General features: G+C 56.8%; 1 protein-coding gene across 1 annotated transcript; it reads left to right on the forward strand.

Moving 5' to 3' along the window:
* Positions 1-28,396: 28,396 nt before the first annotated feature.
* ATOH8 (atonal bHLH transcription factor 8) lies at positions 28,397-58,561 on the forward strand. The gene is made up of 3 exons (XM_056118209.1): positions 28,397-29,280; positions 34,994-35,185; positions 57,662-58,561. Exons 1-3 carry the CDS (start codon positions 28,513-28,515, stop codon positions 57,665-57,667), a joined length of 966 nt encoding a protein of 321 aa, XP_055974184.1. The 5' UTR covers positions 28,397-28,512; the 3' UTR covers positions 57,668-58,561.
* Positions 58,562-60,948: the final 2,387 nt, after the last annotated feature.

Here is a 60,948-nt window from a genome sequence, read left to right on the forward strand (position 1 = left end):
CGGCTGCATGCAAGGCAAGTACCTCTCTTGCTGTACTCTCTCTCTGACTGTAGGTGAGAATTATTTTGTTCTTTGTACTTTTCTGTATCTTGTCAATGATTTATTATTGTTATTTGGTTTTTGGGGTCACACCCGGCCGTGCTTAGGATTTATGCCTGGCTTTGTGCTCAAGGATGACTTTGGTGGCGGGGATCAAACTTGGGTTGGCTATATGCAAGGTAAGCACCCTACCTACTGTACTGTCTCTTTGACCCCTTGCCAATTATTTTTTTAAAATGTATGATCAGATTGATTTTTGGTCTTACTTCTAATATTTATTCCTTTTGCTCTACTAATTTTTATTTCTTAGGAAATGATCCTGGAAAAATAATCAGAGGAGATCAGGAAAATTATCTCAAAGGATTTTAATTACTGTTTCTTCAGGCTGCAAAAATAATGGAAATGAGGTAATAATGAGTCTGAGATTGGCTAGATTATGTTACACTTAATCGTTGGGAGGCTTGGCTGTTAAAACAATTCCTGTGAGAATTTTTGGGATATGTATGTACATATATGGATGGTATGACCTCAGCACTGTTTAAAATAATTAGATATAGAGATGTTTAGGAAAAAGAATTGAAGGAAGCACAGCCAACAATTGTCAGTGGCTGTGTCACAGGCAGAGATGGTCTGACCTGAACCTGAATTCTGGGAGGTGCAGGAGGTCTTTTGTTCAACAAAGAATGTGTTATAGGTAGCTTCGTTTCCTCCTCCTCCTTCTCCTCCTCCTCCTCCTCCTCCTCCTCCTCCTCCTCCTCCTTCTCCTCCTCCTCCTCCTCCTCCTCTTCTTCCCCTTCTACTCTTCTTCCCCTCCTCTTCCTCCTCCTCTTCCTCCTCCTCCTCCTCTTCCTCCTCCTCTTCCTCCTCCTCCTCCTCTTCTTCCTCCTCTTCCTCCTCTTCTTCCCCTTTTACTCTTCTTCCCCTCCTCTTCCTCCTCCTCCTCCTCCTCTTCTTCCTCCTTCTCTTCCTCTTCCTCCTCCTCCTCCTCCTCTTCCTCCTCCTCTTCCTCCTCTTCTCCCCCTTCTACTCTTCTTCCCCTCCTCTTCCTCCTCCTCCTCCTCTACCTCCTCCTCTTTCTTCTTCTGTTTTTGGATCATACCCAGAGATACTCAGGGGTTACTCCTGGCTCTGCACTCAGGAATTACTCCTGGAAGTGCTCGGGGGACCACATGAGATGCTGGGAATCAAACCCAGGTCAGGCACAAGCACCTTACCCAGTGTACTTTCTCCAAACTTCTCATTCTCTTATACTTTCTGCACGCCCCCCAAGTTTCTACCATAAACAGTCTTGTTCATAATGCCACAATAAGGGTTTTGAGTGTATTCAGAAGAGCATAGGGAGAAAGCGGCAGGTGAAGGTGCAGAGTTGCACTTTGCTGGCATCGGCTTCACTCTCCTTTCAGGGTGCTGGTGGCAGTGAACCACAAGCACCAGCTCCTCTAATTGGCCTGGGCTGGGCCTCCAGATCATGTGGGATACAGAAGCCAGGCCCCAGGACTGATTTCCCAGAGTGGGTCACTTAGGTTAGAGGGGAGTGTGGGGGTTCTCTTCCATGGAGTCCTCGAGCCAGGCTGGGCACACCTGTCATTAGATTTATGTCTTGAAGTTGTCTGGGCCTCAGTGGGCTTCATCATTCTCTCTTCATCATTCTTGGCCAGCTCCTGGAGGGGCTGGCAGTGGGGTGGAGGTAGAGGGGACAGTTCCCAAGATTTTCAAGGTTTTTTTAAAAAAAAAATATTTGGCTATACATGGTGTTTCTCAGGACTTGCTCCTGACTCTGCACTCAGGGATCATTCCTGGTGAGGCACAGGGCACCACATGGGGTCCTGGGGGTCAAATACAGGTCAGCTATAAAGCTGCATATATAGCTCCAGCTCCAAGATTCTTATTGCTCTAACAGCAGCCGTTACTGACTGGATCAGAACAATTGCCAGGAACTGTACTGAGAGTTTAATGTGCAGAGTTTCCCTACTCCCTACTCAAGACTCCTCTGACGAAAGGAACCGTACCATCACCCCCATTCTACAGAGGAGAAAAGAGGCTCGGTGGCAGGAGGCAATGGAAAATTGCAACATGGGTGTCATGCAATCTGCGGGTTGAGAAGCATGCCAGACCTTGCTCCTAGCTGTGCCTGCTGTATGTTGCCGAGGGGCGCACCCCAGACAGCTGTGAAGAGGGTGGCCCAGGAAAAGTTTGTCTTAGAGCATCAGATAGAAGTTTCAGAGTGAAATGCCTGCTCCGCTGATGCTCTGGGGGGCCGCCAGGGGGCAGCCGCTGCCCATGCTGTGCCGGCCGCCCTGTCCCCGGCTGACTGCAGGCGCTGGCAGCGGGCCTGAGCCGAGGCCTGAAGCCTTAGTGGCCAGGAATAGCAAGGGGCTGTCATTCACGTGGGTTCTCCTTCCCAGGGTTTCGAAAGCCCCTCGCGTCATCCTGTCATTTCACAACCTGCTCCCAGAGCACTTTTCCATTTTCCTCCAACAGGTCAGAGCTTGGTTGTGAGCCGAGCTCCTGGGACACACACGCTTCTGCGAGCTGAGGGGCTGAGTGCTGACATGGACAGATGCTCCCAGTAGGTCTCGTCCCCCAAAGAGTCGGTTGTACCAACAAGTCTCTGACCCACGAGATGTGCATACAAGATGTCTGTATAGGCACTGGTGGCAGCACAATGTGGGGGAAAGTGGGGCTGAGGTATAAAAAGTGGGGCCGAGATTTGGCTTGGTGGGGGAGGGGGTGCCTACCAGGGTCCGGCCTGTGGAACTGCCCTTCCTGGGGCCTGGGGCAGAAGCAGCAGCTGAGAAGCCTGGTCTGCAAGGGGGCTGAAATGGGATCCCAGTTCATCTGTTTTAGCTGTTAAACGGGTGTCCAGAGTGGTAGGGCTGTCATGGTGGCATGGGGAGGCCTGCTCTGGGCTCGTTATGGGGTCCATGGTGGGAATCAGTAGCTTAGGACCCACTGGGGCCACTGGGAAGAGACTTGGCCCCGCAGCTTTGCTCCTCTGACCCCAATGACAGGGGGTTGGTGTGGGGGGTGGAAGGTGTGCTTAGAGTTCCCAGACCCACACAGATGGGGTGCTCCCTGGGGCTCTGGGGCTCTAACTGGCTGAAGGAGTGGGATTGGAGGGAGATGGGGGGCTGAAAAGTGGTGAACTTTTTTTCTTTTTTTCTTTAGCTTTTGGGGTCATATCCGGCGATGTTCAGGGACTCTTGGCTCCACACTCAGGAATTATTCCTGGCAGTGTTTGGGGGACCATATGGGATGTGTGGGATCAAACTTGGGTCAGCCACGGGCAAGGCAAATGCCTTACCTGCTGTACTATCACTCCAGCTCTGCAGTAAACTTTATTTATTTATTTATTTATTTTGCTTTTTTTGGTTACACCCAGCAATGCACATGGGTTACTCCTGGCTCATGCACTCAGGAATTACTCCTGGCAGTGCTCAGGGGACCATATGGGATGCTGGGACTCAAACCTGGGTCAGCTGCGTGCAAGGCAAATGCCCTACCCTCTGTGCTACCACTCTGGCCCCGCTGCAGTGAACTTTTTTATTTTTCTTTTCTTTTTTTTTTTTAAATGCAGGAGTGGACTGGAGTGATAGCACAGCGGTAGGGCATTTGCCTTGCACGCAGCCAACATGGCCGACCCGAGTTCAATTCTTCCACCCCTCTCGGAGAGCCCGGCAAGCTACCGAGAGTATCTCGCCCGCACGGCAAAGCCTGGCAAGCTACCCATGACGTATTTGTGATGTATTTGATATGCCAAAGACAGTAACAATTGTCACAGTGGAGACGTTACTGGACCCGAGCAAATCGATGAACAACGGGAGGACAGTGACAGTGAATGTAGGAGTACTGCTATTTATCCAGCCACTGATTAGCTGATTGAACCCGCTGCAGTGAACTTTTTTTTTTTTTTGCAGTGAACTTTTAAGAAAGAATCTGTTCCCGGCTCCCAGCAGCCTTCTCGGGATTGTCCCCTGGCACCATGGACACCAGTGCCCCAACGCTGTCTGTGCCATGAAAGGCGTCTCTGCTTTGCTTAGGGAGAAACTGTGACTTTCTCCCTAAGTAATGACACAGTGGCAGGTGACTCCCAGCTCATGCAAGCACAGATAGGAGAAGACAGGTGTGCAGGGGCTTGTGGTTTGGGGTACAGTAGTCACACTCCAAGAAAAACACTGGCTTTTGTTTTTTCAATTGGTTTTTGGGCCACACTTGGCAGTGCCTAGGACCTACTCTTGGTTCTATGCTCAGGGATCACTCCTAAAGGTGCTGGGGGACCAAATGCAGCACTGGGGATTGAACCCTGCTTGGCTGCACACAAGTGGCCTTAATAACATCTGTATAAATTCTCTAGCCCATCAGACTTTTTTCTTAAAAGTTCTTGTACAAGGGGCTGGAGCGATAGCACAGCGGGTAGGGCATTTGCCTTGCACGTGGCCGACCCACGTTCTATTCCCAGCATCCCATATGGTCCCCCAAGCACCGCCAGGAGTAATTCCTGAGTGCAGAACCAGGAGTAACCCCCTGTGCATTGCTGGATATGACCCAAAAAGCAAAGAAAAAAAAAGTTCTTGTGCAGGGGCTGGAGAGAGTACAGCTGGTGGTAAGGTGCCTGCCTTCCATGTGGCTGACCTAAGTTCGATCCACAGCACCCCAAATGTTCCCCTGAGCACTGCCAGGAGTGATCCCTGTGCACTGAACCAAAAGTAAGCCCTGAGCACTCTTGGGTGTGGCCCTAAAACCAAAAAACAGAACAAAACAAAATACCAATAAAAAAACTAAACTCATATGCATCTTTTTCTTCCACTTTTTAGCGTGGCTTGGAAAGTTTTAGCACAAGAGCAATGCTTTAAATGACTTACAATTCTGCTGAAAGTGAAATAAATGACTGGTTTGTTTTCTCAGGTCCAAGATGCTGTCAGCTGCAAGAAGCATTATGCATCAAAAAAACTTAATTTTTTCTTTCTGAGGAGCAAGGAATATGGTCACATTCTAGAAACATCAACACATTCCCCCTTTTTTAGAAATGTTAATGTAGGAAAAAATGCACAGCTCAGAATTTGGAAAATTCTTATTGGTACTTTTCAGCCTCCAAAAAATCTTCTGAGTAAAATTGGATCTCCTGGAAGAAGTTTGATGTTTGTCCTTGGCTTCATGTCCCCGTCACGCAGCGTGGGGACACAGGGTGAGGTCATGCTTGTTAGGAGTTGGCTCTGGGTTTTCCCAGAGAGAATTTTTTCTGGTCACCCAGAATGCTCAGGGGCTGAAGTTCCCGTTAATCAAGTCATTGGGTGACACACGGCCCACTCTCAACTTACTGAAAATCTTAAACATTTGGAGTTAAAAGTGGATCTGAAATCTAATCTTGTTCTTAAGTATCAGTGAATGCTGCCCACAGCTGGTCTCTGTTCTCACCCTGTTGCTGGTTCTTACCTAAGGGGTGACGACTTTCTGCGCTTCTCCAGGCCTTTGTCTGAGGCCCTGGCTCTCTCAGATGAGCCCAGGAGAGGAGTTGGAGCTGAGTGAGAGTCTCTGGTTTGGTAGAGCTTTTTTTTTTTTTTTTTTTTTTTTAAATTTTTGGGTCACACCTGGTGATGCTCAGGGATTACTCCTGGCTCTGCACTCAGGAATTATCTCTGGTGGTGCTCAGGGGACCATATGGGATGCTGGGAATCGAACCCGGGTCAGCCGTGTGCAAGGCAAATGCCCTACCCACTGTGCTATTGCTCCAGCCCCAGGTTTGGTAGAGCTTTAACCAAGCATTTTCCCACTTATTATCTCCTCCTTTCCACCTGGAAGTTTTTAGTTGGGGCCCTGTGGCTCCAAGGATCGAACTTGGGGTCTGGTGGGGCATTGATGGACTTTGTTGGGGTCCCACCTTCCCTTCTGGAGCTTCCACGTGGGCCAGTGGAAGGGTCTGACCAAGGCCTCACTGACAAACTGCCCGCACCTTGGCGCTTGCTCAGCACGGGGCAAACACCGGAGTGGGTCCCCACTTGCCCACCCTCCCTGGCGCCCCATGTGCCCATCTGCTCTCTGGGCCAGGCCTCGCTTCAGTGACCTCAGAAGCCCCAGAGGGGTGTCACGCTTGACTCTATTGTCCCTGTCCGAGGGAGAAGGGCAGTGGGGGAACTGGGAACTCTGTGAGCCCAAGCAGAGCGGACGCGGGTGGGCTCTCTCTCTGGGTCCCCTCTCACAGCCCTCAGCAGCTTGCTGCCGTGACTCGGCTCCTTCTGACCTGCCCAGAATGTGGCCTCTGGGACGGACACTTGATCCCCGGCACCCCAGAGCAGCTGCGTGGGCTGCGCTGACCCCAGATGGAAAGTGTGTGGGGAATTCGGACACAGCCTCTCAGCCTCGACACCTCCCACGGGGACTCTGGGTGGGAGGCCGGGTGAGGACCCCACAGCAGGAGGCCAGGGGGGGCCAGACCCGCGCCAGGCCCTTTCTGGGACCGAAGCAGGGACGGTGGCCGGCTGCTTCCAGCTCTTGGGTCCCCCCAGTTCCTCATGTGGCCTCCGAGCTGTGGCCCTTATCGCCCCCACTAAGCCCTACTTAACCAGGTGAAGAGCCGGGGCAACCCCGCCGCATGCCGCAGGATGAAAGAGGAGCGCCCGGCCACAGCTGACATCCGCAGCCGGGCGGGCGCAGACCCAGGACCATCTGTCGCCTGTGAGGGCGGAGCAGGGACAGGAGGCTGGCACAGGGCTCAGAGCGGGAGTGACAGGGCCCTGCACGGTGGCCCGGAGGCCCCCCAAGAAGATGGCACCCTCTTTCCTACCCCCTCTCCTGCCACCATGTCACCTGCCTGACAGAGCTGGGCTTTGGGGCGGCAGGGGGAGGGAGGAGAAGCATCCCCACCCCACGCGGGCTGGCTGCGGCTTCCTGACATCGAAGAGCTTTCCCTTCTAGGGAAGCCAGCGGGCCCCGCCAGATGGTCTCCAGCCCAGGCAAGAGTCCAGTTCCAGGCCTGAGGGCGGTCACCGTGGGATCATGAGACAGGAGCCGGGCACTGGGCAGCAGGCCACAGGATGATGGGCTGCCGGGGCTGGCGCCCTGTCTGGCTCCTGGCCCCTCCCGGGAGCAGAGCTGGACACAAGGACGCTTCACTGGGGTGGGGAGGTGGAGAAACGGTGGGGGGGGGGAGGGGGAAGGGGAAAGGGGAGGGGTGTCCAGCTGGTCAGGCCTCAGGATAGGGAAACGTGTGCAGGGATGGGAGCTGGCTTGGGGGTTGGAGACAGGAGAGAATGGGGAGGTGAGGAGGGAAGGGAAGGACATGAGAGCAGAGGGGACGCAAGGGGTGGGTCACCCCTCAAAACAGTGGTGGGGCCAGGGAGATATTGCAGCGGGTACGCCTTGTATGTGGCTGACTAGGTTTGATCCCCAGCACCCCCCCGTAAGGTTGTCTGAGCTCCGCCAGGAGTGATCCCTGAGCACAACCTGAGAGTAAACCCCGATCACTGCCAGGTGGGGCCTCTGAACCCAAACCAAAACAGACCAAAAAAAAACTCCCACAAAAACCACACACACACACACACACACACACGCGCGCGCGCGCGCGCACACACACACACACACCAAACCCAAAACAGTGGTTTAACAAGTTGATGCTGATGTGTCCCACCAGTGGCTCACGCTTGAGTGTGGCTTAGCAAACACACACTCAGGGCATTAAATAGGATTTCAGTTCCTTTTTCCTGCAGCTGCCGTGGGCAGTCCGGGGCCAGCATGGGAAGCTAGGCCCCTCCTGTTCCCACTGTCGCCAACAACACCAGGGGAAAGGCCTGTCCTCTCTTTAGGGACCCAAGTGGGACCTGTCCATGTCACTTCCCAGCCACCCTTCAGGCCAGAAGGACGCCATCAGCGCCACAGCCAACTGCAAGAGAGGCCGGGAAGTGTGATCTTTCCCCTGCATGCTGTGTCCAGGGGGAAAGCCTGGCGAGGAAGGAGGAGGCGATGCCACCAGGCCAGAAGGAGGAAGCAGGAGGGAGAATTTTTGGAGCAGTGGCACGCAAGGCCAGACATGTGCTCCCAGGTTACACCAGGGTGCCCGGGTCTAGGGCTCTGATCCTTGGGGGCTGGGAGCCGATCCCTGTCTCTGGAAATGGTCAGCCTCCTGCTGGGGTCAGGCTGCTCTGGTGAGGGTGTCCAGAGAAAGGCCGGCTCCCTCTGATGGAAGGAAAAGGACCACAAGGGTGGTGTCTTCACGCAGACAAGAAGCCCCGAGTGTCCCGGGAGGCCCTGAGCTCCTTAGGAGGGAAGGAAGGGACTCATTTGGTTTTCGTTCAGGTGCATGCGGTCAGCTCACTTACCAGCGAGGCCACATGGGACCATACGGGACAAAAAGTTCAGCAAGAGATAATATTTATCTCAGGACAAGAAATGCAGCTCTGGGTTGGGCAAAGTTAGCTGCTTCTTGCTGTCAGGGCTGTGGGTCCATCTCCAGGAAATTTGCCTGCTGGACTCCCGAGCATTATGTCATCCTAAACTTGCTTCCAGAAAGGATGGAGTCACCCCACCAACATCACTTTGGCCGGGAGAAAAGAGGTTCTCTTACCTTGCCATCAGAATCCTTTCTCTTGGCTAAACTGGGTTCTGTTGTCGTCTTCCACCAACTTACAGTGGGCAAAGCACACCCCTCCCTTCCCAGAGTAGTGTGCGTCAGTTATGACTCATCATCTGAAACCCCCTTCTTGGAGCACAGGGCACTAGTCCCGAACAGGCAAATGTCAGAGAGGCCAGGAACCATGGTTGTTGACAGGGCAGACACTAATCACCAAAGACAGCTTTTTCTCAGACAGCCGTTTCTGATCAAAGGTGGCACCGGAGATAAAGACGATGTCATCGAGTCTTAGTGAAAAGGAAGTCAATAATTCAGGACATCGTGAGTGATCCAGTCACCTTGTCTTTGAAATAGTGCTGAAATATATTTGCAAATCCATTGGGAATGCTTCATTCCACAGGTGACTAAAAGCAGGAGAGGTAGTACAGGGCTTCAGGCACTTGAATTCCTGACATTGCATATCACCACCAGGATGGTACCTGAGCACTGAGCCAGGAGTCAGGCCTGACTACTGCTGGGTATGGCTCCCTTCCCCACTCACTCCCCTTCCCACAACACACACACACACACACACACACACACACACACGGAAAAAAAATAAAGCAAAGATGACTGAATGCCAGACAATGGAATATTTTTATTTTATTATTATTATTATTGCTTTTTGGGTCATACCTGGCAATGCACAGGGGTTACTCCAGGCTCTACACTCAGGAATTACCCCTGGTGGTGCTCAGGGGACCTTATGAGATGCTGGAAATTGAACCCGGGTCAGCTGCATGCAAGGCAAACGCCTACCTGCTGTGCTATCACTCCAGCCCTGAAACTTTTTTTTTTAATTTTTGGGCCACACTCGACAGTGCACAGGAGTGACTCCTGGCTTATGCACTCAGGACTTACTCCTGGCGGAGCTTGGGGGACCATATGGGATGCTGGGAATCGAACCTGGGTCAGCCGCGTGCAAGGCAAACATCCTATCTGCTGTGCTATTGCTCCTGTCCCTCCAAAACATTTTTAAAAAATATCAGTGGCAAGAATGACGGTTGTGAGTATTGAGGGCGTGTAAGACTCTGCTGATTTTGCCTTGTTCTCTTCCAGCCACTGACTCTGGGGGAGAGCAGCGGCCACGCTATGAGGAGTCCCCCATGGCCCTCGGGGGAGGGGACCACACGGAGGATAAATGAGACCATATGCCACTTGAGGAAGTCATTCTGGAATGTGCTTTCTGGGCTCTGTCAGATCTTTAGAGGCTGCCTCCCTCCCCCCAGCACCCCCAATTTGGAAATCCCCGACTGTGTCACTCTCACTCACGGGGACTGTGAGATATTGAAAGTTTATGGTACTGGCGTGAAGTGCGGCAGGTAGGCGCTTGCCTCACACGTGGCTGACCCGGGGTTCCATTCCCAGCACCTTGTACAGTGCCCTGAACCCTGCCAGCTGTGATCCTCGAGTGCAGAGCCCGGTGTAAGCCCTGAGCACCATGGGGTGTGGCTTAAAAAACAAAACAAAGGAATGAAGCCCTCGAGGGCTTTGGAGCCCTCAAGGTTCTGGGTAATCTGTCAGGGAGAGGTTGTGGCAAGCCCGGGGACTCTCTCTGAGGACCCAGTTCCGAGAGGAGCCCCTTTGTAAACCCTGCGCCCCTCTCCTTGCCTGCTGTGGAGTGGCGCAAGAGCCCACAGTTGCCCTCCACCGTCCACCAAGAGACCCTGGTGGTGCCTTTGGTCCCAGCATGGAGTGGGGACGGGGTCACCACAACCTTCTGGTGTTCTTACCAGCAGGATGAGTCCAAACAGAAGCTCTCACACCACTGATGTGGGGACACGTGGCCCCTTCTCTGCAGTCAGGATCACCATGGGGGGAGTTCTTGGGTCTTTCTGGGGCCCTCAGGGGAGGCCAGTTTGGGGAACGGCACAGCCACGAGCAGGACGTGAAGCCGACGTCCTGGGTGCCCCATGGGTGCGTCCCTGAAGTCAGCCTTGTTCTGGATGCTGAACCCGGTGAGCTCGGGGCTTCCCTGGCTTCGACGCCGCCACTGTGTGGAGTCAGTCTGGTGTTCTGTTACAGGCAGAGGAAAGCACAGTGTGAGGTTAAAACCTCGGAGGGGACCCCGGGTCGGCTCCCTGCGCAGAGGCTGCCAGAGGCCCAGCTGCTCCGCGCGCGAGTCTCCAGATGTTCCCCTCACATTTTCCCCTTTCAGCCAGATGTGGAGTAGCTTGTTGATAAGCGTCCATGTGAGTTAAGGTAAAGAAGCACACACTCTTTCTCCTGCCCTTCTTTGACTCCTGTTTGGAATCTGTCCACCACACATACACACACACACACACACACACACACACACACTCACACATACACTCACACACACTCGCACACACACGCACACACACACTCACACACACTTGCACACACACACCACATGACCCCTCTGGGCCCCAGTGGTCACCTGACATCCTTGTGGCATGAAGTGACAGAGGCAAGTTCACGAGGGAAGGTGGCCCCATGTCCCCCAAAGTTATGGGGAGCAGAAAGGAGGAAAGAAGAAAGCCTCCTAGAACCCAGGGAAATAATCAACCTCTGGATGGTGAGGAGGATGGAGGCGAGTCAGAGGCTCCCCCAAAGAGGCAGGCAGAAGCACGAGTCGAGGCGGCAGTGGGAACAGCATCCCCAGATTTCAGCAACTCACCCCCACATGCATTTATTCTTTTTTTCTTTTTGGGTCACTCCTGGATCTGCATTCAGGGGTTACCCCTGGCTATGCTCAGGAGACCTCATGGGATGCTGGGAATCAAGCCTGGGTCAGCCGCATGCAAGGCAAATGCCCTACCCGCTGTGCTATCGCTTCAGTCCCCATGCATTTCTTCTTGACCCCACACGCACAAACTTGTTCTGCACCCAGAGAACCACAGGATCCAGAACAAGGAGGGGCTCCCCCCAGAGCAGAGGCAGGAAGGGGGTCTCAGGGATGTTCCGTCTGGCGCGAGCAAAGCCCGACCGTGGTAGATTTTAAAGGCACAAGATACGTGCGTTGCTCCTGTGTTGGAGAGAGGAGGGTGGGAGAAGTTGCCTTGGGGGTTCTTTGTACCCTTACAAGATCCCCAGCACCCCACATCTGCCTGTCACCCTCCTGGGAACACGCATGCTCATGCAGGACCCCCTTCTCACGACTCCCCCTTTTTTTTTTAAAGAAAGCTTTCTTCTCAGCTGGGGGTGTCCTCCCTCCAAAGCCTACAGACAGCTGAAATCAGCCTCGCCCCAGTTTCCCTGTGAGGAGTATGGTCTGTAGGCACTTAAGTTGGCAATGTCAACTGGATACAACTGGAAAAATGTAGCCATTTGAGGTCTGTAGGTACTTGTGCTGGCAATGACAACTGGAAACTTTTTTTGTTTGTTTGTTTCTTTGCTTTTTGGGTCACACTGGGTGATGCTCAGGAGTCACTCCTGGCTCTGTACTCAGGAATTACCCCTGGCGGTGCTCAGGGGACCATATGGGATGCTGAGAATCGAACCCAGGTCGTCTGCGTGCAAGGCAAGCCCCCTACCAGCTGTGCTATTGCTCCAGCCCCAAAACTAAAAACATTTTTTTGTTTTGTTTTTGTGCCACACCCGGTGATGCCCAGGGCTTCCTCTTGGCTCTCTGCTCAGTCATCACTCCTGGAGGGCTTGGGCAAACACAGAGGGAGTCAGGGACTGAACCTGGATTGGCTATGTGCAAGGAAGGTACCCTACCAGCTGTATTTTTGCTCCGGGAAAACTTCTTGCACACACCAAGTCTTTGCAGGCTCTCCTGGCAGATCGTCAGTAGAACACAGGTGTTACCTGGTGCTCCTGGGTACCCACACAGTGCCAATGCCTTTGAATGCTCTCACAGAGAATACTTAGAATCTCACTCTGCAGATGACAAACCTGACAGAGAGAAGCTGCTCTCTCAAGTTCTGATTTTCATCCCTGTGCCGCTGATATTGTCTGCGATAGGTGGGAGAGAGCATGCGCTCTCTGGGGCTTACAGCCAGCACTGGAGAACCAAGCTACTTTGTGGAGAAGGGAGAAGGGCACGAGAGCTCCCCTCTGGGGAGGAGACAGCCTGGGATGTGGGGGAAACACATTTCCTGGGGGAGCCATTAGGCCCAGCTCAAGTCCTTCTGGGAGAAGATGGAGAACTTGAAAGAAAAGACCAGGTCTTCGGCTGAGCACAATGTGAGCAAGCAGGGGAACCTGAGCATTTGTCTCAGTGAGAGAGACTGTTTCTTATAGAATTGGAGGAGAGTAATTTTTGGGGGATCAGTGAGGGTACTCCTGGTGATCTTTAGCAAGACAAGCAGCTCAATGCAAGAGCAGAGGATGCGGCCCTGGGGCGCAGGGAACCAACCAGGGCCCAGCACATGTAAGCGCTAGTGCTATGTCCTGAGCCCAGAACTGGCCATGTTCGTCTGCAGAAACACATAGACAAGAAGAACATCTCTTTTTTTGCGGGGGGGATACCCGAAGGTGCTCAGAGCTTATTCCTGGCTCTGCACCCAAGGAACACCACTGGCAGGGCTTGGGGGACCACCAGGGATGTTGAGGATCAAACCCAGGTGTTTTTTTTTTTCCTTTTGCTTTTTGGGTCACACCCAGCAATGCTCAGGGGTTACTCCTGGCTCTGCACTCAGGAATTACTCCTGGCGGTGCTCTGGGGACCACATGGGATGCTGGGAATCAAATCCTGGTTGGCTGCGTGCAAGGCAAACACCCTACCCGCTGTGCTATAGCTCCAGCCCCTCGAACCCAGGTTTTTCATGTGCAAGACAAGCACCCTCCCAGATGTACTACAGCTCCTGTCTGCAAAGGCAAGAATGTCCCAGAGACCTCTGGGGTCGTGTCACCTAGACTCAGGAGACAGCAGGGATTGAATGGGAGCATTTGTCGTCAAAACCAACCTGAAAATCCCTGCAATGAAGGGAACTCAGCAAGCATTTTAAAATCCCATGGCTTCGAACTGGTAATCAACACATATGCGTGGAAGATGCTTAGAGAAAATGACCCCATTCTGAGAACAGATAAGAGAGGGAGCGAGCTCTGAAGAGGCGCCTTTGGGTTACTGTGATTTTTGGTTTGGATTTGAGGGCTGGCTGGAAAGTTTCCCATGTGTTTCCCAAACTTTCTCTTTCTCTGGCTCTTTTCAACCCGAATTGCCACCATTAGACTCATTGATTTGGGTTAGGAAATGTCCTGGGCCCCAGCCAGAGCGGCCTGTGGACAGGTTTGTCACTGCTTCCCTCACATGGAAGGAGAGTGGACAGTCCTCGGGCCCCTGGGTCTGGACCCAGCGGGGTGGTGCCAGGGAAAAGGGCTCAGGAGGTCACGGTGCTTGGCAGCACTATCTGGGGTGGAGCACCCCATATTGCGGTCACCCCGGAGTGCCAGGGATCCCCACTTCAGCTCTGCCAACCAGCAGAGTTGGCAGACAGTCTCCGACCCAGCAGGCAGGAGGAACGAACAGCTGAAATGTACTGGTTGATTTGGTTTGGGGTCTTACCCAGTATTGCTAGGGCTTACTCTGGGCTCTGTGCTCAGGGATCACCCCTGGCGGGACTTGGGGGACCATATGGAGTGGCGGGGATTGAACCTGAACCGGCCATTTGCAAGGCAGATGCCCCACCCCCTGGACTATCTCTCTGGCTCTGATCGATACATTTTAATGACGCTTGTGGGGTCAAGTTGGAGCTGCCACTGTGTCTGCCCTACTGTGGGGCATCTGCTTCCACAGTGCAGAACTGTCTCTGCAGACCAACACGAGTCTCTGCCAGCTTGGCACCCTGTTCCTCTTGCTCCGTCCCCTGCATAAACCAGGCCCGGCTGAAGTGAGGACGCTGGAGCATGGGGCAGGGGCGCTGGTCACTTGGGCCCAGGGCATGTGCCATCTGCGTCCTGACAGATTCCCCCAGGTTGCTAATACATGACCACTGTTTTGGGGCGGGGGAGGTGGTCGGCAGGAGAGCACTTGCCTTGCCTGTGTGAAGTCCTTGTTCGACCCCCAGCTCCTTTAAGAAAATAATAAGGACCTGGGAGACGACACAGGTTTAGGCATTTTCCTTCATCTTGCCATCCCTGTTTGAATCCTGGGCAAGGGAAATCTCTCCAGAAAAGGGCAAAGTCTCCGAGCACTGCTGGGGGTGGCCCCAAACATAACCTACCGTAGCGACAGTAATAATACACTTCTTCTCCGGCTGTCATGCCTCGTCAGGCCCAGGTGCCACCGTGGGAGCCTTGACTCTGGGTGGCAGGCCTGGGGGGTCCAGCTGTAGTTCAGTCCGACCGTGGCTGCTCCCTGCTCCCCCCGTGGCCTCTCCCCGCCCCCTCATGTCCCCTGTCCCCTCTCAGCCTTTGGACGTCTCCTGTCCCTCCCTCCCTGCTGAGGTCAGGCCCCAGCTGGTCCTGCTCCTGGGTCAGCAGCCACTGCCCGGGTACCATCACGGGGCTGACGTTCTGAGTGTCCCCCACAGGCCAAGCTCCCCTGTCCTGACTGCTGGCCTTTGCCTGACCCTCTGGGCAGGCCTTCCCTGGCTGGCCTGTCCGCTCAGTGCCTGAGCCTTGGGCTCTCTCTGACATCTTTCCACTGAGCACCTCTGATCCGGGATGAGGGCGCGCAGCCCCTTCTGCCCTGGCGCCTCACCCTGAGGCACGGGCGTGAAGATCTGGCTGTGTTTATTTTCCTTCCCTGAATTTCCCCGGTCAGAACAAACAGCGCTGCCCTCTCCTCTCAGAGCTGGCCTCCCCTGCCTGGCTTCCCTGCCTGTGAATGAGAACAGAGCTGGGCTTTTAGTGGGAGACAGCCTGAATGAATTGATCAGCAGTGGGGAAGGAGGGGTGGAGAGCATGTGTGTGTGTGTGTGTGTGTGTGTGTGTGTGTGTGTGTGTGTGCGCGCGCGCGCGGGGGGGGGGGGGGACTGGGGGGATGCGGGGGGTTGGGATGGTTCAGAAACTCTGCACCCTCCTCCCCAAAGTTCCTATTTTCCCTGTGTGCCTTGAAGTGAAAGTCCCCCGCCCACCGCCACATCCCCCTCCTTCCCTGAGATTTTATTATATTTCACTTTTGGTCCCCTGCATTTTGTTTTCTGTTTTTTTGCAAGGGAGCCTGAAGCAAGGCCTCAGAAAAACACAGCCGAGCTGCCAACTGGGGATGTTTGCTCTGGGGGCGAGTTGGGAGGGAGGCTGGCGTCAGGCGGGGCCAGATCCGTGCCAGTGGAATGTGATTTGGGGGGGAAGCTACAGGTCACTCAATCGCTGGCAGCCCGCCCAGGAGCAACTGGATGCTCTGTGCGTGAGTGTGTGTGTGTGTGTGTGTGTGTGTGTGTGTAGACTTTTTTTTCCTCATGCAAACAGAGCCCTGGAGATGTGGAGACAGAAGCATTAGGAACAAGCTGGGGGCTGGGGGGTTGGGGAGCGCTGAAAATCAGGGGAACCAGGGAGATTAGGTGGGCGGGTGTGGGCGCCGGCCAGGAGCTGAGTAGCCACTTGAGTCAGCGCCTTTGTGTTCTCAGTCTGAAGTGTGGGGAGATGCAGAGCACCCCAGAGCCCAGAGACTCTCCGGCTCCTGGAGAAACGGTCTCCATGCACAGAACACAGCAGACCAGCCTGGAAGCACCCCCCCCCCCCCCAGCAGGCTGCCTGAACGGCGGGGGTGTTCAGCACCAGCTTCTTGGACCAGATGTTGTGAGCTCTGAAGCACCAAGTGTTGCTTTGAGAGAAGCAAGGTTGAAAATACCTTTTGTGGAGCCGGAGAGATAGTACAGTGGGTCAGGGGGGTTGTGTGCCTTGTACATGGCCAATCCCTGTTGGATCCACGGCACCTCATCTGGTCCCCTGGGCACCACCAGGAGTGATTCCTGAGTGCAGAGCCAAGAGTAATCCTTGAGCACTGTAGGATGTGGTCCCTAATTTAAAAAAAAATTGTATCGAACACATGCTATGTCCATGCCAAACCCTTTGCAGTGGCCCCTTTTCATCTCTATCACCCTACTTAGGTCAGTACGGCTTTTTGACTTGTAAATGGGGAAACTGAGGCCCAGAGAGACTGGAAATCCAGCCCAGCCTGTTCGGGCAGAATTCTCTAGAGGCTGCCTCTTGCCTCTACAGCTGACGCGCCCTCTTGACTGTCCAGGTCCCTGGGCGGCTGACAGGTTTTATTCCGTTTCTGTCCTATGGAGAGAGAACTGTGGGATTCAGGATGGGGATCATGAGTGTTGGGAGATGAGACAGGTCAGTCAAGCCTTTACTCCTCAACACGGGTCCCTGTGTGTGTGTGGTGGGTGGGTGAGGCGGGGGGGGAGGTCCCTGCCAGGTGTCCAACCAGCCTGGCTCACCTTGGCAGCCACCCAGGTCCCTGTCTCAGCCCCTGCCCCCCCCCCTTCACACAAATCCTTTGTTCATGCTGGCACTGCCCAGTTGCAGCTTCTTTGCAGTTCTCTGTGGCTTTGTGGGATGCGTGGAGGGCAATGGGCAGCTCCTGAGTTGGCGTCTGAGAGGCTCAGCACTGCCTAGGCCTCAGTTTTCTCCTTTGGAGGTGAGGAGTGGCCTGAAAGGGTTTTGTGCTGACAGAGACAGGAAGAAAGACCTGGCTGGCCTTCAGGATGGGAGGGTGGGTATGGGGTGGGGGGTGAGACCCTGGTGCACGTGGCCAGGCCACCACAGAGGTGCAGGGCTGTCCAGTGATGGACATGGACAGTAAGTCAGGCTTGGTAGAGTGATGGAAGAAGGGGCATAGTGTCCTGGCCAGCAGTAAGAATGGTCAGGCAGGCCCCAAAATCAGAATGACTCTCCTGGCGACTGGGATCTTTATTCTCCCAAGACCAAACCTCTGGTCAGACGGTCAGACTTAGCTCTTGATCTTTTTTTTTTTTTTTTTTGGTTTTTGGGTCACACCCGGCGATGATGCACAGGGGTTCCTCCTGGCTCTGCACTCAGGAATTACTCCTGGCCATGCTCCGGGGACCATATGGGATGCTGGGAATCGAACCCAGGTCGGCCTCGTGCAAGGCAAACACCCTATCTGCCGCTTTCACTCCAGTCTCAGCCCCGGATCCTTGAAATATAACTGACCCACAAACAATCTGGGGGTAAGAGGTGCTGAACCTCCAGTCCAAAATCCAGTAGAACTTTGGACTCTCTCACACTTAGCTACCAGTAAATTGCTGTAGACTCTCAACCGTATCAATAACTCAAGCAGTCAACTAGCCATTTTTTATATGTTCGACGTGTGATATGTGGCCTTCTTGCAATGACGTCAGCTGGAGGGAAAGAAAGTTATTAGGAGAATCCTAAGAGGGTCATCGCGAAGGTCCTCATCCTCGCAGTCATTGAGAAGGCAGCAGAGGAGAAAGCGCAGAGGACGGGCTGGGAAAATCTGCCTGAGCCGCCCCTCACCGTTCCAAGCCACGTGGTTCAAAGTTCAGTGGTTCCAGTGCTGGGTCAACACTGACTCTGGTCACCTTGACCTCCCAGCTCACCTATGTAGGTTGAACTGACTTTTCGATTCCATGAGGCAATTGATTTTATTGATCATTTCCAGAAAATAGGCAACTGGCTGAATGAACAATCCCCCTGAACAATCCTCCCAGTGAACATCCCCCACCCCTTACCTCCATCCAAATTGTTTTGGCTTTTCAGAGACTGTCTTTGAATGTGACACCTTGGGTCTCCAGAGACATTGAAACCATCTGCCACTTACGCACAGCTGCCAGACCCCCACTTTCCTCCCCAGAAGTTGGGCTGAACTTTGCAAGCAATGGACTTTGTGGCTCTGGACTTGGTGTCCCCATCTGTCCTATGAAGACTGGATCAGAGCAGGTGTGATATTCGCACAGTGTCTGCTTCCCAGCCTCCGGCCAGGCAGACATTGCTAATCAAGCAGGGCGCTCATTCCCGTGGGACCTTGGGCCTTTCCAGCCCCGAGCAGCAGGCAGTTCCTGAATCAATTAGGTTTGGCATGCATGATAAAAGCAAGCGTCCTCAGCATGGAGATGATCTCCAAGCCCCCTTCCAGCTGTGCAGAGCTAGGAGGCCTCAGCCTGGAGACCACCGGGTCGACAGCTGGGGCTGCCTGGTTCTATGACGCTGCCCTCGGGCCGGGCCCGGGCTGAGGTGGTGCCTTATTAATTTTCCTCATTGCTAATAAATGTGCATTGCATCAGCTCCGCTTCTGCCCCTCATGATCTCTGGCGGCTGCCATTAGCAGTGGCTTTTTTCAGAGAGCTGTAAAAATAGGGAGTTTTTTTTTTCTTTTTGGAGGCGCCTATACAGAAGAAGCAGCCAGCTTTTTTTTTTCCAATTTCCTTTCTTCTTTGAGGGGCCCAGGGAGGTGGGCAGGGAATACTTCACAATGGAGGAATGTGCTCCTTGGGGGGACTGAACTTGTTTTCCTACTGAAAAGAAGTTACCCCACTCTGGTTTCAAATCAAGCGCCAGCAGGGGTGAGGAGCGCTACCACCTCCCTGGTGCTGCGGCCTCAGCCAGGACTATGTAGGCTGTTGACAACTTGCCCTGATGTGCAGAGGTGCAGTGAGTGTTGGCCCCAGGCGCTGAGCCCAAGGGGGTGACGGCTGGCTGCTTGGGGAGTCCTTCTTTCTGCCCAGGGGTCAGGTGAGAAAGGCTTCCCTCCTAATAAGCTGATCTTTCACTTTCTCCCACTGGGGCTCTGGGTTCTGCTACGAAAAAGCTAAGATGGAATGGGAATGGGGAGGGCTGGGTAAGGTAGACACAGTCCCTCTTCACTCTTCCCCTGCTCTATTGAGGAAGAGCCCAGGGCTGGCAGAGAGGAGGAGCAGGAGGAAATGCTGGGGAGAAGGCCCATACTGGCCCCGGGAGAGACGCATCTCTGGCCTTCAGACTTGTGGACACGGCAGGAATACTTGGATTAGGGGCGCCTCAAACTCTAATTGATAAGCCCCACCTTGAAACAAAACATGTTCAGAGGGTCCTAGGATTTTAATGATATGCTTTGATTTATTTTTAAGTATTATCATTTTGAGGGTTTGTTTGGGGGCGCCCATGGGCTGTCCTCAGGACTTAGCCCTGACTCTGCTCAGGGATCACTCCTGGGGTGCACAAGGTACCATATTTTGTGGCAGTTTCTCACAGGGCCAACCACATATTAGGTAATAACACTGTCCTGCTCTCTAGCACTGCTTTGTGCCTCTATTTTCTTTTATTTTATTTTAGTTTTTTGCTTTTTGGGTCCCAGTTGGTGATGCACAGGGGTTACTCCTGGCTCATACACTCAGGATTTCTTCTGGCGGTGCTCAGGGGACCATATGGGATGCTGGGAATCGAACCCCAGTCGGCTGCATGTAAGACAAACACCCTACCCGCTGTGCTATCGCTCCAGCCCTGTGCCTCTATTTTTTGCTTTTTTTTTTTTTGCTTTTTTTGGGGGGGGGGTCACACCCGGTGGTGCTGAGGGGTTATTCCTGGTTCTGCACTCAGGAATTACTGCTGGTGGTGCTCGGGGGACCATATGGGATGCCAGGGATCAAACCCAGGTCGGCTGTGTTTAAGGCAAATGCCCTACCTGCTGTGCTATCACTTTGGCCCCCTGATTTTTATATACTAACTATGTACAACCCCTCTCCCTAGATGGTAAAATTCACACCAACAGCACTTTGTGGATACAGAGGACCAATAACGCAATGGTTCATTGAGACAGAACCCAGGGCTCAGGGAGGAGCCACCAGAGACTGTGAGCCTGCCCACCAGAGCCAAGGGAATGCAGGGGCATAAGGGTCGGGTGCAGCTGTCTGAGGCAGGGCTGGAGCCGGGGCCGTGTTTGCCCTGAGCAGCCCTGGGCGGGGTGAGAGGGTGTGTGGTGTCTTGACATTTCTCCCCAAGGCTGAGCAGCCGGGACACTCGCCCACTTGCCCACTGCCTGTCCATGCAGCCTCTCGGTGGCCTTGCTGGGAGCAGGGCATGTGCCTCCCTGTCCCGACCCAGTGTTCTGGGGGAGCACATGGGCCCCAAACGCAGGGTGCTGCCTGGATCCAGGGGCTGGCAGTTGCAGCTGTAAATGGGGCTGAGGGCCAGAGAAGGTGCCACTACAACAAAGTTGGAAGAGGCAAAGGAGCTGACCCCAGGCAACACAGGAGGCGTCTGCATGGTCACGCATCTGCAGCCTGCTTGCCGTGCCTCTTCTGCCAGGCTGTGTGGCTGCACTTGGGATTCCCACGGCCGTGCGTCACTGTCCTGGGTCTCAGACACATCTCTGGTGTCCTAGAGCAGGAGTCCTGTCACTGGACAGACAGCACCCAGGGGGCAGCGGTTCTGCTGGTTCACGGCTGTCTGCCTGGTCTCAGGGGGGACCTTGCAAATGTGCATCGTCATGGGAGGAACTGGGGAACTGCCTGTCGTCAGCAGGAGCTCATTGTCTCATCTTTCTGCTCCAGGCCTGTCAGGAGACTCCACTTCCGTCCAAGGACTGAACAACTGAGTGTCCCCGACTCAGATAATCAGGCCGGAGGGAAGAGTGACTGACTCCATTGCCGGTTAAGTGCAGCTGCTCGGGCAAGCAGCAGAGCTAGGCTGTGTCTCTGGATGCCGTGAATCTTCTGTCAGAGCAGCTGGTCCGATGGTGGAGGGAACCCTGGTCCGTACTGAGCAATGGGCCTTCATTCACTGAGAATTTGCTGCATGCCAGAGATAGTTCTTTTTTTTTTTTTTCTTATTGGGTCACACCTGGCGATGCACAGGGGTTACTCCTGGCTCTGCGCTCAGGAATTACCCCTGGCGGTGCTCAGGGGACCATATGAGATGCTGGGAATTGAACCTGGGTCGGCCGTGTGCAAGGCAAATGCCCTACCTGCTGTTGCTATTGCTCCAGCCCAGGGATAGTTCTTGAGGCTGGGGTGTGACAGTGAGCCCTGAGCACCGCCGAAGAGGCCCACCCCCCTCCCCCACAAAGAAAGGATGAAGCAGGGAAAGGCTGATGGAGCTCAGCGGCAGGACAAGTGTGAGGTTCTGGGTTCAAGTCCCAGCACCACGATAAAGAAAAGTCAGTGGGGAGCTCCAGAACTGCCGAAAGTGGGTTGGTACTGCAAACAGGGCGTGGGGTCGCTGAGACGACACAGCATAAGAGACAGCATCCGGGCAGCTCAGTGCCACAGTGCCAAGGGCTCTGCCATGGGCCGGACCTGCGGGCCAGCAGAGGGGCAGCAGGAGCTGTGAGCCGTGCCCAGCAGCTTGGGCAGGGGGTGCCCTGAAAGGGACCCAGCCAGAGTGGCTGCAGAGGGCTGGATATTGACCTGGACTCCTCTGCAGAACATGCAGTCCCGAACACAGTGGTCCAGTACCATAGCTAGTTGGTTGTCAGTGCCGGGATCAGCTGGGCGATTCTTGCTGTAGCCCTCTGGGCCGGGCAGGAGACATCTCAGGGCTCCTCAGGGCCAGGGCAGGCAGCTTTGCCCCTCACTTGCTGCCTCCTCCCCATCTGCACGACAGCCTGGGCTTCTCTCAGGTGACCAGGGCTCCGTCCACCAGACGGGATGCAGGAACGGACAGTCCCCTATAGCCACCGAGCTGCAAGGCTCCAGTGGTCCTGGACTACCTCTCCTGGAGCCAGGGAGGAGGGAATGAATTGCAGCCCCAGAACCTCCAAGAGAACCAGAACAGAAGAGGGACACGCTAGGTCCCAGGCTTAAGAGGACACCGGGCCGGCTGAGGGAGAGGGCCCGCCCCCACCCTGCACTCCCTTCCCTTCCCTCCTCTCTTCCCTCAGTGCTGTTGACAGACTTCCAGGCATCCCCACCCTCCACCAGTGTCTGCTTCTCTCCACCATGTCTCAGGGACCCGGCACCCCCCCCAAACCACCCTCAGCACCCACCCCCCATCCTTGGAAAGCTCAGTTCTGTTGAACACTTCTCACGTTCTGTTTTCTCTATGACTATGTTTTATTCCCTTACTATTTTTTTTTTTTTTTGCTTTTGGGTCACACCAGGTGTCACACAGGGGTTACTCCTGGCTCATGCACTCAGAAATTACTTCTGAGTAATTCAGGCAGTGCTGGGGGGACTATATGGGATTCTGGGAATTGAACCTGGGTCGGTGCGTGCAAGGCAAACGCCCTACCCTTTGTGTTATTGCTTCAGCCCCAACTATGTTTCTTTGTAATCTACATAGGAGAGAGATCATTCTGTCTCTGTCCTTCCCCTTCTGCTTTTTCATTTGTTTTCTGGTCTCACCCAGCAGTGCTCAGGGCTTTTTCTTGGCTCTGTGCTCAGGAATCACTTCTAGCAAGGAGACCAGGGTGGTGCTCATGGTCAAACCCGGGTCGGCCTCATGCAAGGCAAGCATGGTACTATTGCCTGGCCTCAATTCCTCTCCTTTGGACTTACTTGACTCAGCATGAAACTCTCTGGATCCATCCACATAACAGGAAATTGCATTTCATTTTCTATTACAGCTGAGCGTATTCCATGTGTATATGTACCATCGTTTCTTTATCCAGTCATCTGTTCTCAAATGCTTAGGTAGTTTCCAGATCTTCACTATTGTGAGTAGTGCTGGAATGAACACAGGAGTGCAAATGTATTTTCAAAATAATGTTCTTTAGGGGTTGGAGCTATAATACAGAAGGTGTGAGTTTGCCTTGCATGGGGCCAACCAGGGTTCAATCCCTGCCACCCCATCTGGTCCCTTGAGCCTACCAGGAATGATACTGAGTGCAGAGCCAGGAGTAAGCTCTGAACACCAGCAGGTGTGGTCCAAAAGACAAAAAGCAACCAACACACAAAAGAATAGTGTTTTTTTTCTTTTTGAGTCATACCCAGCAATGCTCAGGGGTTACTCTTGCCTCTGCACACAGAAGTTAGTCCTGGCGGTGCTTGGGAGACCATATGGGATAATGGAGATTGAACCTGGGTTGGCCACGTACAAGGCAAATGCCCTACCTGCTGTACTATCGCTCTGGCCCCAAGAATAGTGTTTTTAGGTCCTTAAAGTAGATGCTGAGAAGTGGAACTGCTGAGTCATATGGAAGTTCAATTTTTAGGATTTTGAAAAGTGTCCACATCTTTACCAGTGAACATTCCCATCAACACTACTGGCCACGCTCCTGCCACGGCTTGCTGAGGACCGTTCGATCCCTGCCACCCTCCTCATGGACCAAAGGGGATGGAACTCAGGGACCCATGGGGCTGGGCTCTCTGTTGGGGAAGCTGCTACGTGGATATGCCTCCTGCCCAGGGGAGTCTCACACAGCCCATCCGGGGGCTCTCCCAGCCCCGAGGACCCCAGGAAAAAGCAGAATGAAGACGGAGAGCATCCTGCCCCTGGGCCTGTCCCATCACCGTCTCCTGTTGGTCAGGGTGGCAGGGAGGCCACTGGACCAAGAGGGATGGAGGGGCATCGAGACCACCAGGCTGCCTGGACTCAGCTTTCCACTCCCTCCCCTGGGCAGTCCCAGCCCGAGCACACCCCCAGGGGCTGCCGAACACGTGTTTCCCCCAGAGGAACTCCCTTTGGGCAGTCCTTCCTTTCTCCAGTGAGGGACACACCCAGCCTGGGACTGTGGGAGCAGCCAGGAACACAGAGTCCAGGCTCAGAAGGCAGAACTTCAGGCAGCATTAGGGTTCCATCCTGTGTGGCCCCAGAGGTGGCAGTTAGGAGGGTCACCTACGGAGTGGCCTGTCCCCACTGGGGCTGATGCCTGTGCACCCTGGGGGGTACCTGGCTGGGACCCGCCAAGATCAGGGCCATATTATGCCGCAATTTTCTTATGTCTAGAGTCAGTGCTGCTGCCGTCTGACTGGAAACCAGAGATGCTGGAGGGCCACTAGGTTGATGTCAGGAGGTGGACAGTGAGCCGCCCACTGTCTGGCAGCTTGCTGGAGTTTCTCCTCTCCCTGGATCTCTTAGGAGGCAGCAGGCAGAGTGGTTCAAGGTTTGGTTCTGGGCTTTGTGGGCTTGGGGTTCCTTATTTTCTACTGGAGTCTCAGTTTTCTTATCTGTAGAATGGGTTTTCCTAATAGAGCTGCAATCATGCCCTGTCTGGCAGGATCACTCCTGCCTGGCCTTTCTGTATTTCTTCCCTGTAAGTCTATGATCCTTCCATCTTCCAGCTTTGTTCTTGTTCGTTCGTCATGTGGGATGGTGGTTTGGTGGTTTACTGTGGTCGAATCATGGACTGGTGCTGGTCCATAGGTGTAGAAAGGTTGAAAACCATTAGTCTGAGAGGGGAGGGAGAGCAAGAGAGAGAGAGAGAGAGAGAGAGAGAGAGAGAGAGAGAGAGAGAGAGGAAAAGTATCTGCCATAGAAGCAGTTGTAGGCAGGGGGTGGGTGGGGAGGATGGCGTGAGGGAAACTGGGGACATTGGAGGTGGGAAATGCACCCTGGTGAAGGGAAGGGTATCAGAATATTCTATGACTAAAACCCAAGCATGAACAACCTTGAAACTGTATCTCACTCTACGACTCGGTTCTAACAGCTGGTCTGTGAACTGGGATGGGAATCCTCAGATGTGAAAAGTTTGAGGAAAGCTGATTTAGGGGAGTGGAATCCTCCCGGGAGCACTATCTTTCTAGCTCAGGGTAACCTTGAACAACTCATAAAATGTGGGAGGTTTGAATGTATACAGAGACTTTCTTGGGGTGTCTTTATTATCTCAACTCGGAGGCATGAGGCCGTCTGGAGAGGAGGGAAACTCCTGCATGTGTGACTGTCACTGTTGGACCGCCACTCCCGCCTCCAGAGTCTACAAGAAGTTCCTTGTGGAAGGGACCTCGTGTGCCAATTGAGTGTACCACCAGGGGGCGCTGCCTGGCTGGTCTCTTCTGGAGGCTGAGGGAAGAAGGCAGAAGGGGAGCCCTCAGTGTAGGGGGCCGTGGGATCTGAACCCAGAAGGCTTAGCCACACGGTAAGTAGGCTGAGAACGACAATATCAGGGAACCTGCTCTTGTGTCCTGTAGGGTTTGCTCTCTGTTCTTGCCACGCCAGTCCATCTAGAAGGCCCAATAAGAAACCAAAGCTCAGAGGAGCAGAGACAGACAAGACCGCAAGCAGTGAAGGACTTAGCGAAGATCCCTCCCACGCTCACCTGATGCCAACCTGAGGCTCTGACATTTGCCCAGAGAGCAGGGACAGCCTGGGAAGGGGGAAGGAGCAGACCCAGGAGAGGGGAGCCCATGTGAGACCAGCACCGCTCCTGTGCTCTCCCCTCCTCACCCCTTCTCTCCAGGCACCAGTGGGATCTCCTCAGCTATGGGGGTGCTCAGGAGCCCCGCATTCCCAAAGCAGGGGAGTCTCTACTCAAAGCAGGACGGGTGATCTTCAAGGACAGTTGGGCTTCTTTAGGAACAATCTTCCAAGCTGCCACGCACCCCTCCGGAGCCACAAACGTGCCAAACTGCTGCTGCACCCCGAGTCTGGGGTTGGTGCTGGACTGTGTGGAACCTGGGTGGCAGCGTTTCCCTCGTCCCCACATGCCCAGACCACCGTTCATACCTTTAGGTACGTGCCCAACACAGCCTGCTGGAATGCTTGGGCCAGTCTGTTCCCAGGGTCTCCGCAGAGAGAGGAGAGAGAGAGAGAGAGAGAGAGAGAGAGAGAGAGAGAGAGAGAGAGAGAGAGAGAGAGAGAGAGAGAGAAGCGACGGAGATTTGGATTGCGCCAAACGTGGCTTTCCCAGCTCTGAAGGGGCAGCTCTAGGAGCAGAGGGCAAACTGGGGGCTCACACTCTGCTTGGACTCTGGACAATGTCCCAAACCTGAGGTCTGGCTGTCTTCCTGCAAGGATTTCCTGGGCATGACTCTGGCTGGCGATAGGCAGGGAGGCAACTGCTCCTTCTTGGGTGGGGGGTTGGTTAGGATGTGCTGCAGCAGCATCTGAGTGAGCACCGAGCAGAGGCACGCAAGAGTGACGAGGCAGTGCCTGGAGCAGCCAGGGCTTACTCAAGGACAGGAGGTTATTCAAGGGGAAAGGGAGAGACCCCTCTGCGGAGGGAGCTGAGGGGGGCAGTGAACCAAGTGGGTGCCCTGGGAGCCGGGGCTGGGTGGGTAAATGGCAGAGAATAAAGATTTCTCTACAGTGGGGCCGGAGGGATAGTACAGCAGGTAGGGTGCTTGCTTTGCACATCACAGACCCGGATTTGAGTCTCCCCGCCCCCCGCCCCCTCCCCCCCCCCCCCCCCCCCGCCCCAGACACCGCATCCTATTTGATCCCCCGTGCCCACTAGGAGTGAGTTATCATTTAGCAACCCTCCCTACCCCCCTCATAGGTTTCCCTCCCTACCTCCCTACCCCCCTCATAGGTTTCTCTCCAGGACTCAACTTTGGTCTTCAGGGCAGAGAGATGCTCTGGGGAGATGCTGGTGTGCTGGGGACTGCTGCTTCAGAATCAGGGGACACATCCACAAGGATGTTGACCCTCTCCTCCCTCACAGTACTACGCAAGGGAGGGTGATACCCACCTGCAGCATCCTCCAACCTCCCATCTGGGGCATTCTCTGTGAGCGCTGCCGGCCTCAGGAAAATCCTCACTAAAACAAGGTGAAGGAAGAACCCCCAGCTCTCTGGGACAGAGGCCATGAGGGGAGCTGCTGGTCCATCAGAGCAGCCTTGGGGTGCTCTCACTCCTGCCATGGTACACAGTTTGGGGTCTCTACTTCCACCCCAGTAACTGAGCCCTTGCAAAGCTGCCTCTTGGCCCGTGCTGTTTGGAGTGCTCTGCACATAAGCCCTCCCTCAGTGGCCCTCCCAGCCCGCTCCTGCGTCAGGGACAAGGATCACGCCTGGCTGTAGAGAGCAGAGGTGACTTGGCCAAGGTCTCTCTGTTATGAGTGAAGCTCTGCTGGGTAGAACGCCCCCCCCCCCCCCGCCCCCCAAGCCCGCTTCTGCCTCCGCCGGGAGCCTTCACACCCAGAGCTGCCCTTTGAGCCCTTGGCGCCCAGAGTTCCACCCCTGTCCTCGCGGAGCCCTATGGCCCTGCCTCTGCCCTCTGAGACCCACAACTGCCCCGAGGAGCCTGCCTTCTCACGGGCGCTCCATCTGTCGGAACCGAAGCCGCCCGTGTCCCTGGCCTCGCGGGGAAGCACGTTCCTCTGCAGAACGGCCCCCGCGGGGAGGTCTCACGGTTCCAGTAGGCTCCAGCAGGACCGGCAATGGGGGTGGGGAGAGGGGAAAGAGGGTCAAGGGCAAGCTCCGGGGTCTCCCCCTTCCCCCCATCGACCCCTTCACTCCCTTATTGAATTTCGCTGCGCGGGTCCCATCTCCCCACCGACCCCAGCGCCCCGCGCAACCTCTGAATGGGGTGCAGGGGTGAAGCTGGAGGGGCGGGCTAGGGAGGGCCGGGGCTGCGTCCCCGAGGGCCCAGCAGGGCCAGGTAGGAGGGAGACGGGGGGAGCGCGGAGGGGGCGCGGCAGCACGCGCTCGGACCGGGTCTGCAGGGAGCCCAGCGCGGGGGCAGCGGGGAGGGGGCGGGGAGCGGAGCGCGCGCGGACAAAGGAGGCGGCCGGCCGCCCAGCTGTTTGGAAAAATGCTTCCTGTTCCTTTAAAGGCGCTGGGCTCGGCGGCCGGGCCGGGGAGGCGGCGGCGCTGAGTGATCTCGCGAACCGGGCTTCTGTGTAAACTGAGGCTAAACAAACACAGATGGAGCGCAGCGGGCGTGCTCCAGAAATGCTGGCACGGCGGCCGCGACTTCAGATGACACCCTGAGCGCTCGGGGGCCGGACAGCCCGGCGGCTTCGCGGAGCCGCGGCGCAGCTGGCCGGGGCGCGGGGGTGCAGGGGCGGCGCGGGCGGGCGGGCGGGCGGGCGCCGGCAGGGGGAGCCGAGGCTGCGAGGCGCGCAGCGCAGCGGCCGCGGGGCCAGAGCCGGCGCGCGGCGGTGCAGAGCGCGCGCGTCCCGGGCCCCCGCGCCCCTGCCGCGCCGCGCCGCTCCGCGCCGCACCGCCCCAGCCATGAAGCACATCCCGGTGCTCGAGGACGGGCCGTGGAAGACCGTGTGCATGAAGGAGCTGAACGGCCTCAAGAAGCTCAAGCGCAAAGGCAAGGAGCCGGCGCGGCGTGCGAACGGCTATAAAACTTTCCGGCTGGACTTGGAAGTGCCCGAGCACCGAGCCGCCGCCGCCGCCGCCGCCGCCGCCGCCGCCGCCAACGGGCTGCGGGACGGGACCCCGCGACTGCAGCCCGGCCCGGCCCCGGTGCCAGTCCCCGCGGCGCCGGCCGTGCCTGCGGGTGGGGGCGCGGACCCAGCCGGGGAGCGCGGGGGAGCCCGGGCGCCCGAGGTGCTGGACGCGCGTAAACGCGGCTTCGCCCTGGGCGCGGTGGGGCCGGGACTCCCCACGCCGCCGCCGCCGGCGCCCCAGAGCCAGGTCCCCGGGGGTCCCGAGCCACAGCCTTTCCGGGAACCCAGCCTACGGCCCCGCATCTTGCTGTGCGCACCGCCCGCACGCCCCGCGCAGTCCGCGCCCCTTGCGCCCCCCGAGCCCTCGGCGCGCCCCGCGCCCCCCACGCGCCCGGGGGAAAGTTCCTACTCGTCCATTTCACACGTAATTTACAATAACCACCCGGATGCCTCCGCGTCGCCTAGGAAACGGTCGGGCGAAGCCACCGCTGCCTCCTCGGAGATCAAAGCCCTGCAGCAGACGCGGAGGCTCCTGGCGAACGCGCGGGAGCGGACGCGCGTGCACACCATCAGCGCAGCCTTCGAGGCGCTCCGCAAGCAGGTACCCGCGCCCACGCGCCCTCGCCGCGCCCGGGGCGCCGTGGGGGTGAGGGTGGCCGCAGGGACCAGGAGGGCGTGTGTCGGGCGAAAGCTGTCCCGGTGCGGCCGGTCCCAGGACCCGGGCAGGTTTGGATCCTGCTACGGTGGCGTGGGGACCGGTCTTGGTTTGCAAGAAGGAGCTGGGGCTAGGGGTGAGATATCGGGGCCAGAATCGGCCAGGTGGAGGTCTCCGAGCGTCCAGCTTCTGCTCTCCGCGTGCACTTTTATGGCAGCGAGTCCTTCGGGCGGGATGGGGAGTGATGTGGGTATGTCTCAGTGGCGGAGAGGGCGGGCGGGCTCCTGCGGTGGGAATACTGTGTAAGGGAGCTTGTCAGCGCTTCATCCCCAGCAGGGATGCTGCGCCCAGGGTTGCAGGCGCTGCACACCCCTCTCTGCTGTCTGTCGGTGCCGGGTCTGCAGGCGCGCACCCCTCCACCCCTCAGCAGGGGCCTCGGCAGTTGCTGGTGACCTGCTTCCTGGCAGATTCACCCCTCGCAACCCTGGGGGCATTGAGAGCCCAGTTCTAGGTGGATCAGGAGCTGTGTCCCCTGGAGGGACGGTGAGAAACGTTTGCCCAAGAATTACCCACAGCGGGAGGAGCAGATTTGCAATTCCCCTGCGATAAAGTTAGTGCTTCCATGGGGGTTCTTGGTTTCTACTTTTCTCAGAGAGTGGAAGAGCTAAGAAAAGAGTGGTCCCCACCGTTGATCCCACCCCAGGGCCCTAGGATGGATTGTGGGGGTGGTAGTGGATGGGACTGATTTTAATGGTCAGTGTTTTGGGTTTTCTCAGAGGCTGATTTCCTATGGGACTCCAGGAAAGTCACTCAACCTCTCTGGGCTTTAGTCAGCAACAAAGCACTTCAGAGAACACCATCTTTTCCCCCAGATCATATTGTCCTTTTCCTCTGGTGGGTGCCTGTGTCACTCATGGAAGGGGATTACATTTTGGGGAGGGGGGGCAAAGAGAGCATTGACTTTTGAGCAAACGTCTCAGTTGGATTTGGGCAAGATGGTGGTGATAGTGGTGGAAGTGGGGGGGGGGGCGTGGTAGAGCCACAGTCAGGGACTGGGATGGCCGCACCAATGCCGGCTCGAGGCAGCAGGCCTAGAGGGTTCTGCAGCCCCAGCCCCCGGTGCTCAGGGTACAGAAGGGCAGGGCCAGGCTGAGCACCTGCTCTCTGTGTGGCTAGGAAAGCCATCAGGAGCAGCAGGCCCCGTGCCAGAGCAGCCCAGCAGTGGGGGCCATGACCAAGGGTCTTTGCCTGCCAGCCCAGTGCCACCCACCCCCTACCCCCAGCTGCCTCCTGCAGGTCCAGGTCGGGGCATCCTCAGGGCATCTGACTGCAGCTCATCAGACAGAAGCTTTAACATCTCTCCAAAATGAGAGATTCCTCATTTGGTCAGGCTGGTTGAATTAGCCCATTCCACGGAATGGGAAACCAACGCCAGGAGAAGGGCAGAAACTTGTCTGGATCAGCTGATGGAGTGGGGCAGCTGGCAGTGGCTTCTGAAATGCCCTCCTGGCTGCGCTTGCTCAACGGCTCCCGTGGCAGTGCCACACTCCTCTCAACCCCCCTCCCCACGCACACACACGCGGGCGCACACACATACACACGTTCACACCCAGGTGTGGCATGTCACGGTCAGCAGCCGAGATGAGATTATTATCCTGGCCTCCTTCACGCCTGTGGTCTTCGTGTACCGAGATGATGAATTCCAGGACAGCACGGGCGCGTTCACATGGAGGCACGTGCGCGTTCACGTGCAGGCACAAGCGTGTTCACGTGCAGGCACGTGCGCATTCACGTGCAGACACGAGCGCGTTCACGTGCAGGCACGTGCACCCCAGGCGAGAACACGCGGACGCACGGCCACAGACGGGCTGGCTCCCGCTGCTCCCAGGCCATTCTGTCCCTTCCCCAGCGGAGCTGCTAGACCAGGCCCCAGTGGTCATCTGACGGGTCTCCTAGCGGGGAAGAACTGTGGCCGGGCACTTTTGGTTCCTGAGATGGGTGGGATGTCACTCCCACAGCTCCCCACGGCCACAGCGCACATCCGCTGGATGGGGGCTCTGCGCATGCGCCCTCCCCCTCCCCCCCCCATCAAACCTTAGGCTTGAATTCTGGCATGGGCCCCCAGGGGAGGAGGGGGACAGCTTTGCCTGAGATGAGACACCGCCGTGGCTCACCCAGCGCCGAGGTCAGGTCTGGGGTAGCCACTCTGGTTGGCCTCGCAGCTTCCTGACTGGGTGGAAGATCTCTGGCCCAGGCGCTGAGAGGTGCGGTTTCCAGCAGGCCCCTGCCTGCTTTCTTGTGGACAAATCACTTTCACTCTCTGTTCTTAAGCTGGAGAAAGATGTTCCTAGCTTACAGTTTTATTGCGAAGAGGACACGAGGGGAGTAATGGGGGCTCGTGGGGCTGAGCGCGTCTGAAGCATCAGTATCCTTATTGCTGGGCGGAGCCTTCATGGCTGTGGAAGCGAAAGGTCTGTCATATTTCAGTAACCAGAGAAGCTTCCAAGAACCCCAGGCGGAGCCTTAGCACAGCAGGGAGGGCATGTGTCTTACACGTGGTCAACCTGGGTTCGATTCTTGGCATCTCATATGATTTCCTGGGCTCTGATCCCTGAGTGCGGAGCCAGGAGTTACCCCTGAGTACTTCTGGGTATGGCTCACCATTCCAAAAGAAAAAAAAAAGAAGAAAAAAAAAGGAAGCACCAACCTATTTTGTGCTGATTTCTGTGCAAATCATGTTATGCGTATTAGTTCATTTAATGAAATGGGCCTTGTTATTATTCCCCCCAGCCTCCATGCTGACTCCTAGTCACCCTCCAGAGCCCACCAAGATGTCCTCCTAGAAGCCCAACAAACTCCAACATTGCTGTATTCACAGCATTTGCCCACTGTGTGTGGTCCCATGGCGTCTGCATTGCCTGTCACATGCTGACCTCCCAGGGTTGTGGAGTCCAAGCCTGTGAACCAGGGTCAGTCTGTGAGCGCCTTAGGCACCCAGACCCCCCATATCTCTGCTCCCTCAGCTTCTTGAACTCTCTGGAGCTGTCCACCTGCAGTGCTGGGCAGTGCTGGTGGGCCTGACCCTCCCACTGAAGGCTGCGGAGGTAGGGCGAGGGCTTAGCCATGGAGGTGCAGGAGAGTGAAGCCCTCTGGTGCAGGAGCATGAGGGGCAGTGGGGCTGGGTGCTGGGCGGGCACGGAGGGCAGATGGCCAGGTGTATTCCACACTCTGGCCCAGCTGGCTTGCATCCTCTCAGGCTCCCTGTGAGGGTCCAGCTTGGCCATGGGCTAGCCCTGGCTGTCAGGGCCATGGGGGAAGGAGGACATGGGCCTGGCTGGCACCCGACCTCCTGGCACAATCTTCTGGCTTGGCAGCCAGTGCTGGGAATTTGGTGTGTGCCTGAAGATTTACCCGGCCCTAGGACTGGAAAGCTGCCCTACTCTCGGGAAACTGAGGCAGGCTGAGACCTGAGGCAGCAGCGAGTCGCCGCCGCCTGCTGAGCTACCCTTTGGGAAGGGTGCACTTTCACAGACGCCCAGGGCTCCCACCTGTGCTGTGGACACAGTGGTGTTGGGGCTTGGTGGGATTCTGAGAAGGCATTTAAGGCATTTAAGGTTCTGAGGGGTGGGTAGGAGTTGGCACCGAGACCTAAGGACGGAGGCTTGAGGCCTTGGCTCTTTCTCTGTGCCCCTGCCCTCACCCATGCCCAGGGTATTCTGAAGCCGGCTCTGTTGATGAGAAAGCTGAGCTGCTGAGGGGCTGGACGCGGGCTGAGCGGCAGCTGGGCCCATCATCAGGCAGATGAAGTGAGGCTTCCCCGGAAGGAGAACAAGAGGATGTGTCAGGGGCCCCAGAGGCATCCCATACAAAGTGCTCCAAGAGCCCACGGCTGTGTGCCATGTGCTTCCTTGGACCCGAGGCTTCAGCTGTGCCCAGGTCTTTGCCGAGTGACCCGGCCTGACCCGTCGCTGTCGGGATGACGGGCTTTATTTGGGGGAAGTTTTCCGTGGCATGAAACCTGTGAATAGCTGCCATGGTGCCAGGCATCAGCAGCTCGACAGGTGGTTCTCCAGCACACCCTGGACTGTGACAGCACAGGGGCAGAGTGACTGACCTAGACCAGCACTGCCCCTCATCTGGCCAGCACTCTGGGCTGGCCTTGACCTCAGCTGCTAGGGGTCACACAGTCCCGCTGAGACCCCTGTTCCCTCCTGCTGGGACACCTGGCTGCTCAGGGCCCGAGGCTTGGCCTCTGGTGACATGGATATTTGGGGGCCAGTGCCTCCCTCAGGTATACATCCCCATCCCGGGGTGCAGATGCTGGGCCCCCACCCCCCGGCCCCCTGGAATCTCTGTGACCTGGCGACCTTGTTTATTTGCCCAGGCCGATCCAGCAGGGTTTTCTGGACTCTGGCTGGGAACAGGCAAAGTGCGTCGTTCTGTCACTTCTCTTGGCCGGGTTTGCACTGCCACCGGGCCTGGGGTCCTGACCTCGGCAAAGGGGCAGCTGCTGGGCTGCTGGGGAGCTGGAACCTCCGCCAATGATGTGGGCTGTGGTCTGGGGGCTGCAGGAGACAGGGACAGGGCAGGCGCCATGTCTTGCTGGGGCGCCGTGGGGCCTCTCACGTGACTCTCCCCTGCCGTGACTGACAGGACACTGCGCGCAGCAGGGTCTGTGGGTCTGCAACCATCAGAGCTGCTCCAGGCCCTGGGGGGGGGGGGGGGCGGGTGGCTCCTGCTGTGAGAACGGCAGCGACTGAGCTGTTCTCTTCTCATACACATGTGTGTCACCATGCAGCGTTGAGCGTTGAGAGACGGACACACGTGGCAAGTCTGGGGGGGGGGCTGGCATTGAGGGGCTTTCGGGGGAGAGGTTTGATCCCCACCCAGTGGTGCTCAGGGTGGAGTCCTGGTGGGCCCAGGGGACCACAGTGGGCATTGGGGATCTGACCTGGGTCAGCCGTGTGCAGGTCAAGTGCCCTCCCTGCTGCACTGGGTCTCTGGAGAGAGGAAGAAGAAAGCCAATCAAGAGGGTGTCCTGCCTCGCACCTGGTCTTTTCCTCCTTGATATCCCAAGAGCCCCCGGAGCCGAGCTCTGGTGAGATACTGCAGCTTCCCCCGGAGCAAGCCTCCGAAGGCTAAAAGTCAGTGTTCAGTGAGGAGCTCTGAGCCCCCCCTTCCGGCCAGGGTCCAGCCGAATGATGCTTCTGAGCAAGGGGATGAGGGAAACCTTAGCGTCCAGTAGAGGTTCTCGGGGCCAGAGAGACAGTGCAGAGGTTAAGGTGCTTACCGCACGCATGGCCGACTGTAGTTCTATCCCTGCCATCACGTATGTCCCCGCTGCCCACCGGGTCCCAGGGGTGATGAGCGAGCACCCCTGGGTGTGGCCCAAATCCGATGAGACAGATGGTCAGAGAGACCCCTTCTCTGGGAGGGGGGTTGGAGGCCTGTGCTGGCCCTGGGGCAGACTTGGATGAGAATGGGAGCTCAGAGGCCTCCTCACCCGAGTGGACAGACTGTGTGGTGGGAGGGAGTGAAAACTGGGCTCAGGGAAAAGAAAGGCCCCTTTTGGGGGCAGGGGTGGGGCGGTGGCGCCTTCTTGGAAGCGCCCGGCACCTGCCCGGCTGTGCAGTGGCTCCTGACACTTCTCCACCCCCAGGTGCCGTGTTACTCGTACGGGCAGAAGCTGTCCAAGCTGGCCATCCTGAGGATCGCCTGTAACTACATCCTGTCCCTGGCGCGGCTGGCTGACCTGGACTACAGCGCCGACCACAGCAACCTCAGTTTCTCCGAGTGCGTGCAGCGCTGTACCCGCACCCTGCAGGCCGAGGGCCGTGCCAAGAAGCGCAAGGTATGTGGGGCGACAGGGAAGGGGAGTCAGAGACGTGGGGTGCTCGCCACGCGCCCATACACCCAAAGAGTTGGGGGTGGGGAGGACACCAGCCTCTTGGAGGTTGGCTTTTATGGGAGGAGGTTCAAGTCATACCTGCCGGTGCTCAGGGATCACTCCTGGGGATGCCCAGGAAACCAGATGAAGTGCCAGGGATGGAACCCGGGTCCGCATGCACACAGGTGCCAAACCTCTATCCTGACTCGCCAGCCCTAAGTTCTCAAAGGTTTGCTGGGGGGTCTCACCCTTTCTAAGTCTCCTCATGGCCCTGGGGTCATGGGCATGATCCTACTTCTGAAAATGGCATCATGGGTACCTTGGACAGCCCCACAGGGGTCTGCCTGCCCCTCAACTATGGCCATGCTGAAGCTCTTCCTACCCAGTGCTCTGGGACTGAACCTGCCCCTCACAGCTCCAGAAAAAAGAGGATAGAGCCCCCTGAGCAAGGTGACCACCTGGGGCAGTCTAGGGCACGTTTGGTGACTTAGGCTGTGTGACTTGACTTGAGGCTCTGCATTAAGGCAGGTGACATTCATTCTTTCATTCATTCGTTTGCTTGTTCAATCTGGAGAGATTGCTAAGGCACGTGGGAAAAACGGTGGCAGACATGGGGTCTGAGTCCCCCTGCGGCTGGCAGGATGCTTAGAGACCCTCCTGCTATGCAGGGGAGGGGGGGACGTGTCCCATGTCAGGGGCCCAGATCGAGGATATGAGTTACCTCTCCTGCCCAGGGAGTTTGAAAGGACACATCAGCGTCAGGGCCATCTGTGCCGGGATAGCCGAGAGGTCACTGCAGACGGAAGCCAGAACAGCATCCACAGTGGAGGGAACCGCCCATGGAGCCAGAGGTGTGCGCGCGGAGAGGTGCACACCAGGAGGAGGCTCAGCTGCCCCCGTGGTCTGTCCTGTGGGCTTGTGCTGCAGCATTTCCAGTAGGGAGGGATAGGGGGCCTGGCCAGGGGGAGGCTTGTCACCACCACCACCACCACCACCACACACACACACACACACACACACACACACACACACACACAGACACGGGATGGGCAGGAATGTGTCCATGTGAGGGGTGACACTGTGAGAGCTGCCCCTGGGCACAGGATGGGGCACCCTAGTGTCCTTATCCCCTGCTTCCTGGCCTGTGCTTCCCGTTCAGCCCCATGTTCCTCTACACCCCCCCCCCCCCCACACACACCCCATACAAGTCTCTCTCTGGACCCCTGAGGTTTCCTGGAGGCCCTCAGCAAGCCCTTCTGCTCCCTCCTGCGGGACTGCAATCACTGCTGGCTGCATTCCTGGGGGGGATTCTGCACATGGAGCCGGGCAGTGAGGGCGGTGGGGCCCCTCCCTCGTACAGGGAGGCGGGTCAAGAGGTGATTGATGGCTCCCTGTAGTGCCGTGACAAAGGAGGTTTGTAAACTCCGGGTGAACTTCCCCTGGCATTCCAAGCAGGGAGGGTAGCCACCGCTTTCTGCACCTCGCTTTCTTCTCCTTGCTTCCCAAGGTTGGAGGGGGGACCCCTCCCTTCCCTGGGGTGCCCTAACCCCAGCGCAGGGTCCTGGTCCAGGAGGAGGAGGAAAAAAAGGACGATGGACCCATAGGTGCTGGGGCTCACCTCTGCCCTAAGACGCCTTGGAGAACCTCTGATCCCATCTCCTCAGGGTCCAGATTGGGACACTGAGGTGGCTGTTGGTGGCTTAAAGCATTTGGCTGTATCTTCTCAAAGCATCCAGTGTCCAGTGTCCTGACCTTTCTGAGCCTTGATTTTTTCACTAGTAACAGGCCTGTGGAAAAAGTTTCGAGGGCCTGGTGCAGTCTGCAGCTTGTGCCCACCCTGCCTGGCAGCTGTCTTGGGGCTCCCTCTTCTCCACCCCCTGGCTTGGGCTGCCCCACTGCCAACAGGATGTTTGAGGCCATCCCCCGACCCACATTCTGCCTTGGCATCTTGAGGGCTCATGGGACCACCCCATGTCTGCCCTTTGTGTCTCTCTATGTATCTGTCTTCAGATATATAATTCAGTAAGTGAATTATAGTTATCTGCAGGGATGGTCCCCAGACTCCCCCTCTCCCCCCACACTCCCCAAGAGCCTGAATGGCTGGGTGGGGCAGGAAACAGTGCCCCAGAGATTCATTTATTCCTTTGTTAGTTCATTTGCTCATTCATTCATTCATTCATTCATTGACTAGCATTGAGAACCCGCTGTACATAAGTCGCATAGATACTATGATGGGTGTCAATGGTGGGGGGCTGCTCCGGTCACCCCTATAGAAGTAGTGTATCTTTGTGGGGCTTGATAAACTCTCCCCTCTTGGCCCTGAGGGCCGTCTGAGGGATTGGGGATGGGAGAGAGTCAAGCATATGTCTTTTGTTTTTATTTTTTTGGTCCCACATAGGGACCAAAAAAAAAAAAAAAAAGGGGGCTGCCCTTGGTTCAGTGCTCAGAAGTCACTCCTAGCAGTGCTTGGGGGATCATGTAGGGACAGGAGGAGGAGGAACCCTCATGCAAAGCCTGTGCTTAGCCCTTGAGTTCTCGCTCTGCCTCTAGGCTTCCTTCCTAAGGAGGGAGATGGAGAGCCGAGAGAGGAGGGAAGGAGAAAACCAGGTGATGTTAGTCACGGTCTCTGAGAAAGTCCATTTGTCATCTCTGCCTTCTCTCTCAGGGACGCACGAGTCCTCCATCCCCGGACCTCAGGGGCCATCACTTGTAGCGTTCTGAGGCTGGTCTGGAAGCCGTGCAGGAGGGGGTGGCCCAGCAAGGGGGGCGGGGGGCCTCTGGAGCTCTCAGCCCAGATAATGCAAGCTAAGTGGTTGGCTCTGGACCACATTTCTGCGGCTCCTGTTTTTAAAGTAGCAATTCCTGGTAGCTGAGGAAGAGGAGGAGGAAGAAGGGGAAGAGGAAGAGGAGGAGGAGGAGGAGGAGGAGGAGGAGAAAGAATTAGCCTCAGTACTGTACACCTGGATTGTGTGGGCTTGTAGTACCTGTGGAAAAGGAAGGGACCTTTTGTTTCCTGCAATTGTTTCCTGCTATTTGGTCCAATCACCTTACTGTCCAGTGAATTTTGAGCCACTGAGTAGTCACTGTCATCCGTTGCTCATCGATTTACTCAAGCAGGCACCAGTAACCTCTCCATTCGTCCCAGCCCTGAGATTTTAGCAGCCTCTCCTTACTCGTCTTTCCCATCACTGCCGTATAATAATGATCTGTCATTGTCACTGTCTTCCCGTTGTTCATCGATTTGCTCGAGTGGGCCCAGTAATGTCTCCATTGTGACACTTGTTACTGTGTTTGGCATATCGAATATGTCACAGATAGCTTGCCAGGCTTTGCCGTGCGGGTGAGATACTCTTGGTAGCTTGCTGGGCTCTTTGAGAGGGGCGGAGGAATCGAACCTGGGTCGGCCAGGTCGGCTGCATGTAAGGCAAATGCCCTACCCGCTGTGCTATCACTCCAATCCATAATAATGATGATGATGATGATGATGATGATGATGATGATGATGATAGCACTACACTGTAGCACTGTCCTCCCGTTGTTCATTGATTTGCTTGAGCGGGCACCAGTAATGTCTCCATTGTGAGACTTGTTGTTACTGTTTTTGACATATTGAATACATCATGGGTAGCTTGCCAGGCTTTGTTTGTGGGCAGAATAATACTCTTGGTAGCTTGCCGGGCTCTCTGAGAGGGGTGGAGGAATCGAACCTGGGTCGGCCGTGTGCAAGGCAAACGCCTTACTTGCTGTGCTATCGCTCTGGCCCAATAATAATAATAATAATAATAATAGTTATAGTTATAGATCTTGATGGTCTTGTTTAAATCCAGGTGACACTGGCCCCGTGATCCCCCACTACCAAGTTGTTCACCAAACCTGGGTCTGGAATGGGGAGAGATGAAGCCCAGGGCAGCGAGTGAAGGGCCGTACCAGAGGCTGGGAGGCAGGAGTCCGGGGACTGCATCTCGGTGGCTAGCACAGCACTGGCTCTGTGCTGTCCCTTTCCCCGGCTGCCGTCCACATGGGGAGAGCCTTTGCAGTTCTGGGGGACTCAGAGGGCCCTGCCCTTTGGGCCGTGTTTTTTGCTTTCGTTCTGAGTTTTGGCTCCACAGCCAGTGGTGCTCAACTTCACTTCTCGCTCTGTGCTCAGGGCTCAGTTCTGGTGGTTCTCGGGATTCAGTTTGGGTGGGTTGCCTGCAAGGCCGTGCCTCACCTGCTGTCACCATCTCCTGGGAAGAGCCTCTGGGCAGACTGCTGTAGCCTTGGCCCCTGGCTACCCTCCTGTCCCCCTTACTCCATGGCTCCTGTTCTTCCCGTGCCCTGCCCCCTACACTCCAGAGCACCCCACTCGCTGGACCCAGCCCTGCCCATTAGGTGGGCCTCCTGTGCCCCTGAGTGCCCGCTGAGGGGGCGCTGTCCTGGCTCCATGCCCACCTGCCATGGATGTGGTTGCATCAGCTCTAGGGTGAGACCTTGCTATCAGTGACTGCTGATGTTCTGTCCAGCTGGACTTTCCAAGTCTTTTTTTTTCCCCCTGCTTTTCAGGTCACACCCAGCGATGCTCAGGGGTTGCTCCTGGCTCTGCACTCAGGAATTACTCCTGGTGGTGCTTGGGGGACCATATGGGATGCCGGGGATCAAACCTGTGTGGGCTGTGTGCAAGGCAAATGCCCGACCTGCTGTACTATCACTCTGGTCTCCTGGGCTTTCCAAGTCTTAGCTGTACACCCTCCCGCCTTTTTAGTCTGAGTGTGTTCCTGTCACTTCCTCTTCACCCATCATGGGTATTGGCCCCACACCCAAAGTCTCTCCTGGACTTGTGGCCCCTGTACCATGTGCTCCCAGGACACTGAAGGTGCCTGGCCAGACAAGCACCCGGATCTCAGACCATGCAGGCGGGGCACACTGGGTGTTTCTGGCCTTGCTGGCTGTTCTCATCATGCCTTTGCAGCAGACCCTGGTTTGGTCCCTCGTGCCAGGAAGGACTCTGAGCCACTGAGAGGTCTGGGATCTGCTGACCACGGCTTGTGAGCCCAGGCCTCACCCCTTCCTTGTCCTGCCTCCTACCTGGGAGTGGGGTGCCTGGGGGGCGGACCGGCCGCTCCAGTTAAATCCCACTTGCTCTCGGCTCCCAGGGTCCCAGTGTGCTGGGAAATATGGGAGGGTGGGTGGGAAACCGCCACCAACTTTCCTCCCAGTCATAAAAATGGATGCAATTTATTTTTTCTGGCATTCCAATGACATAGACGTTTGTCGCCAGCTGTTCCTACGCGGAGTGTTCTCTCAGCTGCCGTCGCTCCTCTAGCTCTTGACACTGTTCACAGGGCCTGGCGGGGGACTGCAGGGGTCCTTAGCGTTGGGAGTGGTAAGGTTGGGGGCTCCAGGTGAGCTCGCCCTGGCTCCCTCCAGAAGCACCTGCTCAGCCCATGTTCTCTATACTGGGGCTCTGCTCCCCCCAGCCTGTTCCTCCTCCTTCTCTTCTTCCTCCTCCTCCTCCTCCCGATCCTTCTTATTTTTTTTTAAAAAGGACATTGCTCTATTTATTTATTTATTTATTTATTTATTTGTTTGTTTTTGGGTCACACCCAGCAATGCTCAGGGGTTACTCTTGGCTCTGCACTGAGCAATTACTCCTGGTGGCGCATGAGGGACCATATGGGATGCTGGGGATTGAACCCAGGTTGGCCTCGTGCAAGGCCAAATGCCCTACCTGCTGTTCTATCACTCTGGCCCCTCCCTCTCTCTTCAATCCCCCTCTCTGTTTGAATGCCATGTCCTGAACCCCGCCCCACCCCCTCCCCACCTCAGCACCCTAGTTCAGAGTGTCGCAGACCCAGGAAGTCCATGAGATACTCTGACTGGCCCCTGTGGGCTTGCAGAGACCCTCAGAGAACCCCAGACACCCTCACAACAGAGACCTGCAGTTCAGTGCTGTGGGGAAAGTGTGACCCGGGGGGGGGGGGATCGGTGGACGCTGTGAACAGGGGCTGAGTGCGTGGACAGTGCAGATGTCCCTCTCTCTGGTGCTGTCCTCCACCTGCACAGCACAGCAGGGAGCCCCTGTGCGGCATCGGCCTGCGGAACCCTGGCTCTCCGTAGCTGTGTGACCTCGGATAGAATTCCTAACTTCTCTGATCTCGGTTCTCTCACTTAATGAAGTAAAAACCCAAATACTTTCCCTGCCAGCTTGCTGGAAGGATCCATCGGGATCCCAGGGGAGGGAGATATTTTCCCAAGGAAACTCTCATGAAGTGATGGTGACAAGGTAGTAATCACATCAGGAACCCGGGGCGGGGGTGGGATCTGGGAGAAGGGACATCTCTCAGGAAAGGGCAGAGCCACCTGGAGTGGGCGAACGTCGACAGCACCTGGGGATGGAGGGGCTTCTCCCTCCCCAGCTGGGCAGCCCACCTGGAGGCCCTGGGCCTTTCTAAGTTCATGGCTTCGTCCTCCCACGTGAGGGGCCTGGTCGCGGGCAATGGCATGGATGCCATACTCCGTCGCCCGCCACGGCCTCCTGGCCTGTGGGGCTGTCTCATCCACACAGTCACTGCTCCTCGCTGCAGACCCCCAGGAGTCACCCCACCCCACCCCTTAGGGCGCAGAGGGGAAGCGGAGGTGGGGATAGGAAGTGGCAAGTCTGCTTGGGCCCGTGTCCTTTTGGTTTTGAGCTCCAAGCCCTGCAGCTTCTGAGGTCTGTGGGCAAGAGCCCACTAGCAGGGTGGCCTGCACCTTGGGGTGCCCCCTGGGTCCCCGCAGCCAGTGCCAGGGGGCAGTTCTCCTGTGGGCAGTGGTGGCGGCAGGTCGGGGCTCCACTTAGCTACAGGGAGCCAATAGCCCGCTGGGGGTGGCTGGGGGTGGCACGGGCTTCGGAGCGAGGTGGCAGGGGGTGGGGTGTCGTCAGCCCCCCAGCACCCCCAGCGCCGCGCCGCCAGTGAGGCCTGACACCAGGTTAAGTTGCGGGGCGGCCTCTGGCAGCAGCTGGGCGCACGCCTGGTTCCCATTCGGGGGCTGTGGTTTTGATTAGCTGTTCTGCGCGGAGGGCCTGGTGCTGAGTCCGTAGGAGCTCCGCGGGAACAGAGGGTCCCCCGCCCGGCCGCGCGGCCCCCCCTCCTGGCAGCCCCAGACTCCAGATGTTCCGAGCGCTCGCTGGGAAGGCCTGCTGGCGCCACGGAGGGCAGAGGGCAGGGGAAGCACGCGAGCTGGAAGCCTGAGCACTCAGTCACCACAGGCCTTGGCAGCCCGCCCGGGCCTCTCCTGGCACATTCCCCAGCTCTCCCCTGGCCATCTGTTCCCAAAAAACCCTTTCAGAGCCTCATCATCACTCAGGCTACAACAGCGCGAGCAGCTGGTTTGGAGGCAGCAGGGAAAAGCGTGCAAAAGGTCCTTTGTGAGAGAGGAAACTCGCTTATGAATAACAGGGCCGGCCCCTCAGAGCTGGCCGCCGCTGCCCTTGTTTCTCAGGCGCCGCTGCTTGCTCGCGACTTTTTATCTCTGGTTTTTATTTTGCTTCCCCTTGTTTGCTTTTCATGTTGTTTCTTCCTCTTCTTACACCACTTGTGACTTTTCTTCCTCCTTGGAGGGGCCCGGAGGCCACCTAATTAGTTCCCCTGGTCACCCCTGGAACTGGTTCTTTCTTCTCAAAGCTGTGAAAAGGGGGTTCTGCTGGGCACTGCGGCGGGCGAGAGGGAAGGTGCCCGGGAGGGCAGGGTGTTCCTGCGGGGTTCTGGAAGTAAGGGGTGAGCATGAAGCCCGAGCATTCAGGAGTGAAAGGGGCCGAGCCCAGGGGTCGCTCACACGCGTCCCTGAGGCTGCAGGTCCTGGAGCACCTCGAGGAGTAACCCCAGGCATGGAGCTGGGCTAGACCCCCCCAGCAGCCCCAAACAAGCATGATGGGGGTGCAGAGTGCCCACGCAGAGGACATCTGCCACCCGTCAGGCAGATGAGACCGTGCCAGCCACGCCAGAGCCTGGCCCTCAGCTGATTGCACTATGACACCAAGTCTTTTTTAAGAACCGGTGGCCATTGCCAGAAGCTTCTCACTCCTCCTGGGAGCTGGCGGCCTGTCCGGGACCTGGCAGGAATGGGGACGGCAGAGCCTGGCCGCCTCTCAGGCCCCAGAACCCCCAAGTCAGGCCCAGGGCTGCGGGCAGCAGGGGAGACCAGGCTCCTTGTGTCTGATAGATGTCTGAGATCAGGGGACACAGAGGCTGGTTTTTCTCTTTCTCTTTTCTTTCTCATTTCTTGATATCCCCACTTTTTTGGGGAAGGAGCACACCAGCAACGCTCAGAGGTTCCTCCTGGCTCTGCATTCAGGGATCACTCCTGGCAGTGCTCAGGGGACCACATGGGATGCCGGGGACCCAACTGGGTCTGTGGCATGCAAGGCAAGCGCCCTACCCGCTGTGGTATTGCCCTGGCTCCCCCTGCTACTCCTTTTCTGCTTACCACCCCCACACTATGCCATGAGCCCCAGCAGCTCCCCGAGCAGTGGAGAAGGGTTCCCCCTCCAGGCGATGGTGGCCTCTCTGGTCCGACCCCCACGCCCTGCTGGAGGGTGTGCCCTCGTCTGCCTTTCCTGCTCCTTTCCCTCAGCTTCTGGAGGCGAGGCGGCTCCTCAGCAGGATCAGGGTCTCCACTCAGGGTTGCTTATGTCCTCTCACCCCCTGTTCGTCCATCTCTCCTGGCCTGACCTCGGGGGTGGGGGTCTGGGTCTGTCTAAGGGGCCACACTCAGCTCTGCACGGGGGCCTTGTCAGTCCCGTGACGTAGCTCTGGGCTCCGGCTTGCCCCGTGCATCCTCCCAGGCCCGGCTTGAGGCTGTGTCTCCTGCTGGAGAGGATGGAGAGGGCCGGCCAGCAGGGAGACACAGATCCCTCTGGACCGTCAGGGCTTTCTTCCAGAAAGAAAACAAGGGGTAGCAGGGTGGGTGGCAGGCGGGCAGTCCGCTGGGGCTGGTGCCGCCACGCTCCCCCCTCTCTCCTGAGCTAGGCACCGGCAGCGTGGCAGGATGGAAGCCTGCAACAGCGTCACCCCCACTTCTGCCCGCAGCCACACCCCCAAAGCAAGTTCTCCCCAGGGGTGGACACCCCCTGCCACAGACACTGCGATGATCCAGGGGAGCCCAATGGCAGCCTCAGGTGCTGGCGGGGTGGGGTGGGGGTGGGGATTCTTTTTTTTATTTGCCTAAAGAAGGTCCATTTCTAAGCCGTGTTGTTTCATTTTCCAAAAAGGAGACCTGGGGCCGCATGAGTTTAGAACCCTCTGAGCTGCACAGGAGCACTATTCCCTGCCTTCCTTGAGCTCCTGGAATAAATATTTCTAGAAGGTGATGGAAGGAGCCACTCCTCTCCCCAAGGCAGTGCCTCCCCTCCCCCGAAGTGACCTGCCCATGGCTGCCCGCCCCCTCCCCGCCCCGTGTCCCGATTTATACGCCAGGAACGTCGACTCCTGGCCCAGAGGGTCTATTTTGGGCCTCTGTGCTCACGCCATCCCTTAGCTGGAATGCCGTTCTCCCCGGCCTGTCTGGAGAATTCCTTCTCCTCTGGAAGGCCCAGCACCCCCTGGAAGCCCTCCCTGACCCCTGCCCCCAGCTCCACCCTGCCCGGGCTGTGGGTGCGCGTGGGATCTAATTCAGGATGGCACTCCATGGAGTCATGGTATAAAGTGTCAGATTATCTGAAACACTGATACCCATTGGGGTGGTTTTTTTTTTTTGTCTCAACCCCTGGTGCTCAGGGGTCAAATCCTGATGGTGTTAGGGGGACCATACAGTACAGGAGAGTCCAACTGGGGTCTCCGTGAGGCAGACTGAGCACACAGTCCCTGAGTCACCTCTCTGGCTCTGTTGGATACCCTGCTCGGTGGTGCTTCATTACAGCTTTAGGTGCCGTGCTGTATGTTGTGCCGTCTTAGCCCCCCGGTGTCACTTTGCACGGCTGTTGGTGAGTGTCGGTGGATGCAAGGGCTTGTCCCGCTGCACTGAGCCCTTTGTTCTTTGCGTCCAGCTCCCCGTGCAAACTGGGACCCCAAGTCACGACTCACCAGTTCTTTAGCCGACACCCGCACAGAGGGGCTGAGTATTGGGGGGCCGAGGGCAAAGCCGCCAAGTAAGGACCACCAGGGTCGTCAGGTCAGCTCGGCTCTGCCAGGCCCCCACCTTTGCAACGTGCGCCCCTGTCCCCTGGTGTCAGTGACGGAGTTTCAGATGCCAGTGGTTGACATGAGCCGGGGTGCTCGGACCTCATGCTGGGAAAGTGGGAGGGAGTGGAGTACGCCCTGGGCTCCAGGTCCTGGAGATGTTGGGGTACAGACTCCTCTGTGGGCTTACCCCATCCTCCTGTCTGCTTAGAGCACCCCCTCGTGGCTCCCAGCACAGGGCGTGGGGAGGAACCTCTTCCCTTCAGCGCTTGCCTGCCCTGATGTTGGGGTGCCCCCTCAAGACTGAGACAGACATCGGCATCTCTGGGGAAGGGACACAAAGGGAGCAGCCGTGAGGTCACCTGGATCTGTGGCGGGTGGTCTTCCTTCAAGACAGGGTGGCCCGTGCTCTAGCCTTATCCCCAAGCCAGAACCCCGTTTTCGCAGGCTTATACTCTGCCCCATGCCCCAAGAGTATATGTCAGTAACCTTTTCAGTGGATGCCTCGGGGATCCCGGGGGCTTGGACAGGTCAGGCCCTGGTGCCCTCGCAGGTGGGTTGGGGACCCCAGGAGCACCCCCGAGGCCACCCAGCCCTAGCACTGACCCTGAGAGTAGACAGGGCCACCAGCAGGCAGACTGAGCCTGGCAGCCAGTGCTCCTCGGCCCAGACCCACTGTCCTCTGTTGTCCCCAGTGGGTGTTGCAGGGCCAGGGAATGTCACGGTGGACGCTGAGTCCAGCCACTCATGACCTCTGACACTGGCCTACTCCTACCACAGTTTTCCTCCTGAAGTCTGGAGAAATCCAGTGGGTGAGGTGGCATCCAGAAAAGGAGGCCTGAGAAACAACTGCCCCGCCAGCCATGCCAGCCACGGGTAGAGCCGCACTCACCTGTGTCCTGAGGACAGGGACCCCCTCCCCCCCCCCAGCCTTTTAAAAAATTGAATCACCATGAGATACACAGTTGCAAAGCTGTTCATGCCCGGGGTTCCCTCCCACCACCCCTGGGCCACCTCTGAGGGCTTCATGCCGCGGTCATCAGGAGGACACTAGTGACTCTGCCCCTGTGCAGTTGCATGTGTGTGCACGCATGTATGCAGTGCACATGTATGAGCATTTGAATGTGTGTGAGCATGTATGTGTATGAGCATGTGTATGTGTGTGTGTGCTAGCCTGCGTGGATGGGTATGTAAGTGTGTGCATGTGCAAGTGTACATGAACGTGTGCATGTGAATGTACATATGTGTGAGTGTGTTTACATATGTGTGTGCATGTGTGTGTATGTGTGTGCACTCATGTTGTTTGTGTGCATGTGTGTGTGCATTTATGTGTGTGTGTGTGCATATATACTTAGGGACGCAGAGGGTGGGGACACGTGCAGTTGGGCCAGAGCTGGGCAGACCCAGGACTTGCTGGAGTGGGCCGAGGTTCCCTTCAGGTGGGAAGGGTGAGAGCCCTGGAGGTTTTGGGCCTCCCTCAGGGTCCTGTGGTGGCTGAGGTGGGCCTGGCGGCATCCTGTGGAGCTTCCCCCCCACCCCCGCCGTTTTGCTGGTTGCTCACAGGTGTCGCTCCCTGGCACCCCAGTCCACTCAGCTGGATGGAAACAGCTGCTGCAGCAGGTGCAGCGACCACACACAGGAGCCTGGCCAGAGGAGGCGGTGGGAAGGCAGAAAAGCAGCAGGCGGGCCTGGGACCACTAAACCTCAGGGACCTCATGTCCTCCTCAGTCGGATGTTCCTGGGCTTGACCTTGGGTTGTCCGAGGAAGTGAAGGTACATCCAGTGTCGTCTGCCGGGAAGTGCAGCCCTGACTGCAGATGACGGCTGGAGGCCGGAGGCTTCCTTACTTGGCAGTGCTTTCTCAGGCTGAGGACTGTGTGCCGGGGGTGGGGGGTGGGGAGGTGGGGGAGGAGGGGGAAGGAGGGGGAGGCGCCCATTCCCGCCTGTTTGCTGGAGGGGGCCAAGTGCTTCTGATGGAGACTGGCACGGTCCTAACCCTGGTCAATGCCAGAGGAAGACAAGCAAGGACGCGCGAGGCACAGGGTGCTCCTGGTGGCCACCCACGGTGTCTCACGGGCAGCCCCTGAAGTGGGAGCCGGCAGCCAGGTGTGTGTGTCTGTGCGTGTGTGCACATGTGCTCTGCCCTGTGACTGCTACACGGCTGCGTGAGGTTCTTGTGTTCTTGACTCCTCCTCCAGCCTCGCACAGCACCGTCTGTGAGGAAAGTTGCCAGCCCAGAGAAGCAAAGTAACTGATGCAAAGTCACACAGTTGGTCGAATGGGGAAGTCAGGTTTCAGAGATGGGCCATCCAATGTCGGGGCTGGCATAGATGGTGAGTGGCCATGTGACTGACCATGCCGGACTGCCTGTCAGGCTGTATATACCTGTGTGCGTGCAAGTGTGTAGAAGTGTGCGTGAGCATGTGTGTGCATACTCATGGAAGTATGCATGTGTGTGTGGAAGTGTGTGTGTGTGGAAGTGTGTGCATGTGGAAGTGTGGATGTGTGTGTGGTAGTGGGTGTGTGCATGCATGTGCAGACTCGTGGAAGTGTGCATGTGTGTGTAAAAGTGTGTGTGGAAGTGTGTGCATGTGGAAGTATGCGTGCATGTGTGTGGAAGTGTGTGTGTGCATGTGTGTGCACACTCATGGAAGTGTGTGTGTGTAAGTGTGTGCATGTAGAAGTGTGCATGTGTGTGCGTGCGTGTGTGTGGAAGTGTGTGAATGTGAGTGTGTATGGCTGTGAGTGCCTTCCTACTTGGTGCGTCTCCCTTCTGTTGCTGGTGACTGCACTGTGCCATGGTCACTGATGGACTGGGGAAGGTCAGTCCCCTCCCCTCAACCCCTGCCTGGGTCCATGTGGGGTCCAGACTCTGGTTGAAGGTGCCGGCACTGCAGGCAGGACGGGGCAGGTGTCTTTTCCATCCTGCAGCTTTTCTGGGAGTTGGTTTGTTCTGGGAGCTGCTCAGGGGCTCAGGCTTGGCCTCCCTCCACCACTGTCAGTGCCCTCAGTGATGGAATGCTCACAGCCAGAGCCCTTCCAGAGCATCCCTCAGGGCCACGCAGGGCCTTTGCTGGCCAGCTGGTGGTCATGGGCATGGATTGGCCTTTTGGTTGAATGAATCAGGTTTGGGGCGGGGAGGCATGTGGGTGCAGAGGAGTGGGGCAGTTCCCGACCCTGAGGGCTGTGGATGCGTGTGGGGCAGGGGCTGGTGTGAGGGTCATGCGTCAGCCCCTCCAGCCTGGAGCTGTGAGGAAGCAGGATTTTCCTCACCTGGCCGGCCACCTGGCTGCCCCAGCTGCCTGCTGCCCTCCAGCCCAGCGTCCTCTCTGGGCTCTGGGGAAGGTCACGGACTCCTTGAGCCCGGGGTCTGGAAGGCAGCGTGCAGCCGAGTGGAATTGGCCGGCCGGCCCTGCAGGATGGGAAGCAGATGGGAAGCCGCGGCAGCTGGGCCCCAGGCCTCACACAGGCCCGCTCCCCCCGCTCCCCCCGCCCCAGTGCTCAAGACTGCGGGTGGGGTGGGGTGGGGGCCAGAAGCCGCGCATGGGCTGACGGACGGGGATGGCACTGCAGAGCCAGGCCGAGAGAGGGCTGGCACAGGGAGCCGGGCAGAGCATGGAGAGAAACAGATTGGCAGCCAGAGAGCGTGGCCTGCAGCCCAGGAACGACGTCTGCACAGCAGTGGCCTCGGGGCCTCCCGGCCGCCCCTTGCAGGCCCTGTGGGCTCGTTCTGGGCTTGGGTCCTGGCTCCAGGCTGTGCCAGGGCCTCCCACCCCCTCCCCAGCAGCCACTTTCCCTTCGGCTCTTAGAACCCAGGGAGGAGCAGCTGGGCATGTGGGAAGAAGCCAGCCTCTTGGAGCCGGGGAGCTGGCTCCACGCGCAGCCAGGGACGCTCTGCATGCTGGAATCCCGGGTCCAGTCCCTGGCATCACATGGGAGTGATCAGCAACCTCTGAGCCCCGAGTGGACGCAGTTCTGCTGCATGCTGGGTGTGGCCACGGGGAAGCAGGAAGCGGCTGAGGGCAAGAGGAGGCAGAGGCAGGAGTGGCCGCGGGCTTCCCCTGGAGGCGTCCACCTCAGTGAAGGAGTCTCTGGGTTCACTCACTTCTGTTCTTCAGCCTGGAAATTCAGGGAGATGGAGGAGAGTGGGGCCGCTTAGGAGTTGTAGGGGGAGGTGAAAGTAGGGAGCAAGGAGACGATGGCTAGCACCTCCGTCACTCGTGGTGTGGTCGTTGGAGTTTCTGGACAAAGTGCTTGGGGTCTGCAGAAAACAAATAGAGTTCTTACATGTGGCTGGTTCAATCCCATAGGCATAGGATACCTGCAGCAAGTGATCTCTGAGCACAGAACCCTGAGTAAAACCCCCGAGCATCTCTGGGTGTGTCCCCCAAAAAAGAAAAGAAAAGAAGGGGAAAGAAAAATTTGCAACCGTGGGAAAGGGCTGCTGGGGTACAAGACAGGGCCTGAGCCGACCCTCGTTCTGGGACGCAGAAGTAGGGGCACAACCAGCTCCCTTACCCCCAGGATCTTTGTCCCACCGGGGCAGGAATAACCTCTTGGAAGACTCTCGGACTGTGCCGGGTGCACAGAGAGGCTGGCCCTGGGTACAGCTAGGGCTCCCGGGATTCCCACTGCCCTCCTCCAGCAGCGATGTAACGGCATTTCTCACTGGGGAGAGCATGGCACGTGTCACTGTCTGGGAATGGACTGCGGCATTGGTCCAGGCAGTGAAAGGTTTGGGGAGCTGTGACCTGAGGAGACATCAGCAGGTCGGGGCATCCCAGCAACCTCAGTCCTAGCCAGCTCCTCTGGGGAGCAGCCTTGGGGGAGCACAGCCGGGAATGGGGACATGGGCAGTATTCCGCACCCCTCCCCCGCTCCAACTCCTTCCCCTGCTCCCCCCCCCCCCCAGGGATTTCCTGCTTGTGGGGCGGGGGGAGGGGGTGGTCTGTGGCTGAAGGTCTCTGGGCTGAGGTTCTAATCTCTCACCCACCCATCCCGCACTTCTGCAGTCACTCACTGCATCTTTGGGGGAGCAAATGCATTTTTCTCTAACCCAGGGCCCCCCGGTGGATTCCCCTGGCCCACCAAGGTCTCTGGCCACAAACTTGGCAACTCTTAAACACCCGGGACCTCTGAGGCGCCCTCAGCCAGGACACAGTGTGATCCTCAGTTCACACCACGTTCCCGCCCTCAGCAAATATCAGCCAACTCCAACGGCTCATAAATTTCTTGCCTGTCACCCCTGGCGCCCGGGCCCGGCGGGGTGGGAGGTGCTGGGGCCTGAGGGGTGTGTGTGTGGGGGGGATACTGGTCTGTCCCTACCTGCTTCCAGTTCCCTGGGAAGTCTGGGGGCCGGAAGCCCCAGTGTGTGTGCCCAGAATAACTCAGCGGAGCCCAGCCCAGGAGAGGAGGGCGGCTGCCGTGCCAGATGCACGGAGGTGCGTGTGGGGTGTGAAGGAAGCCAGTCTCAGCCCTGAGCCTGGTGCTTCGCAGGACACAGCCCCTGTCAGGGCCGACTAACAGAGTCAAGTATAAACAGGGCTCACTGTTTGTCTCCAGGGGAGAATGAATGTGATCTAATTTGTTCCTGCTGTTTAATTTTTTTTTTTTATGGAATCACTGTGAGATACACAGTTACAAAGTTGTTCATGATTGGTTTTCAGTCACACAGTGTTCCAACACCTGTCCCATCACCAGTGCACATTTCCCACTGCCAGTTACTCTCCTATAGTTTACACGGACTCCTGGAAAATAAATATTTTAAAACTATAAAATGGAAACATTAACAACCTTATAGAGATAACAGTTCCCCTGTTTAAAGTGTTTGATTCATATCTGTTTATTCCTGGGCCACCCCCCAGCAGGACTCAGGGCTTCACTCTCAACCCTGTGGTCAGGGATGGCTCCTTAGGGGACCATGTGGGATGCCGGGGATTGACCCCGGGTCGCTGTGTGTAAGGCAAGCACCTTATCTGCTGTACTATCCGGCTCCTAAAAAGTTGATTCAGTAGCTTTCAGTCCATAGTGGATGTGTACAGCCTCCACCGCAGACAGTCTTGGGTGGTTGGGATCAGTCTGCAGAGAAACTCTTTTCTGTCTCTCACTTTTTCCCGTTTTCTTGCTTTTGAGCCACATCCAGCGGTGCTCAGGTCTTACTCCTGGCTCTGCAATGCTAGGCTCTGTGCTTGGTGGTATCAGGGGTGGGTCCATTCAGGATGCCAGGGATTGATTCCCGGTTGGCCACGTGACACCTACCTACCCTACCTGTTCTATGATCTCTTGTCCCCTGTCTCTCACTTCTTACCTCGCAGCCCCCCTTCACCCCCCACTGCCACGAGCCAGCAAATGTCCCTGTTCTGGACGGGGTGAGTGAGTGGACTCATGGACTCTTAGTGACTTGTCCTTTCATAGCCAGCTGCATCCCTCCAGTGCTCAGCCACCTTGTAGCTGCACTCCCTCTTTTCCATAATGAGCTGTATTCCAGCGTGGGAGCTGCACACTTGGCTTTCTATCCGTCAGGATGGACATGACTTGTGTCATTAAAAGACTAACACTTAAATACTATTGGGGGGGGAGCCTTTTCAGCCTGTGGTGGTATTTTATGTTCTCACACACCCAGTTGGTCAAAGTGAGGACCCAGTCCTTTTGGGGGCTGGGTCTCAGCACCTTCTGTTGTTTGGACCACACCTAGCAGTTTTCAGGGCTTATTCATGGCTTTGCACCCAGGAATTACTCGTGCTGGTGCTCAGGGGACTATGTGGGATGCCGGAGATCGAACCCATGTCAGCCTCATGCAAGGCAAATGCCCTGCCCGCTGTTCTGTGACTCTGCGGGTCAACACGTTCCTGTGCTCCCGATCCGGCCAAGGTGGGGACGGGGTAGCTCTGCGTCTCTTTGTCCTTTGGGGCCAATCCAGGAGAGTGTGGGGTGTCACTCCTGTGCACATCGAGAGATGAGGAAACTAAGGCTGCTCGAGGTCCTGGAGGTCTTTGGGACCCAGATGAACCCGGTGTTCAGAACTGAATATGAATCACCCTTCCCAGTCCGCATGTCAGCTCACTTAAAAGTGAGGGATGAGATCATTCCCAACTGTGGGAAAATACCTCCTGCTTGCCCTCCCTGCAGAAATAACATTTGAAATCTAACTACTCTTTTTAGGACAAATTGTTGTTTTACTTAAAGTCGGAGTTTCAGTACCATTGGTTGTCTCTTGCTGCACGTATAAAGCTATTGCCAGGGATCAGAGAGATAGTACAGTGGGCAGGATGCTTACCTTGCATGCGCCTGACCCGGGTTTGATCCCTGGCACCCCACGTGGTCCCCTGCGCCTGCCAGGAGTGATCCCTGAGCTCAGAGTCAGGAGTGCGCACTACCAGGTGTGTCCCCAAAACTCAAAGAAGATAAGAGAGAAAGAAAGAAAGAAAGAAAGAAAGAAAGAAAGAAAGAAAACTATAGTCTGGCTTAAATGTAGACAGAAGCATGTATCCTTTAAAACTAGTGAAAAATGTTTATATAGGTATAGTGTCATTGACTAAATGTATGTAAAAAGTAAGAGAAGTCTGAATGTTTCTCTTTTTAAAAATATCCCCAAAGTGTTACTGTGTAGCACATAAAATTAATCAAGAGAGGAAGCCAGTTCATTGAAGGCCTTGGTAGATTTCTGTAGCAGAGAGTTAATTATGAATAAAAAGCCTAGAAGTCAACAGAGCAAAGAAGGAAAAAAAAAGCCAAAAAAAGGAAAAGAAAAAAGTGCCAAGTTGTTTCAGTATTCCCAACAATTGACAAAAATTCCCTCAGAGCATGGGCACATTTATAAAACAACAACCTCCCCCCCCCCCCCAAAAAAAACGCTCAATGTTACATTTGAAATAGGAAACATACCCACACCCCCCACTGAACTGTTACAGTAAGTGAAATACTGTGACTGGGAACAATTGCTCCCTTGTTCTATAAACATTTAGGGAGATGCTACTGTGTATCTGGCACTGTTCTAGGAGCCTGAAGTGTAGCCACAAGCTACACTGGATTGCATCTCTGGGTCTTGGTGGAGCTGGTGTCTGACCACACGCAAGCCGACAGGTTCCAAGGCCAATCCTGTGCTCATGCGGGTGGGCAGCCTCCCCAGCAGTGCTTGGGGGGCGCGGGGTCACTTTGGACAATATTCCACCTACCTGGCTGGTTCTGTGCTAGGGCCCTGAAGTGCTGGGGGCTACTAGCTCACCCGGGCAGTGCTCAGGGAGGGCCAGGACTATATCCTCTGGCATTCAGGGGCCTTCACAGTGCCGGGAGGTCAGACCTGGGGCCTTGTGGATGGCTGGCATGCACTCCAGCGTGGAGCTCCACCTTCTGAATGCAGCAAACTCACTTACGGCCGGAGAGAATCACTTCCGTGGACTCTCCATATCAGACTAGCTCCAGGGTGCTGGGGAAGTGTCCCGAGGGACCCACATGGAGGGCTGCAGTGAACTCTGGATTCTCTGAGACTTGGATCCTTGGACGCAGTAGAATCCCTCCCCTTCCCCCACCTCCCACCCACACACACACACACACACACTCATGCCAAAAGACCAGCGCTGGAGGGGAAGCTGGGGACCCTCTCAGTCTGCTGCATGGCAGGCGCAGAGGTTCTGAGGAAAGGGCCTGTACCATGGGAGTCACAGTGGGAGAGCTTGCCACCTTCTCTGTCACATGTGGAGTCTGAGAGCCACACCAGCTGGTACTCAAGCATTGGTGCATGCTGATGGTCTCTGGGGCTATAGCCAACAGTGCTGGAGGGTTGTGCTTAATCATGTGTGTGTACATAAGGGCCTGGATACACATACACACACGCACACACACACTCTCTCACACACAGTGTCTCTGTGGCAGTTGTGTTTGCTGTTAGCTACAGCTGGCAGCGTGGCTTTATTCTGGCTGAAGCTGGAGTGACAGTCTGGCTCTCCTGGGCAGCTGAGGTTGGTGCTGAGATACGGAGAGACAGCCTGCTGGTGGGCAGACAGCAAAGCCGCGACATCTGTCGTGGCTGAACAGTGTATGGGGCAGACACCCCCTCACGCCCCCCCCTCCCCCCGCCTCTGCCTCCTGTAGCCTGATCAGGATGTGGGCGTGGTGAAGCTCCTGCAGCACCACCAGCAAATGCTGTTGGGCAAGATCCTGGTCTGGAAGGCCACAGGGCTTTCACATGGTGCAGGACTTTTCTGGGACTTTGGTGTGCTCATGTGTGGGGTCAGTATGATAGACAGCAGGGAGGGTGCTTCCTTGTACATGACTGGTCTGGGTTTGATCCCCGACAACTTATCGGGGCCGCCACCCTCCTCCAGGAGTGATCTCTGAGTGCAGAGTCAGGATTAAGGCCTGAGCACTGCTGAGTATGACCCCGAAACAAAAAAAGAAATATACTTGTGTGTGGTGAACTGGATCAAGCAGGGCTGGGGCTGGGTGTTTCCCAAATGCTGCATGTGTGTCTCCCCTGGCCAGCGTTCCGCAGATGCCTTTGGGGGGGTACCCGGGAAGGAGTGGGAGCACGAGGAGTGGGGATGTGGGGGAGTGGGAAGGTTTTGACACGTGACTGCAGTGTCCTCGCCATGCCTGTGTCTTGGGTTTCCTGGGACAGAGGGTGTTTGAGCTGGGTCCCGTGGGCTGGGGTGAGTGGCTGGGGGGAGGGAGGTACACAGCTCCAGGGCTCACCCAAAGGGAAAGGTGGGCTCCAGGAGAGGTCAGGGTTTGGTGAGAGAAGCCCCTGGCTCTCGGGTGGAGCCGGGGTGCCCGGCGCCTGCAGGGTCCGGAGGCTGCCATGGGCTTGGATCGCTGCCCAGGCTGCCCGGCCGGCTCTGGGGCGCAGCCTCCCCACCCTCCCCCAGACCACTGAACAAGAAAGGAACTCGGGCGAGGGCCCGCCCAGGCCGCCAGCGTCGGGATGACGCGGGCTGTAAATCAGTCCCTGGCCCACAGACCCAGTGCATCCCCACGGTCTCCTTTCCGCTTCTTAATCCTCCTCCTCAGACTCAGTAACAAAAAGCAGATTCCTGCCGGGGCCAGCCACGCACCGCGGGCTCGGAGAATGCGCGCGGGGTCTCACCACATCAAGACAGCGGCTTCCTCTCACTTTTCCTCCCCCTCCTCCATTAGCCCCAGAGTGCTCCTCCTCCTGGCCCCCGCTCCCTGCCACCCCCCCCTCCCGTCCCCGGGACCCCAGTTCCAGCTTTGCCCCAGCCTCCTCCTCTGGCTGCCTGCCCGGCCCGCGTGGCCGCCCCAGGCCCTGTGGTTAACCGGCCCTCCAGCCTCGCGGTTTGGCTCCATCCTGGCTGCCTGAGCGGGCAGAGGCTGCAGAGGAGTCACAGCTGGTCAGGCTGGAGTCAGAGCCTGCTACTGCCCGCTGGGCGCGGCTCCTTCTGGGAGTCTGTGATTGTCACCCTCCTCCTGCGGGGTGGGGGCAGGAGGGCGCTCCGACCCCCAGCAGGTGGGAAGGGCCCAGCAGATGTTTTGCTTCGAAAGTCAGCACTGAGCTGTTTGTTCAGGGTTGTCGCAAGAAGTGAAGTATTTGGAAGCATTTTCTTATGCGGTCCTGGCACCAGGAGCCATGGGTGCCTGTTCTGTGTGTTCTGTGACTTCCTGGACCCCTGCAAGCCTCTCCCCACCAGCTGACCCCCCCTTAGAACAGAAGCCCCTGCAGCTGCCCTGATCTCTCTCTCTCTCTTTTCTTTTTGGGTCAGATTCGGTGATGCATAGGGCTTACTCTTTGCTCTGCACTCAGGAATTACTCCTGGCAGTGCTCGGGGGACCATATGGGATGCTGGGAATCAAACCTGGGTCATCTGCTTGCAAGGCAAACGCCCTACCTGCCGTGTTACTGCTCTAGCCCCATGCCCTGACCTCTCTTGTTCCAGACAAGCACACCCTCCAGCCACTTTCCCGGGGAACCGGACTGAGACTTCTCAGGTCGCCACTGTGAAGATCTTGATAATTGTCAAACATGGGGCAAGAGTGATAGTACAGAGGGTAAGGTGCCAGCCTTGCACACGGCTGACCCAGGTTCATCCACGGCATCCTATATGGTCCCCAAGCACCACCAGGAAAAATCCCAGAGAATAGAGCCAGGAGTAACCCCTGAGCATCACCAGGTTTGCCCCCAACCCCCGTAAAAAAAGGTTGCGCAGGTTTTCAAATTATGTCCCTTAGCTCCTGGCTCTCAGAGGTGCCCCGGCTACATGCCAGAAGGAAGGCGTTAGGCTCTGGGCCTCTCTTGCTGTGCACCCCACGGTCGCCCAGACTGACAGAATTGTGTTTGTCTGTTTCCTGTGGAAAGGACCCACTGGTAAGGCTGTGGAAAGGAGCACTGAAAGGTTGGGAGAATATACAGCAGTTAGGGAACATGCCCATGCTTGAGCTGCAGCACTTCAGGGTCCCCCAAGCATCACAGGGTATGGAGACCCCAAGTGCCTTTGGGGTGTGCTGAGTGATCCCCGAGTCCACAGAGCCAGGCCAGCATGACCTGTTTGGCTCTTGCATTGAACCGCCAGCCTGTGTGGCTGAGAATCTCCTGTGGGGTCTTTGGGCTTCCCAAGCACTGCACTGAGCCCCCTTCCCTAATAAAAAAAAGACAAAAGTGTGCTTGTAAATGACAGACCTGGAACCGGAATGATAGCGCAGTGGGTAGGGTGTTTTCCTTGCATGCGGCCGACCTTGGTTCGATTCCCAGCATCCCATATGGTCCCCTGAGCACTGCCAGGAGTAATTCCTGAGTGCAGAGCCAGCAGTAACTCCTGTGCATCCAGGTGTGACCCAAAACAAACAAACAAACAAACAAAAAAAGAAAATGACAGACCTGTTCCAGCGACATCATTTTACGAAAGAGAGTAAGGATGGGAGAAGTTAAGTGACTGTCAGGGTGGGTTGCCTGGCTTTGTAGGTGCACCGGGCCAGTGCCTGGATGCTGGTGTGTGCTGTGGTCTGCGTGGCATGCACTCGCAGGAGCGGGGATGTCCACAGGAAGGGGGCTGGCCTGCCTCGGACACCCCTCAGAGGACAACCTGCTTAACGGTGCTCTGCCCGCACATCCTCAAGCTCCCTCTGTCCCCACTGCCCTGCCCGTCCTCCCCACACCAATGCCAGCACTCTGGAACTGGTCACTCCTAAGTCCAAAGGCAAGCTCCCTACTTCCTGCCCCCGCAATGCAGCCCCCTGTCCCTGGGAACCTGGTGAGAGGCGGGCGGGAGGGTCTCTGCTACTGGCCACCTTCTCCTTCCAGACACTGGAGTCGGGTGCAGTGGGGCTGCTTGTGACAGTGGCTTGTTTTTTTCAGGAGTGACCAGCGTGGCGTCAGACCACGGATGCTGCTGTGGGCCTGGTGTGCGGTCCAGCCTGAGGGAAGACGACGTTGCCCAACCCAGACTCATCGTTTCCAAGATGCTGCTGGCCGGGCAGCCCTGGCCTGTCAGGGTCGGGAGAGGAGCAGGCTGTCTCGTGTCCCTGCTGCCCTCCCGGCCACTCCATCGTCGCCTCTTCCACTTCGCACTTTGCCCCCTGGTGGGCAGGGGGAGAGCTTCGCCTTCCCCTGGCCTCTGCCCATGCCCTCTCTCTGGCTGCAGAAGTTCATTGCCAAAGATCTGACAGAGCTCCCCCCCCCCCCCCGGAATGTGGTGAGAAGCCCCCCAGAGAGAAGCCTCACCTCTCTGTCCCCTCCTGCCCCCTGTTCCTCGGGTCCCCAGACAAAGCTGAGTTGGTGACTCCGCCGGGAACTCATGATGAGATGGACATCTGGCCACCACTGGACGCGCTTGGCCCTCTGACCTGGAAGTCTTTCTACATGGCCTCTGAGCTACCTGGGCACAAACTAAGCCCGGGAGGATGGCAGCAGTGAGGCTGCGAGGCTGGAGGGATGGTCGCTGGGTGCCTGCTCTTCTCTTCCTCCCACAGAGCTCCTCGTGGTGGCGGGGTTGGGTCAGGGGCTGACACCTGGGACCACAGTCCCAGGGTTTGGCGCAGGGCCCTTGCCAGTGATCCGCGCTCCTGGCTGGACAGACAGGGACCTCGTGCTTGGAAGCGTGATACGTCAAGGCTGTGCAGAGCGGAGGCGGGGACCAGGGGAGTGGGCCAGTCTGTGGGGGAGCGGGCCTGCTCCTTCCTCATGCTCAGAGGCCAAAGCTGTTCACATCTGTGCTCAAACATCTGCTTCAAATTGAAGTAAAAGCCCCAACATGGAAAGAAAACACTTGCCTGTGTTGAGTGGACTCTGTGGGTGACTGTGATCGCACGGGTCAGCTGGCGCGGGCAGTGCGTGCGTGTTCGTGTGTGTGTGTGTGTGAGTGTGTGTGTGTGTGTGTCTGTCTGTCTGTCTGTCTGTGTCTGTGTTAGGGGGCCCTCACGACAACCTCAGCCTGCTTCACACCTCTCTTCATCCTCTCACGGGTTGGTAACACAAGGTTTTTTTTTTTTTTTTATCAGAAATCCCATCTTAGAGATGAAGAAACCAAGCGCCAAGGACACAGGCCAATTCTCAAATCGACAGCCAATTCTCAAATCAAGGTGGCTTCACTCTCAGTCCTTTCTGCCCCCCCCTTAGTGCAGTTGGAGCCCCAAGTTCCAAGTCTTTGTTGACCCTCTCCTGTCTCTTCACCAGGGGCACATGAGGGCCACAGTAAAGGCCCCTGGCATGGGGAAGGGCGGTAAGGAGCAGGATGGCAGGTCTGAGCTCAGCAGAGGCAGCGCTGGGCAGTTTTCTTGCTGCTGCTGGGCCCTGCGCTGGGCGGCGCTGGGGCTCAGGAGCCTCTTCCTTGGCACCGTGTATCTTGGCATCTCCTCTCTGTTTTTGTTTTTAGGTGTTTGTTGCTGTTGTTTGTTTTGGGGCCACACCTGGTGGTGCTCAGGGATCCCTCCTAGCGGGGCCTGGGGAACCATATGTGATACCAGGGATCAAACTGAGGTTGGCCAAGTGCAAGGTAGACACCTTATCCTTATCCTATCTCTGAGGTGTCGGGATGCGACTGTGGGACAGATCAGAGGGTCCAAAGGACACTGAATACTCCTCAGAGCAAAGCTTCCCTAAAAGCATCCAGGGCAGAGCGGGATTGGCATGGGACAGTGTGGGAAGTCAGTCATCGGGGACCCTGGCACAGGGCACAGCCCCATTCTACCTTTGCACTGTCACTGAATAGCCCTGCGGGCATCCCCTCGGGAAGCAGGTCACGGGACAAACGATCATCAAACGTATTGTCATAAAGGAGACAATATGGGAACCCCCCATATTGCTGCCACTGAACTGACCTGGGAATTCAGCACTAAGGACCCACCAGGCCCCTGGCATGTGTCCCCGCTGCTGTTCAGGCAGGCAGGCCAGGCTCCCAGGCCCTCCAAAGCATCTGCTGTTAGTCGCGAGTCCAACACTGAGTGAGGTGCTAGGAAGAGAGACAGAGCCTCGGGGGTTTCCTGTTTTCATCAGGCTCCTGGTCTGCACAGACAAATGAGTGGGTCAAACCGAGGCAGCTCCACAAGGAAGAAATCTGGAAGCTCCTTGAACCCCCTCCTTTCCCTTAGGAGTTCTTGGGAAGGGCCGTGCAGGAAAGGGGCCTTTCAAGCTGGGTGTGGAAGGATGGACAGGAGTTTTCTGTGCAGAAGAGTGAGTGCAGGGCTCTCTCCAAAGGGATGCTCAGCACTGGCAGGGCAGTGGGGCCACTTGAGTAGGTGATGAGATGGAACTGATGGAACATACTTAGCCCAACTTCCATCTCCAGAAAGTTTGGCATACTGGTCTGGTTGGGGTCAATCCCTGGGACTTTGGATAGTTCCTGGCTCTTGATAGATTTGAGAACCCTGTCCAGTGAAGACAGAAGGACAGAGACGAATAAAATGAAGGGAATAGAAGTTTATTGGGGCACGCTCCCAGGTGGAACCCCACAAACCTCAGGTGAGGCTGAGGTAGAGCCACGCTCTGGGAGAGACTAAGGGGGCTTGTAAATTGTCTTGGGCAGGGAAAGGGGAGAAGGGAACCAAGACCAGTGGAGCCTGTTCTCCATAGGGGATGGATGTGAGGAAGCCTGGGATGCAACCTGGGGCCTTCCTGTCACCAGGTGGGCCGTAAGTCCTGTCTTCCATGCTGGGGACAGGGTGATCTGATTCTGGGAATGTTGCTGTCTCTGATGAGACATTGGTTGCCATTTGGTCTCGGTTGCCATTTTGGCCGAGCAAAACCTCACAGTTCTAATGTGCAGGCAAGGTTGAGAGTTCAGCTTTCTGCCTGGAAAGTGATTTGGAATCACTGATACAAACATGTTTGAATATGAGCAACTGACAGCCCAGGCTTTCCTCTCCTTTCCAGCTTTTTCATGAGTATGGCAGCTTGCGTCCTGGTGCTCATACACACACACACACACACACACACACACACACACACACACGCACACGCACACGCACACGCACACACACATGCACACACATGCATTCATTCTGTCTTTCTAGGGTGCACACTTGCACGTTGCATCCCAGGAAGAGAGAGAAACCCAATTCCAAGAGATTTGCATTTTGGCAGGGTGGGGATGCTGTGCTTAGGGATAACTGCAAGGACCAAGGGCACACTCTGGATACAGGAGGCCT

Source organism: Sorex fumeus, unplaced genomic scaffold (assembly GCF_029834395.1).
Source record: "Sorex fumeus unplaced genomic scaffold, SorFum_2.1 ptg000003l, whole genome shotgun sequence".
Lineage (NCBI taxonomy): Eukaryota > Metazoa > Chordata > Mammalia > Eulipotyphla > Soricidae > Sorex > Sorex fumeus.

Coding starts and splice junctions, on each gene's coding strand:
- ATOH8 (XM_056118209.1), top strand. CDS start 28,513: ATGAAGCACATCCCGGTGCTCGAGGACGGGCCGTGGAAGACCGTGTGC. Junction 29,281..34,993: donor TCGAGGCGCTCCGCAAGCAG/GTACCCGCGCCC, acceptor CTCCACCCCCAG/GTGCCGTGTTACTCGTACGG.